The sequence below is a fragment of the Oncorhynchus gorbuscha genome, linkage group LG02, assembly GCF_021184085.1.
Source record: "Oncorhynchus gorbuscha isolate QuinsamMale2020 ecotype Even-year linkage group LG02, OgorEven_v1.0, whole genome shotgun sequence".
Lineage (NCBI taxonomy): Eukaryota > Metazoa > Chordata > Actinopteri > Salmoniformes > Salmonidae > Oncorhynchus > Oncorhynchus gorbuscha.
This window is the reverse complement of record NC_060174.1, coordinates 35,827,492-35,890,558: the sequence shown is the minus strand read 5'-3', so window position 1 is coordinate 35,890,558 and position 63,067 is coordinate 35,827,492. Positions and strand designations below refer to the sequence as shown.

The 63,067-nt window shown below is 44.8% G+C and overlaps 2 protein-coding genes and 2 pseudogenes across 4 annotated transcripts; 3 read left to right on the top strand and 1 right to left on the bottom strand.

Annotated features, from left to right (window-relative positions):
* Window positions 1–4,758: 4,758 nt before the first annotated feature.
* On the bottom strand, window positions 4,759–14,439 carry LOC124001611 (annotated as a pseudogene).
* A 10,284-nt stretch (window positions 14,440–24,723) lies between these two features.
* On the top strand, window positions 24,724–40,443 carry LOC124001575 (zinc finger homeobox protein 3-like). 2 transcript variants are annotated; one of them, XM_046308484.1, is made up of 7 exons: window positions 24,724–24,980; window positions 25,373–25,418; window positions 27,647–28,200; window positions 28,374–28,602; window positions 32,169–32,419; window positions 36,163–39,744; window positions 39,822–40,443. In XM_046308484.1, exons 3-7 carry the CDS (start codon window positions 27,667–27,669, stop codon window positions 40,059–40,061), a joined length of 4,836 nt encoding a protein of 1,611 aa, XP_046164440.1. In that variant the 5' UTR covers window positions 24,724–24,980; window positions 25,373–25,418; window positions 27,647–27,666; the 3' UTR covers window positions 40,062–40,443. The 2 variants fall into 2 exon arrangements, with proteins under 2 accessions (XP_046164440.1, XP_046164449.1); XM_046308493.1 differs by lacking the exon at window positions 25,373–25,418.
* LOC123990074 lies at window positions 26,593–27,385 on the top strand (annotated as a pseudogene).
* Window positions 40,444–40,507: 64 nt separating the features above from the next.
* Window positions 40,508–62,618, top strand: si:ch1073-390k14.1 (deoxyribodipyrimidine photo-lyase). 2 transcript variants are annotated; one of them, XM_046308515.1, is made up of 11 exons: window positions 40,508–41,263; window positions 55,632–55,865; window positions 56,220–56,958; window positions 57,053–57,364; window positions 57,459–57,631; window positions 57,710–57,794; window positions 57,879–58,111; window positions 58,209–58,403; window positions 61,162–61,387; window positions 61,630–61,805; window positions 61,988–62,618. In XM_046308515.1, exons 2-11 carry the CDS (start codon window positions 55,641–55,643, stop codon window positions 62,339–62,341), a joined length of 2,718 nt encoding a protein of 905 aa, XP_046164471.1. In that variant the 5' UTR covers window positions 40,508–41,263; window positions 55,632–55,640; the 3' UTR covers window positions 62,342–62,618. The 2 variants fall into 2 exon arrangements, with proteins under 2 accessions (XP_046164471.1, XP_046164461.1); XM_046308505.1 differs by lacking the exon at window positions 40,508–41,263 and having other exon boundaries at window positions 55,089–55,865.
* The last annotated feature ends 449 nt before the right edge of the window (window positions 62,619–63,067 follow it).

Genomic DNA, 63,067 nt, shown 5'->3' with positions numbered 1-63,067 from the left:
AAATATTAGTACTAGAATATGGTAATCAAGCACAACATGTCTAGGAAGACATATTTATTTCAACACCATAAACAAGCAGTGGTGACCCCTCATTCAGGCTTTAACCCCATATTTATAGCAAAAATGGGACATGCCTGTTTTGCATGTTATTTTGGCATTAATACGTGTCATATATCAGTTTGCAAACAAGGTAAAAAATAATATACATTAAGTTAATAAAGCCTCATACAAACATGGTCTCTTTTGTTTTCTTGAGTAAGGCAGCTCCAAAATGCAGGTGTTTCAGCCTAGCTCCGTGCTTTCTGTGATGGTGGGGCAAGCCAGCAGAAAATATGGAGCGTTGCGCCGTGATTGGCTCAGTGTTCTGTCACTCATGGTGACTTTACGTCACTGCAAAGTGTAAGAGGATACATTGTTACGGTACAAACACTTAAAAGACACCCTATCCCCTCAGCACTCAAAATAAGTGGACACTTCTGATGACGTTTCATAATGTCTGACGAGTATACACTTGCAGGGCAAGGGTGGAAAGAATGATTTTTAAATGGACCACCCATGGCCGGAAATTCATCCCGAGATTATTGTGTTTTCAGCCACCGGTAGCTTGGGTGGGTGCTTTATATGCGCTACAGTCAATTATGAGTGCATGTCTATTAATATTAAATACATCATTATTAATATACGCCTACTGTATGATAGCAAGGCGATTAATTAGATAACTAACGTTAGCCTGCCAAACTGGAACATGTTTTATTTTTACAATTTCCAAAAGATAACCAAACAAAAACATATTTACTTTTTACGAGACGTGTTTGTGCCGTCATGTGCATTAGTTGCACAATTTCTAACTTATTTGCATTCGTTTTTACTTACACTTGTGTGTTGACTTCTCCATTGATGTTGTTTTTAAGTGTTCGCAGACTTTTGTTAGCGGATGTACAATCGTCGCAAATTGAATTCTGGGGAGTTTCGGGGCCAGGAGTGAACATAATTGTACACTCGCAAAACCGACTAAAAACGAGGGCTGAGGGCCTTGCGTGGCAAACTTCCCTTGCTTGGCAAACTTCCCTTGCATGGCAAACTTCCCTTGCTTGGCAAACTTCCCTTGCTTGGCTAATCATTTGGACCGCAGTCCAAGATGGCAACGGGTATTCCCCCAAGGGCATAAGGCAATGGAAAGTGGACGAGGGTGAGTCTTTTAAGTGTTTGGACCGCAGGCAGTGAAAATGTTTGTCCTTTGGCTACTGCGGTAGAAGTGCACATGCAAGAAGGCTCAAGGTCATTGGCCACAGATAAAATCGTGTTATATGTGCAGTAGCTTTGATTGGACTGATCATGTCAACATCATACTTTCACAATCTTAATTAGCAATCATCACATGAATCAAGTCGACAATATACTGGCAAATCCCTTTTAATCCTTGTCATAAATAAAGATAAATTATAGGTAAAACGTATCGGTGCTCATCGACCATTGGACATAAACATTACACAACAAGTTGGAAATCGCAAATTCATCAATGAGTGGAACGAATCAGTGACAGTGGCTGTGTGGTGGTCCCATATCGGGGATTAAGGGTCTCATTTCCAAGTTTAAAATTATAAACATTCAACATTGGCCATGCTGTCAATTAAGCAGGATTTGTGCTGCGCTCAAAACAACTTAACTCGGAGGCCCGCGGCACCACCTTCCTGTCCAAGTGAGCACAGCATGAACAATGTGAGTCCAAAAATGTATTGTATGCTGCTGCATAAATTGTAATATGCCAGGGAAATATGTATACTGTAGCTAAGAAAGTAATACTAAGTGTATATTGTGTAGTTAAATGTTAGTAGGCCATGTGTCTCACCCTAATAATTTGGTATATTTGCTCCTCTTCATTTTTCCTCTAAAGTTACGTCCGTCCTAGCGCTCTCCTTAATGTCTTATTCGAAATTACGGATTGCCTCTTATCTGCATGTGTCACAAGGAGACCAAGGCGCAGCTTGATGAGAATACATTCCTCTTTATTAAATGTTTACTTACACAAACTAAAGTGACGCTATAAACACTGGTGCTAACACAGGCAACTAATACATAGACAATAACCCACAGATAAACCAAGGAATATGATAAACAGCTGCCTCTGATTGAGAACCAATCTAGGCAACCATAGACATATAAACCCCTAGACATACAAAACCCCTAGACAATACAACTAAACACACCACCCTTGTCACCCTGACCTAACCAAATAAGAAAACAAAGATCAGGGTATGAGAGCATGTCGTCCCCTTATGCCATAGTTTGTACATCTCAGTTGTCATTAGAAACCACATTTGTTTAAGCAAATCAGTCATATCAGCTATGTTTTTAAAAAGGCAGTAAATGAAGCTGAATGAACTGTTTCACTGCCAGACAAGGCTCCGCTGATAGCCAGCTGGAGTAGTGGTAAGGTGTCGGGACTGCAGTTGGGACAGCTTTATGTAGGCCCTAACAGTTTGTGGGCACCGTTATAGATAAATTACTGTATTGTTTAGTGTTGTGTAGTGGCTTTGCTGGCATGCATTCCACTTTTCTTTTCTTTTTGCCCCACCAAGATTTACATGCTAAAATCGTTACTGTAAATAAGACACACACACACACACAAAAACAACAACTTAAAATACAAATAAGAGGAAAATGCTAATTCTTGTACCCCATTGTGTGTGCTCCACCCTCCCCTGTTGTCTTGGAGGTCCTCTTTGTGTTCTGGATGAAGTAAGAGTCGTGTCTGGCTGGGAACGTTCAGTCACTCAGTGGCCGAAACTGTAATCTCCTGCAACAGAAACAGCAACAAACACCACAAACAGCTGAATTTAAACTTATTGACATGGCATAAAAAACTGAGCTGAATTAAAGCATCTCAATGTTTGTATTTGGCTACAAAGGTAAAACTCTGTGCAGTACATTTGGCATTGAATGGAGTCACTAGAAGAAAAGGTCCAACCCTACCGCAGTTATCGATCGATCCAAGATAGAGAGCACAGCAGTGTGTGAGAGAGAGAGATTTTTTTTTTTTTAACATTCAGAACAAGCCATTTCAGAGTCCGATATATACACTGAGTGTACAAAACATTATGGACGTCTGCTCTTTCCATGACAGACTGACCAGATGAATCCAGGTCAAAGCTATGGTCCCTTAAGGATATCACTTAAATCCACTTCTATCAGTGTAGATGAAGGGGAGGAGAAATAAGGATTGTGTCTATGTATAAGTGCCATTCAGAGGGTGAATAGGCAAGACAAAAGCTATGTAGTATGTGCCAGGTGCACCGGTTTGTGTCAAGAACTGCAACGCTGTTGGGTTTTTCACGCTTAACAGTTTCCCATGTGTATCAAGAATGGTCCACCACCCAACATGACACAACTGTTGGAAGCATCGGAGTCAACATGGGCCTGCATCCCTGTGGAAGACTTTCGGCACCTTGTAGTCCATGCCCGGACAAATTAAGGCTGTTCTGGAGGGCGAAAGGCTGGGGTGCAACTCAATAGTAGGAAGCTCTTATTAATGTTTTGTACACTCATCTATATATATATTAGTACCAGTAAAAGTTTGTACACATCCACTCATTCAAGGGTTTTTCTTAATTTGTATTATTTTCTACATTGTAGAATCATAGTGAAGACATCAAAACTATGACATAACACATATGGAAACATGTAGTAACCAAAAAAGTGTTAAACAAATGTAAATATTTTATATTTGAGATTCTTCAAAGTAGATACCATTTGCCTTAATGTCAGCTTTGCAGGTAGTCACCTGGAATGCATTTCAATTAACAGGTGTGCCTTGTTAAAAGTTAATATTACAACCTCATGCTGATCGCATTAGCCTAAGTTAGTTCAAACGTCTCACAGGGGACCCACCAACCCTGAAGTTTAATGCATTTGAGCCAATCAGTTCAGTTGTGACAAGGTAGTGGTGGTATACAGAAGATAGCCCTATTTGGTAAAACACCAAGTCCATATTATGGCAACAACAGCTCAAATAAGCAAAGAGACATTACAGTCCATCATCACTTTAAGACATGAAGGTCAGTCAATCCTGAAAGTGTCAAGAACTTTGTGCAGTCGGAAAAACAATCAAGCTCTATGATGAAATTGGCTCTCATGAGGACTGCCACAGGAAAGGAAGACCCAGAGTTATTTCTGCTGTAGAGGATAAGTTCATTAGAGGTAACTGCACCTCCGATTGCAGCCCACATAAATGCTTCACAGACACATCTCAACAAACTGTTCAGAGGAGACTGCCTGAATCAGGCCTTCTTGGTCGAATTGCTGCAAAGAAAACATTACTAAAAGACACCAATAAGAAGAGACTTGCTTGGGCCAAGAAACACAAGAAATTGACATTTGTCACAGCTGTTGAAGGAAGTGGACCAAGGTGTAGCGTGGTGTGCGTACATTTTCTTTTATTATAACAAATGAAGCCAACAACCGTGAAGCTACAGGCTATGTGCCATAAACAAAAGTCAACTTCTCACAAAGACAGGTGGGAAAAGGGCTACCTAAGTATGGTTCTCAATCAGAGACAACGATAGACAGCTGTCCCTGATTGAGAACCCTACCCGGCCAAAACATAGAAATACAAATAATATAACATAGAATACCCACCCCAAGTCACACCCTGACCAAACCAAATAGAGACATAAAAAGGATCTCTAAGGTCATGGCGTAACAACATTAGACTGGTGGAAATCTGTCCTTTGGTCTGATGAATCCAAATTTGAGATTTTTGGTTCCAACCACTGTGTCTTTGTGAGACGCAGAGTAGCTGAAGGGATAATCTCCGCATGTGTGGTTCCCACCGTGAAGCATGGATGAGGAGGTGTGATGGTGTGAGGGTGCTTTGCTGTTGACAGTGTTGGTTGATTTATTAAGAATTCAAGGTATACTTAACCAGCATGGCTACCACAGCATTCTCCAGCTATATGCCATCCCATCTGGTTTGAGCTGAGAGGGACTATCATTTGTTTTTAACAGGACAATGACCCCAAAACTCACCTCCAGGCGGTGTAAGGGCTATTTGACCAAGGAGAGCGATGGAGTGCTGTTTCAGATGACCTGTTCGCCACAATCACCCAACCTCAACCCAATTGAGATGTTTTGGGATGAGTTGGACTGCAGAGTGAAGGAAAAGCAACCAACAAAACCAGAGTTGCAAAGAAAAAGCCATGTCTCAGACTGGCCAATTAAAATAAAATATTAAGATGGGCAAAAGAACACAGACACTGAACAGAGGAACTCTGCCTAGAAGGCCAGCATCCCGGAGTTGCCTCTTCACTGTTGACGTTGAGACTGGTGTTTTGCGGGTACTATTTAGTGAAGCTGCCAGTTGAGGACTTGTGAGGCGTCTGTTTCTTAAACTAGACACTAATGTACTTGAACTCTTGCTCAGTTGTGCACCGGGGCCTCCCACTCTTTGTATTCCGGTTAGGACATTTCTAAGTGACCCCAAACTTTTGAATGGTAGTGTATATTTTTTAAACTATATCTTCCCGCTGTCTCTGAATTATTAGCTAACAACCCAGCATTCACAAGGATGCAACAAACATCCTTGTTTCTTGTTATAACAATGTTTATGTGTGACATTTCCCCATACATGGAGTGAAAATGTCTGCAGACAGAAAAGGTTTCTTCACAGAACTTTTCTTGAAATGTATGGAAATGCATTAAAAGGTGGAAATGTACCATAATAGTTTTATCAGACAAAAACGTTGTACAGAGTACATTATACAGTAAGTTTCTCCAGTTTACAGAGTGGATCCTCCAAGACATCAAAGAGCATCTTCTTCCCTGAGTCTTCTGGTTTATTCATTTGTAGATCTAGCTCTCTCAGGTGTGAGGGGTTTGACCTCAGAGCTGAAGCCAAAGAGGCACAGCCTTCCCATGTGACCCAACAACATAACAGCCTGCAGAGAGAGAGAAACACCTGTCATTCTGTCAGTTCTGGACACACTGAAAAACAATTTCTGATTGCTGTCCTGAACAGCACATTTACTTGCCTGATGGGTGGCAACAACTTAAAAACGGTATAAACATGCTATTTTTTATTACTACATTTAGTTTATAATTTGTTTTCATGCAACTTCATGGTCTACAAGAAAGATGGCCTTACCCCAGTTTTTCCACTTTACAGTGTGTATTCCCCAGTCCAGCAGAGAGCAGCTTCACTCCTGAATCCTGTAGGTTATTGTGACTCAGGTGCAGCTCTCTCAGACTAGAGGAGTTTGAGCTGAGAGCTGAGGCCAGAGACCCACAGCATTTCTCAGTGAGGTTACAGCATTTCAGCCTGGGAAAGATATGAATGCACAGTCACAATGTTAATGTCCATCAGCAAGCTGCCTGCACACTGCCTGCAAGCCTCCAGGTGGATCAGTTATAGCGCCCCTATTCTGACATTATGGAATATGCTGTAATACTTACGAAAGTCTTTCCAGTTTACAGAGTGGATCCTCCAGGACAGCAGAGAGCATCTTCACACCTGAGTCTCCTGGTTGGTTGTTGGTCAGGTCCAGCTCTCTCAGATGTGAGGGGTTTGACCTCAGAGCTGAAGCCAGAGAAGCACAGCTCTCCTCTGTGACTCCACAGCCTACCATCCTGCAGACAGAGTGGTTCATTTGTATAATATGCATTTTCATAGGACATGAGGACATTATTCATGTTCAAACATATAACTACCCAATTTAGTTTTCCTTTATCCTTTGAACATTAATTAAATAAACAAAGAACATGTATTTTAATTACACGTCACCTCAGTGTTTCCAGTTGACATTGTGGTTCCTTCAGTGCAGCAGAGAGATGGTTAATTCCTGAGTCTCTTAACTTATTTCCACCTAGGTCAAGCTCTCTCAGGTGTGAGGGGTTTGTCATCAGAGCTGAAGCCAGATAATAACATCCTTCCTCTGTGGTTTTAGAGTTATACAGCCTGCAGAGGGATTCAACATAATTGAATGTCCTACTGTCATCGGCATTGTAGTACACTTCATTACTCATTGAGAAGTAACTTAGAGTTTCTAAGAGCAACTGGAGAGCTGTACTTCCCCATTCTCCCTTTGGTGTCTGATCTCAGAATTAAATGCCCATGCCCAGATATCCTCAACAAAATCAGATTACAAAATCATTTGACCTAAATCCTGAAATTACAGACCATTCTTGAGATGTTCTAGTACTCACTTCAGTTTTTGCAATTTACACTGTGGATTTTCCAGGACAGCAGAGAGCAGCTTCACTCCTGAGTCTCCTGGTTGGTTGTTGTTCAGGTCAAGTTCTCTCAGGTGTGAGGGGTTTGACCTCAGAGCTGAAGCCAGAGAAGTACAACCCTCCTCTGTGACTCCACAACCAGAAAGGCTACAGAGGGAGAGAGTATTAAATTTACATTTTAGCCAGTTAGCAGACAATCTTATCCAGAGCGACTTAGAGTTAGATTATAACTATCCTCATGTAAACAGCTATTAGAGATCCACGTATTGCTTAGTGAATGACAGATGAATGACCCAATCTTTTTTTCCAAGAAGACAGCCTACTTCATTTGATCACCTTATTACAGGAGAACTTTCCTCAAAGCAGGAAATGTAAAACTTGTAATATATTTAGTTTTTAAAAGGCTTCAGAAGTATATAATTTCAAATTTCCCATAAAAAAAATGTCCATGAATTATAATCCACATTAATAATTCAAATTTCCTGTTGCTGCAGGATTCTTTTCCTGCTGTAGCAAACTGGCTCAAATTAGGATCCGACATCTGTATGAAACTAACCTCAGTATGTCCAGTTTACAGTGTGGATCCTCCAGTACAGTAGAGAGCAGCTTTAGCCCAGAGTCTCCAAGGATATTCTTGCTCAGATCCAGCTCTCTCAGGTGTGAGGAGTTTGACCTTAGAGCTGAAGCCAGAGAAGCACAGCCAATCTTTGTGGTACCACAGCTCTTCAGCCTGCAATGGGAAAAATACTCGGCTCTATACACAACTGGACATTTAAAATAGTTGAATCATTTCACATTTCCAAAAATGAAAGTAATGATATATTTCCACTCCGAGAGATGCCCTTACCTCAGTGTCTTCAATTTACAATCTGGATTCTTCAATCCATCAGAGAGCAGCTTCACTCCTGAATCCTGTAGGTTATTGTCACTCAGGTCCAGCTCTCTCAGTGAACAAGAGTTCGATCTGAGAGCTGAAGCTAAAGACTTACAGCATCTTTCAGTCAAGTTACAATCTTTCAGGCTGGAATAAATAATAAAAACACACATTTGGTCCACAAACAGGGTAAAGACTACAAAGACCATGAGGAAATTATGAAAATGTATCCATAAATACTCACATTGCTGTTCTGGTGGCTTTGACCACTGGTAGCAGCCTAAGAAGACCCTCCTCTGATCTGAAATACTTTCTCAGTTCGAAAACATCCTGCTTCTCCACTGAAGTCAGCAAAACAAAGACCAGAGTGGACCACTGTGCAGGTGACAGTTCAGCTTTTGAGAGACTTCCTGAGCTCAGATAGCTTTGGATCTCCTCCACTAGAGAAATGTCATTCAGTTCATTCAGACAGTGGAACAAGTTGATGCACCTTTCTGGAGAGGGATTCTTCTTGATCTTCATCTTTATGTACTTGGCTGTTTCCTCACTGCTTTGGGACTTGCTTTCTGTCTGTGACAGTAAGCCTTGTAAGAGAATTTGATTGGACTCCAGTGATAGGCCCAGAAGGAAACGGAGGAACATGTCCAGGTGTCCATTCATACTTTGTAAGGCCTTGTCCACTGCACTTTTGTGTAGAAACAATACAGGTGTTTCTCCTGACATTGTCTTAATATTTACACCTCGAGAGAGAAGATTTACATTGCTGTTTTTGAATGTGAGAAACACATACAGAGCAGCTAAAAACTCCTGAATGCTTAGATGTACAAAGCAGAATAACTTCTCCTGGCACAGCCCTTTCTCCTCTCTAAAGATCTGTGTGCACACTCCTGAGTACACAGATGCTTCTGTGACATCAATGCCACATTCTCTTAGGTCTTCCTCGTAGAAGATCAGATGACCTTTTTCCAGCTGTTGATAACCCAGTTTCCCCAGTTTCATTATCATTACTGTATTCCAGTGGTGATCAATGTAATCTTCTCCAAAATACTTTTTACTACTCTGTTTGGTCTGAAAGATCAGGAAGTGTGTGCACATTTGAGTCAGAGTCTTGGGGATCTCTCCACTCTCTGCTTCACCCAACATTCTCTCTAGAACAGTGGCTGAAACCCAACAGAAAACTGGTATGTGGCACATGATGTAGAGACTCTTTGAGGATTTAATGTGTGAGATGATTCTGCTGGCCAGGTTCTCATCACTGAATCTCTTCCTGAAGTACTCCTCCTTCTGTGGGTCATTGAACCCTCGTACCTCTGTCACCTGGTCAACACACTCAGGAGGGATCTGATTGGCTGCTGCAGGTCGGGAGGTTGTCCAGAGAAGCGCAGAGGGTAACAGATTCCCTTTAATAAGGTTTGTCAGCAGCACATCAACTGAGGTTGACTCCGAGACATCAAAACAGGTCTTATTGTTCTGGAAGTCAAGAGGGAGTCGACACTCATCCAGACCATCAAATACAAACAGGACTTTGCACTCATCATAGTTAATCATTTTGGATTCTTTCATTTCCATGAAAAAAGATTGTAAAAGTTCCATCAAACTGCATCTCTTCGTCTTCATCAAATTCAGCTCACGAAAAGGAAGTGGAAATATGAACTGAATATCCTTATTGGCTTTTCCTTCAGCCCAGTCCAGAATAAACTTCTGCACGGAAATGGTCTTTCCAATGCCAGCGACTCCCTTTGTCAACGCAGCTTTTATATGCCTGTCTTGTCCAGGTAAGGGTTTAAAGATGTCATTACATTTGATTGGTGTATCTTGTGTTGCTGGTCTCCTGGATGCTGCCTCAATCAGTCTTATCTCATGGTCATTATTGACCTTTCCACTTCCACCTTCAGTGATGAAAATCTCTGTGTAGATGTCATTGAGAAGTGTAGGGTTTCCTTACTGTGCTAATCCCTCAAAAACACACTGAAATCTCTTCTTCAGAGTTGATTTGAGCTTCTCTTGGATTTCTGCCTCAGCACTGACATTTTGGTGCCTGGGAAAATTACATAAAATGTTTAAACATTTTGTATCAAAGGAGGAACAAATGGAAACTGAATTTGGAGACAATGTGGTCTCCAAATGATATGAAGCCGTAGAAACAACAGACACTCACATTTTCTGATCTACGGGAAAGACATTCGCTCCTTCATATGGCTCCATGGACACAGTGCAGGAAGGAGGACAGTCCTGTCTCTGCTGAGGGAGTGGAGGGACCCTGTCAAAACAAACTTTTAAATATTTACAAAGAACAAGAAGTCCTGGGTGCGTGTTTATGAGTTTTTTTTAAAGAAACCATGAACTCTAAATATTGTAATAACCTTTTATTTGACATAAGTGGTTCATTACTGAACCTCGTTGGCAGGTCCATAGACTTGTCACTCTTCATAGACAAACAGCTGGGTACAGGAGACACTGGTCTATCTTGTTGGATCCTGACAAAAAACAAGGAAATTATATTTAGTTGGGCTAAGGAAGAAATAGTCAAAATGGTTGTTGAGGAGTAATTATAATGTACAGTACCAGTCAAAAGTTTGGACACACCAAGAGTACTCGTTCCAGGGTTTTCTTTATTTTTACTATTTTCTACATTGTAGAATAATACTGAAGACATCAAAACTATGAAATAACACATATGGAATCATGTAGTAGCAAAAACAGTGTTAAACAAATCTAAATATATTTTATATTAGATCTTTCAAAGTAGTGACCCTTTGCCTTGACAGCTTTGCACACTCTTGGCATTCTCTCAACCGGGTTCATGAGGTAGTCACCTGGAATACATTTCAATTAACAGGTGTGCCTTGTTAAAAGTTAATTTGCGGAATTAATTATTTACTTCTTAAAAGGATCGTCCCCTTTAATTCATTTCTTTTTAACCTAAAATGACACCCAATTCTAACGGCCTGTAGCTAAGGCCCTGAAGCAAGGATATGCATTTTATTGGTACCATTTGAAAGGAAACACTTTGAAGTTTGTAGAAATGTGAAGGAATGTAGGTGAATATAACACGTTAGATCTGGTAAAATATAATACAAAGAAAAAACCAAACGTTCTGTTACCATCATCTCTTGAAATGCAAGAGAAAGGCCATAATGTATTATTCCAGCACAATAATTTTGCACGCCCAATTTTTCAGTTTTTGATTTGTTAAAAAAGTTTGAAATATCCAATAAATGTTGTTCCACTTCATGATTGTGTCCCACTTGTTGTTGATTCTTCACAAAAAAATACAGTTTTATATCTTTATGTTTGAAGCCTGAAATGTGTCAAAAGGTCGCAAAGTTCAAGGGGGCCGAATACTTTCGCAAGGCACTGTAGCTGTGCAACTACGCTCCCCATCTAACCCGGACTCCCAAGTGGCACACCGGTCTAAGGCACTGCATCTCCGCGCTAGAGGCATCACTACAGACCCTGGTTCGATTCCAGGCTGTATCACAGCTGGCCGTGATTGGGAGTTCCATAGGGCAACGCACAATTGGCCCAGCGTCGTTAGGGTTTGGCCAGGTTAAGCAGTCATTGTAAATCAGAATTTGTTTTTGACTGACTTGCCTAGTTAAATAAATGTTAAATAAAATAAACATAAAACCTGACCGAGCTTGAGAGGATCTGCAGAGAAGAATGGGAGAAACTCCCCAAATACAGGTGTGCCAACCTTGTAGCATCATTCCCAAGAAGACTTGGCTGTAATCGCTGCCAAAGGTCCTTCAACAAAGTACTGAGTAAAGGGTCTGAATACTTATGTAAATGTAATATTTCAGTGTTTTTGTTATACATTTGCAAAAATGAATAAACCTTTTTGCTTTGTCATTATGGGGTGTTGTGTGTACATTGATGAGGGGGGTGAAAACAATTGAATTAATTTTAGAAATAAGGCCGTAACATAACAAAATTTGGAAAAAGTCAAGGGGTCTGAATACTTTCCAAATGCACCGTATATTTGTGGTTAAAACAATAAGTCTCATTACCCCTGTTCACTGGAAAAGTTGATTGGTGGTCCCATAGACTGGTCACTCTTCATAGACACACAGCTGGTTACAGGAGACGCTGGTCTCTCCTGATGGACCCTGACAAAACCCATGGAAATTGTTGTTAGTCTGACTAGGGAAGAAATAGTTTGACGGCGCTCAGATATCTGTATCAGGATTATGTAGGTGTGTGGTAAAACTAAGTCTCATTACCACTGTTCACTGGAAAAGTTGATTGGTGGTCCCATAGACTGGTCACTCTTTATAGACACACAGCTGGTTACAGGAGACGCTGGTCTCTCCTGATGGACCCTGACAAAACCCATGGAAATTATTGTTAGTCTGACTAGGGAAGAAATAGTTTGACGGCGCTCAGATATCTGTATCAGGATTATGTAGGTGTGTGGTAAAACTAAGTCTCATTACCACTGTTCACTGGAAAAGTTGATTGGTGGTCCCATAGACTGGTCACTCTTCATAGACACACAGCTGGTTACAGGAGACGCTGGTCTCTCCTGATGGACCCTGACAAAACCCATGGAAATTATTGTTAGTCTGACTAGGGAAGAAATAGTTTGACGGCGCTCAGATATCTGTATCAGGATTATGTAGGTGTGTGGTAAAACTAAGTCTCATTACCACTGTTCACTGGAAAAGTTGATTGGTGGTCCCATAGACTGGTCACTCTTCATAGACACACAGCTGGTTACAGGAGACGCTGGTCTCTCCTGATGGACCCTGACAAAACCCATGGAAATTATTGTTAGTCTGACTAGGGAAGAAATAGTTTGACGGCGCTCAGATATCTGTATCAGGATTATGTAGGTGTGTGGTAAAACTAAGTCTCATTACCACTGTTCACTGGAAAAGTTGATTGGTGGTCCCATAGACTGGTCACTCTTCATAGACACACAGCTGGTTACAGGAGACGCTGGTCTCTCCTGATGGACCCTGACAAAACCCATGGAAATTATTGTTAGTCTGACTAGGGAAGAAATAGTTTGACGGCGCTCAGATATCTGTATCAGGATTATGTAGGTGTGTGGTAAAACTAAGTCTCATTACCACTGTTCACTGGAAAAGTTGATTGGTGGTCCCATAGACTGGTCACTCTTCATAGACACACAGCTGGTTACAGGAGACGCTGGTCTCTCCTGATGGACCCTGACAAAACCCATGGAAATTATTGTTAGTCTGACTAGGGAAGAAATAGTTTTTGACGGCGCTCAGATATCTGTATCAGGATTATGTAGGTGTGTGGTAAAACTAAGTCTCATTACCACTGTTCACTGGACAATGGTTCTTTACTGAAGTTAAACGGAGGATCGATTGACATGTCACTCTTCATGGACACACAGCTGGGTACAGGAGACACTGGTCTCTCCTGCTCCTCTTTCTCGCCTGAGAGAATATTTTTTGAAAAACTGTCTCCCTCCTCTCTCTCTGCAGAGAGACTCATTTTAGAGGTTGTAATTCCCTTCTCACGGGAAGACAAATACTACTGTCCTCTGACCTATATCAGCCCTGTGAACACACCACACACACACACACACACACACACACACACACACACACACACACACACACACACACACACACACACACACACACACACACACACACACACACACACACACACACACACACACACACACACACACACAGAGAGAGGGAGAGAGAGAGTATCAATCATACACAATGCTGTCAAATAGCTACTACACACACTACCAAATTTAAGTGGCTGATTTCTGTAACATTTGTTGGTTATCCAGGAAGTGTATCACTTTCGACTGTTACGCATTTGTCAACTATTGTCAACTGGACTACTTTAGCTTGTTAGCAACTTTGCTAGCATGTATACCTAGTTGGCACATGTACAAGCCATAGCAGTGACAAAGATTAATAGAATTTAAATGAATGAGGTGGTCCTTTCTGCAAACATTTTTATGAATTTAGCTGGCTAGATTACACAGTTCGCAAACAGGATCAATAATTGAATAGACATTAAATATGCTACTTCTTTAATCTCCCCTTTTCCCCATCTCTGCTCTACTCTTCTCTTTCAATAACTTTCTATTTTCTTGTTGCAAGAAACAAAAACGGTCTGTAATGCTTACCACTGAGATGCGTTGCTCGGTTTGAGAATGCTGCTGTAGGCTGTAGCTTCTTTGTTTGACTGCTTAAAGGGCAGAACGTAGGGAGGGCAAGCCAGGGCAGGCACAGTATTTGACTTCCGTCTTATGGTAATTTGGTAGCTAGATGAGCTACATTTGCTTGGTAGGTTGTTGCTATGCCTCTCCTCTCACTGTGAACTTTATGGGTGCTTTTACACTGTGTGGTGCATGGAAACAGAGTAATCTTCTGAGCCACTATCTTCAGACTGACATAGGGTAAAGGTCAATGTGCATCACCAAAGTTGTCCGAAGTGATTTAATAAAATAACAGGAAGTAATTTACACCAGCTGTCTGCATATGAAACATTGGGAAACAGCCTGTTTTAAAACCTGGGGAAAAATGGATTAAAGGTGGATTAACAAGTGACTCGGTGTGACGTACAAACAAACAAAGCCTCCACTGTGATCCAACAGTTGTACATTTGATGAGATAGAAAATATCTTTGCTGATAAATGTAGATACTTTACGCCCACTGTAACAGTGTTCCTCTCCACCAGAGAGCACTGTTGTTTAATGAATGGTGAGGTTTGTCACCTGCTCCCCCTCTCTGCCAAATCATACTGCCAATATACCTTTTACTTCCCCTACGTTTGTCTTTTTCAATATAGCTTTTTACTTATCTCTATGGTTCTATTTTTATATTGATCTATTTCTCTCCTTCTCTCTCTCTTTCTCTCTATCTCTTTTTCCAACTCTCTCTGTCTCTGTGCATCATCTCCACAATGCTGGACTTCAATGGGGTTGGAATGGATGTTGCCATAGCAATCGCTCATTTAGGTGGGATACCATCGGATACCATACTGTAACCAAAGACATATACATGTCAAATAGGGTCTGGGAGGGTGGGGGTTTGAGGTTGGGGTTTCTGTGACGGATTTAGGGGTGTTAGGGGTCTCGTTATCAGTGGTTAATTGCCACATTAGCAGGAACAGGGTAAATCTGTGGTGGATCAAACTGTATTACAGTGATAGCAACACCTCCTGGCACATGCCTGGGGGCAGTGGGAGGGGCGACTTGCATCAGGTGTGTGTGTGTCTTATTACATTTGGGTTGGTTACATGATGGTTGTTTTATTGATCCAGTCTGCATTCCCACCAAGATTCCCACACAGATGAATCTCTTTCTTTCTTTCTTTTTCTTTTTTTCTCTCTCTCTCTCTCTCTCTTTCCCTCTCTCTCATGCTCTTTATCTCTCTCTCTCTCTCTCTCTCTCTCTCTCTCTCTCTCTCTCTCTCTCTCTCTCTCTCTCTCTCTCTCTCTCTTCACAGTCACATGTGTGTGTTTAGTTGCTGTTTACTAGATTGTCTCTGAATATACAGCCTATGCATGCCTCTGACACGCACATATTCCCCTGAGAGATCTCTCCACGTGCTGCTCCTGTCACAAGATCATATAATAACACAATTGTACATTGTTTAAAAAATATTTATCCTCCATGAACAATATTACATTTACAGTAGACTTTAATAAGACCAGAATGGCTTTCCAGTGATCTGTGCAATTTTACACATTTTGCCATTGGACGGAGAGAAAATGTAGTAATTTTATAACACATTTCATGCTAATCTACTTATTTTGCCATGGGGCAGAGAGTAATCTTTGCAGTTTTAAAGCTAATTTCCTGCAATTCTGCAAATCTTCCCATGGGGTGGAGATTTATCAGCCGGGCTAGACAATCTGGACCCTCTCTGTCTAAAATTATCTGCCGAAATTGTTGCAACCCCTATTACTAGCCTGTTTCTCTTTCGTATAGTCTGAGATTCCCAAATATAAGAAAGCTGCCGCAATCATCCCCCTCTTCAAAGGAGATACTCTAGACCCAAACTGCTACAGACCTATATCTATCCTACCCTGCCTTTCGAAGGTCTTCGAAAGCCAAGTTAACAAACAGATTACCGACCATTTAGAATCCCACCGTACCTTCTTCACTATGCAATCTGGTTTCAGAGCTGGGCATGGATCCACCTCAGCCACGCTCAAGGTCCTAAATGATATCATAACCGCCATCGATAAAAAACATTACTGTGTAGCCATATTCATCGACCTGGCCAAGGCTTTCAACTCTGTCAATCACCTCATTCTTATCGGCAGACTCAACAGCCTTGGTTTCTCAAATGACTGCCTCATCTGGTTCACCAAGTACTTCTCAGATAGAGTTCAGTGTGTCAAATTGGAGGGCCTGTTGTCCGGACCGCTGGCAGTCTCTATGGGGGTGCCACAGGGTTCAATTCTCGGGCCAACTCTCTTCTCTGTATACATCAATGATGTCGCTCTTGCTGCTGGTGATTCTCTGATCAATCTCTACACAGATGACATCATTCTGTATACTTCTGGCCCTTCTTTGGACACTGTGTTAACAACCCTCCAGATGAGCTTCAATGCCAAACAACTTTCCTTCCGTGGCCTCCAATTGCTCTTAAATACAAGTAAAACTAAATGCATGCTCTTCAACCGATTGCTGCCTGCACCTGCCCGCCCGTCCAACATCACTACTCTGGACGGTTCTGACTTATGTGGACAACTACAAATACCTAGGTGTCTGGTTAGACTGTAAACTCTCCTTCCAGACTCACATCAATCATCTCCAATCCAAAGTTACATCCAGAATTGGCTTCCTATTTCGCAACAAAGCATCCTTCACTCATGCTGCAAAACATACCCTTGTAAAACTGACCATCCTACCGATCCTCGACTTCGGCGATGTCATTTACAAAATAGCCTTTAATACCCTACTCAATAAATTGGATGCAGTCTATCACAGGGCCATCCGTTTTGTCACCAAAGCCCCATGTACTTTTTTTATGTGTGAATTTTTACCCCCTTTTCTCCCCAATTTCGTGGTGTCCTAGCCCGTGTCATCTCCGCTCCAGTACAATGGCTATATGGTTCTCACATCGTCTCTCCCTATTAAGATCATTTATGACTGAGCCAAGGCCAGCTTGTGTAGATAAGCCTTCTAGCCAGTCTGGCTATAAGTTCATTCATTTCTACCATGGTACAGACAGTCATTGTTCTAATTCTTGATTATATTTACACACATTATATTCAGTACTAGGATTAAAAATAAAATTCATACATATACAGTAACATAATAGTATTCTGATTAGTACATATACAGTAACATCATCAACATCAACATCAACATCAACAACAACATCAGTATTCTGATTAGTCAGTCCTGATTGAAATGTATAAATAATTAGTCATTATTGATAATAATTCCCTTAACACTACTATCTTGTCTCGTCGCTACAAATCATGTACGGGCTCGGGAGAGACGAAGGTTGAAAGTCATGCGTCCTCCGATACACAACCCAACCTAGCCGCACTGCTTCTTAACACAGCGCGCATCCAACCCGGAAGCCAGCAGCACTAATGTGTCGGAGGAAACACCGTGCACCTGGCAACCTTGGCTAGCGCGCACTGTGCCCGGGAGTCACAGGAGTCGCTGGTGCGCGATGAGACAAGGACATCCCTACCGACCAAGCCCTCCCTAACCCGGACGAAGCTAGGCCAATTGTGCGTCGCCCCATGAACCTCCCAGTCGTGGCCAGTTACGACAGAGCCTGGGCGCGAACCCAGAGTCTCTGATGGCACAGCTGGCGCTGCAGTACAGTGCCCTTAACCACTGCGCCACCCGGGAGGCCCTAAGCCCCATATACTACCCAAAACTGCGACCTGTATGCTCACGTTTGCTGACCCTCGCTTCATACTCGTCGCCAAACCCACTGGCTCCAGGTCATCTACAAGACCCTGCTAGGTAAAGTCCCCCCTTGTCTCAGCTCGCTGGTCACCATAGCAGCACCCACCTGTAGCACATGCTCTAGCAGGTATATCTCTCTGGTCACCCCCAAAACCAATTCTTCCTTCGAGTTCTCTGCTGCCAATGACTGGAACGAATTACAAAAATCACTGAAACTGGAAACACTTATCTCCCTCACTAGCTTTATGCACCAGCTGTCAGAGCAGCTCACAGATTACTGTACCTTTACATAGCCCATCTATAATTTAGCCCAAACAACTACCTCTGCCCCTACTGTATTTATTTATTTTGCTCCTTTGCACCCCATTATTTCTATCTCTACTTTGCAAATTTTTCCACTGCAAATCTACCATTCCAGTGTTTTACTTGCGATATTGTATTTACTTCGCCACCATGGCTTTTTTTGCCTTTACCTCCCTTATCTCACCTCATTTTCTCACATTGTATATTGACTTATTTTTCTACTGTAATATTGACTGTATGTTTGTTTTACTCCATGTGTAACTCTGTGTTGTTGTATGTGTCGAACTGTTTTGCTTTATCTTGGCCAGGTCACAATTGTAAATGAGAACTTGCTCTCAACTTGCCTACCTGGTTAAATAAAGGTGAATAAAACATTTTTAAAAATATATATATTTTCAGTTTTAAAGCTAATTTCCCGCAATTCCACACATTTTGCTGTGACACATGCCATGTTAAAGGGATATTTCACCACTGCTCTATTTCACTATATATGTACATTAATTTGTTATTAACATATAATATGTGTCATAAAAATGTTGAATTTCATCACTACATGCAAATACAAGTGGTTCTGCATCTCACCGGTAGAAACGGGGCAGCTACATTACCTGGTTGTAAGAAAACCACAATATCCAGAATTCAAAGCTATTTCAGGAAGTGGAGGAACACCCCGTGGAGGTGTGAGAAATATCAAAATGTTTGTGTTTGTAGCCAGCACTTTCAGCCAGATGATTTCGAAATGGAACTGATGTCTCAACTGATGGGGTTGCCATCTCGTCAAACTTTGAAAGGTGATGCCATTCTATCGATTTTCCCCTTCACTTCAAAGTGAAGTGAAGGGAATATTCCATCAGCAAACATCATCAGCTTAGCAGAAAATAAGTAAATCTACTGTGGGTGGTGAAGAAAGTGTACGAAAGGCTTGTCCACATGGCTGTGGAGTGCAAAATGACCAGATAGTTGTCTACAAGGAGCCAGAGTCATAGCCCCCCCCCATAGCCCCCTGAACCCAGCATCCCTGCCAACATCGATCCACCCTGACAGAACTTGAGAAGATCTGCAGAGAAGAAAAGGAGGAACTCCCCAAATACAGGCGTGCCCAGCTTGTAGCGTCATACCCAAGAAGACTCGATGCTGTAATCGCTGCCAAAGGTGCTTCAACAAAGTACTGAGTAAATGGTCTGAAAACTTATATAAATGTAATATTTCAGTTTTTTATTTGTAATAAATGAGCAAGAAATTACAAAAACCTGTTTTTGCATTGTCATTATGGGGTAATGTGTGTACATTGATGACAAATTTTTTTTAAAAATAAATTGTAGAATAAGGTTGTAGCGTAACAAAATGTGGAAAAAGTCAATGGGTCTGAATACTTTCCGAAGGCTGTGTGTGTGTGGTTTGGTTTGGTTTGGGCCTGACAGGCTACTTTGTGTTGCTTATACTTGGAGCTGGCCCTGGAGTCATTAAAATGTTGATCATAATGTAGGCATAAATGCTAATTTACATTTAAAAAATGTTTTTAAATACAATAATTCTTAGCAACACATTTTTCAATGGAGAGAAAGAAAATAAGTAACCTATTACTTGGCCTATTTAACCTATTTAAAATGGTGAACTCATAAAATGTTCCTGCATATCTGGGATGCTCTTTTGAGTTGATTCTGATGCAGTTTTTATTATGCAAAATAATCTGATTCATTCAGCATAAACTTGTCAAGAACAACAACGGAAACAATAGAAATGTGTAGGCTTACATCAGTGGAGGCTGCTGAGGGGAGGACGGCTCATAATAATGGCTGAAGGCGAGCAAATTGAATGGCATCAAATACATGGAAACCAAGTGAAAATAGGTCTATAAAAAGCCTTTTATCATGCATCAACATTAGGTTAATTCTGGAAATGGTAAGGGTCTTATCCATAATATTGTCTTATAATATTACCTTTCTCAGGACCTAACAAGCAACAACAGCTGGTGTGCAGAGGACAATTTCAATATTTTAATCTCAGTACAACATGCCTTTAAATTCTGTCTCAGAAAGGTGTAGACTACAACAGTTTATATTGATGAATTTAATATTGTAGTGCATTATTTCACAATAACCACCTATGTTTAATGCATACCAATTGATGGGACAAGAGAGCATAGAGATAGAGGAATTTAGGAAGAGATGCACTTGCTGAAAATGTATCAACCTGCATGTTAATTATTATTCAAATTTCTCCCAAATGTAACCTTACAAACTAGCAGAAATTCAAATGTTAATGAATCATATATTGTAATTGCGTAGCCTATCAGATATATAATTACTGCATGTGATTTATGAAAATAATAATTATTTAATAATATAATATATTAAATAATTGTATTAGGATGTAATGTGATATGATCCTCTATTATATTGGTCTGTATTGTTAATATTGAAAATAATAATCCTATCATAATAATAATCCAGATTATGCTATGAGAATAAGCTTCTGCTAGGGAAAAAACAGAAAGGATGATAAGGACATGTAGGCCTTAACCATTTATGACTAAAAAGAGAATACGTTTTACAAGCTACATTCTTTGTTGAAGTTTTTTGCATAAATATGGCTAGTGTTGGCCTATTTCTAAGAGGCAAAGCGAGTGACATGGCAGATATACAGTACCTGATTGTTAACACTAATGAACAATGTATCTGAAGGGATTTTTCAGTTAACTAACCAGTAGGCCTAGTCAAGGTTTCTGTGGATGGACAGAAAAACACTTGTCAAATAATACATGTTCTTACGGGGTTGGGCAGGTTACTTTCTAAATGTAATATGTTACAGTTACAAGTTACCTGTCCAAAATTGTAATCAGTAATATACATTTTGGATTACCCAAACTCAGTAACATAATCTGATTACATTCTGTTACTTTTAGATTACTTACCCTTTAAGAGGCATTAGAAGAAGACAGAAATGTATGTTACCAATTGAACGACATCTTTTGCAGAATAAATCAATGTTAAAGTTTGCATAGCTGGCCATCTATGGATGTAAAATTGTACTTTATGGGTTGGTTATGTAGGCTTCTTCTAACCCATCGCTTACTACTACATATAATAATACAATTAAATTATATCATTAAAAACCAAAGTATATTAGAATTCCAGTCATTCCAATAAATGTTATACCCCTTGATCTTCAAGAATAGGACTTAGATGAGCCAAATTGTTTAACCTGAGCATGACCCCAAAACTAAGGACTTATTAGCCAGCCCTACTCTGTTGTTTATGATTTTGCTGTCATGGAGGACTGATTGGGATCATTGATTCCAGTTGAAAAATAAATGCTGCGCTCATGGAATGACATGCTTTGAGCACTACTGAAAAGTGCTATCTACTTGTGAAAAATGAATGCTATATGCTGCATTTGCTATAGGCCTATTGCTTACGTTTTTGTTGGTGACACTTTGATATCTTGATAATATGCAGCTGTTTAAAGGGCAAATCTACGGATGAAACAATAACAAAACGGCCAACCTACCTCTATTTTGTTAAAAAGCTGAGGGTTGGGCCTGGAGACATGTAACCACTCTCAGATTAATAGACAGAGCTATGGACTGACCATCCCATGATATAAAAATGATTGTTTTAACCATGTTATGAGACTATAAAGTGGTTGTTTACATTTACATTGTTTACAAACATTGGAGAAAAACAAGCTTATATTTTGGGTTCTCATGGAGTGTGACAGTTGAGCTAAACTCATGAGGCATTTATGTTATATTCTTCAAGAATCAATGGATATATATTTTTTATATATAATTTATAAGTTGAAAAATGGATGTAGCAACTACAGATTGCCATTTAAGTCTATCAAAAGTGTGCAAGTTTTTTTTCCAGCACGAATTAGATTATTTTATTCCATAGGCTGGGATCCGCACTATGCAGCTGTTGCAAGAGCGCATTTTTCACTGGCTGTCCACTGGTTTCAAAAACAATGATTTATAGGCAGATTCAATTCTTGAATTCAACCATTATTGGGTTCAAATACACATTTAGATTTGTGAACAGCCATCCACAACATCCACAATCCGTAAAGCGTAAATAGGTATATGAGAGAGCAGCAGTATGATTCACATCAATGCGCTATGTAGAAATCAATAATACGTGTTATCCGTATCGCTGTTAGACTACATCACTGCTGTCATCCTTACTGTACCTCTAAGCGTTTAGTCAAGTTGGATAATCTTTGGATGCCGACAGCAGTCGCACCATTGGAAGACAGCTTGGACTGTAGCCCACAAAAACCTATTCCTGCTCGTTTCCCTCGATCCATCAAACACATTTGGTGTGCCATCGTAGTGGTCTCTGACTTGTGGTCAGACTCGCTCTGGTGGAATACATTTAAATATGCGCCTTTTTTCAATGCTGATTTGAATGTCATTGAGAAAACAGAGAAGTGTCATCCTTTCTGAATTTAAGTAATACTCAATTTTTTCAAAAGTATCTGTGATCTGATTACAATATTTTTTTGCAGGTAACATAACGGATTACAGTTACCGTTTTTTTGTAATCCATTACATATACAGTGGGGCAAAAAAAGTATTTAGTCAGCCACCAATTGTGCAAGTTCTCCCACTTAAAAAGATGAGAGGCCTGTCATTTTCATCATAGGTACACTTCAACTATGACAGACAAAATGAGGAAAAATAATCCAGAAAATCACATTGTAGAATTTTAAATTAATTTATTTGCAAATTATGGTGGAAAATAAGTATTTGGTCACCTACAAACAAGCAAGATTTCTGGCTCTCACAGACCTGTAACTTCTTCTTTAAGAGGCTCCTCTGTCCTCCACTCGTTACCTGTATTAATGGCACCTATTTGAACTTGTTATCAGTATAAAAGACACCAGTCCACAACCTCAAACAGTCACACTCCAAACTCCACTATGGCCAACACCAAAGAGCTGTCAAAGGACACCAGAAACAAAATTGTAGACCTGCACCAGGCTGGGAAGACTGAATCTGCAATACGTAAGCAGCTTGGTTTGAAGAAATCAACTGTGGGAGCAATTATTAGGAAATGGAAGACATACAAGACCACTGATAATCTCCCTCGATCTGGGGCTCCATGCAAGATCTCACCCCGTGGGTTCAAAATGATCACAAGAACGGTGAGCAAAAATCCCAGAACCACATGGGGGGGCCTAGTGAATTACCTGCAGAGAGCTGGGACCAAAGTAACAAAGCCTACCATCAGTAATACACTAATCCGCCAGGGACTCAAATCCTGCAGTGCCAGATGTGTCCCCCTGCTTAAGCCAGTACATGTCCAGGCCTGTCTGAAGTTTGCTAGAGAGCATTTGGATGATTCAGAAGAAGATTGGGAGAATGTCATATGGTCAGATGAAACCAAAATATAACTTTTTGGTAAAAACTCAACTCGTCGTGTTTGGAGGACAAAGAATGCTGAGTTGTATCCAAAGAACACCATACCTACTGTGAAGCATGGGGGTGGAAACACCATGTAAAGGAAAGAATGAATGGGGCCAGCAAGGGCATTGAGGATGAAACGTGGCTGGGTCTTTCAGCATGACAATGATCCTAAACACACCGCCCGGGCAACGAAGGAGTGGCTTCGTAAGAAGCATTTCAAGGTCCTGAAGTGGCCTAGCCAGTCTCCAGATCTCAACCCCATAGAAAATCTTTGGAGTGAGTTGAAAGTCCGTTGCCCAGCAACAGCCCCAAAACATCACTGCTCTAGAGGAGATCTGCATGGAGGAAGGGCCAAAATACCAGCAACAGTGTGTGAAAACCTTGTGAAGACTTACAGAAAACGTTTGACCTCTGTCATTGCCAACAAAGGGTATATAACAAAGTATTGAGATAAACTTTTGTTATTGACCAAATACTTATTTTCCACCATAATTTGCAAATTAATTAATTAAAAATCCTACAATGTGATATTCTGGATATCTTTTCTCATTTTGTCTGTCATAGTTGAAGTGTACCTATGATGGAAATTACAGGTCTCTCTCATCTTTTTAAGTGGGAGAACTTGCACAATTGGTGGCTGACTAAATAGTTTTTTGCCCCACTGTATCCATTGATTACTCCCCAACCCTGGTGTTCTATTTCAAGCATGCGTCTGATGGTACAGATGATACAAGGTGTATGAGTTCGATACACTGTATATCCACAACTCAACTGTATTTGATCTATAAATCTATTAATCTAGTATTTTTGTGTCAGAATTGATCAATTATTCCATCCCTTTCTTATTTTCTATAACATCCAATATCAGCATTACAATGATAATCCATTACTTCCCTATTTTCTCCCTCCATCCTTCATCCTCTCCTCCGTAGTCTACTGCTCCCACTCTTTCCCCTTCCTCTCCTCCGCTCCGCCGCATCCAATTGATGCGCAATTACGCACATGCGCAATGGGATGTTTTAGCCATTTGCAGGAAACCAACTAGCAGGAATAATAAATAGCTAAGTGTTTTTCTCTCCTATATGATCAGACCTAACTGTACCTTTCCCCTTCCGTCCCAATGTTTACAGTAGATATAGCTTTAAGAAGAAGATTTGAGGAACATAGACTGTTATGCTGCTCTCTCTGGTTCAAAGGTAATATGTGGATGTTCAGTAGACCCCCTATGTGACTGGATTACTACAGCTCCAAGGAGTCCGCAGACGACAGACACCGCCGTACAGATGTGAGTCTGCGTATTTTTCTAACAGTCGGCGAAATCCCCGACAGCCCATGTAACCCAGGTAATGAAAGCTGCATGGGTTCGTTGTTGACGGCCTGTTATATCGAAATTTGTATGACTTTATTATAGCCTAATCTAGACATAATTATTCTACAGACCAGCGGACTGTTTATCTTAACGCAAATGTGTTTGTTTCGTCAGTGCGAGTTTTGAGTGTCACCTTTGTTTGGCTGTGGTTGTTGACTGGAAAGAAGAGCGCTGTGCCTTTGTAAACTGGTGCAGGCTGTTTGTACCTGTTCTCTCTAGAGTAGGCTAAACGAAGACAGAAGTAGGCTACAATAAATTTAACATCGCCAAAGTCACCATTCCAGTTAAATAATGTATGTCTGTTTCAGCCGGTGTATGTTGGTTACCAGCAGCAGTTGCAGGCTACTGTCAGAGGTACAGTAGTTCCACGTTTTTTAGTATTTTTGGGGGGCCATTATTTGGACATAGCCCTAGGTTATTGATCTATCTGTGTGGAAATGAAAACCTTTAGGGCCAGGGGAGCAGCTATAAGTTAGTAGAGTCTTGCCAATGCCTACAAGTCTGTTGGTTATTGTGTTGCAGTAACAAAGTTATTGGTAGCGTATATGCATTTCTTAATTTATTCACAGTATTTATGTGAATACAACAAAAAAACAATCTGCCTCTCTCAGGTGTGGCTTTGGTAAGCACCGTTATGAACAGCGGTGAGGGGAGGACAGGAGAGAGAACCTGAAAAGAGCCCCAAACTGTTATCCCATCCACCCCTGACCCTGGAAGTGATTGATTCCCTGTGAGGGGTTGTCCTCTCAAACTTTAGCCCTGACCCCAGCCAAAGAACCCCCACCCTGATTCAGACAGAGACAGAGCAGTGCAGAGGGGACCGCAGGCAGAGAGGAGATCCCGGGAGGGGAGGGAGGGGAGAGGGTTGGACACTCAAATGGAGGCAGACAAGAGGAAGAGGAAGATAAAGGAGAAGAAGGAGAAAGAAAGATTGTTGCTGGTGGATGACAGAGAGGAAACGGTGGGGAGAGAGAACCTTGCACCAGCCTTTAGTAGCAAAGACAGAGGAGGAAAGGAGGAGAAACAGAGGGAAGAGGCCATCTCAAACCAAAGCCAAATGTAGTCTATTACCTCGACGGAGCCAGCACAGCTCTGCCTCCTGCACAGTTATGGCCAGTGGCACACTGAACAATAACACCCTCATCACTTCTTCCTCTTCTCCAAAATGCTCTACCTTTTTTTCTCATCTCCTTCCTCAGGGAGAGACAGAGATGAGAGATACAGGAGGAGTGCAGTGCAGTAGTCCTAGTTTTCCTCTGAGCTTTATTAAACCCCAGAAGTCAGCCCTGCCTGAGTCCACCAGCACACCTGTTACAGATGATAGGAGGGCAGACACCACTCACACTTCCCTTATTGCCAATGGAGACACCGCCAAACAACAACCCGAAAGAGACAGATGGAAAAAGAGAGGGATATGGAGAGATAGGAGATAAGGATAGAGAGGGATATGGAGAGATAGGAGATAAGGATAGAGAGGGATATGGAGAGATAGGAGATAAGGATAGAGAGGGAGATGAGAACTTAAAGACCGTTTCTAAATACCTCCACCCCTCTCCGTCCTCTCCTGGCTCACTGAACAGTCACATGGCCTTGATGCACTCCTGGAACTCCTGCAAGATGATCAAATGCCCCAAATGTAACTGGCACTACAAGTCCCAGCAGACACTGCATGCCCACCTCAGAGAAAAACACCCTGCGTCTGGGGGCTTGTGTGTGTGTGGGGGCTCGGGGGAGAAGTGTGTGTGTGTGGAGGGTCAAGGGGTGTGTGTGTGTGTGTACCTTAGCATGGGGAAGGCCCACCCTCGTCTGTCCCGGGGAGAGAGTTATGTCTGTGAGTACAAGCCCTACCGCTGTGGTGTGTGGGATTACACGACCTCCTCGAAAGGAAACCTCAGCATACACATGCAGTCAGACAAACACCTCAGCAACGTACAGGTATCAGGACACACACACCCTGCGCACGGCACACACACACACTCCGCACATAATGGGGGCTACGCTGTCAGAGACACGGCAGGCGAATAGGGCTACGGACGCACACACCCCACAGTCACACAGCCCCCTGCACACACAACACACCCTACCCCAGCCAGCCCCCTTCCCAGGGTAAGAGGTGGCGGTGTGAGGTGTGTGATTATTAGACCAGCATTGCCCGGAATCTTTGCATACACATCACCAGCGAAAAACACATGCCTAACGTGCTGCGCCTGAAACAAACACACAACGTGTTGCAGAGAAGCTATTACCTGGCCCACTGCAGGTGTCTGCCTCCTCAACTCACACACAGCATAGGGGAGAGACCACACACACATACTCAATAACTGTTCTGTTGGGCTCTGTTCACTGGCACATCAAGTTAGGTTGATACAGGTCCTTCTGTAGCTCAGTTGGTAGAGCATGGTGCTTGTAACTGTTCGATCCCGTACGTAGAATGTATGCACATATGACTGTAAGTCGCTTTGGATAAAAGCGTCTGCTAAATGGCATATATTATTATATTATTATTATTATTACTTGATTATATCCATGCTTATATGTACAGTATGTTTTCTCACGGCCTGTTTGTGTGCTGTGTATTCTAGGTGGGGAACAGTCTTTGGATATGCATCAACTATCAGCAGAGGAGCCAGTCGCCCCGGATTCAACCCTGAACCTCTCCCCTTCTCATCCTCCCTCCCCCTCACCATCCCCTTCTCCCCCTCCTCCACTGTCTCTCTCCCCCTCTTCTCCTCTTTCCTGTGGTGTGTTCCAGTGCCTGGTGTGTTCCAGTTTCTCCTCTGACAGTGTGGAGTCTCTTATGTCTCACCTGAGCACCCCCTGCTCCCTGCCCCGTTCTGAGTGGCGCTCTCTGGTGGCTGGAGGCTGCTATTGCAGGCTGTGTGGCTACAGCACCCCCCTCAGTGCTAACTTCACCCTGCACTGCCAGACAGACAGACACAGGGCCCAGTACCAGCTGGCTTCCCACCTCTGGGAGAAGGGGGAGGCCGGGGACAGGGAGGAATTTGGGAAGTTGGTTGCTACAGGCAACCCAGTCCAGCTGAAGTGTAACTTGTGTGACTTCCAGACCACCAGCTTGGAGAAACTGAAAATACACAGCAACAACCCCCAACACCAGGCCAGCCTCAGAGTCTACAGGGTCAGTACACACACACACACGATTTGGAGGCCTGTGTCATTGCTGTACTTGGACTATAAGATTATTTCTAAATATCTGGCATATAGACAGCAAATAAAGCACAGGGACCAGATTTATTTTGTGCATCTTTCTCTCCATCACAGTCTAACCCCAACCTATCACCCTCTCTCTAGTTCTTACAGCAGTACGACAGTGCAGTAGATGGAGGGTCCTGGTTGTTCCACTGTGTCCTGTGTAACTACTCCTCCTGTTCTAAACTCCACCTATTGAGACATACCCACTCCCCTGGTCATCAGAAGAGGGAGCTTCTCTACTTACAGTTAGTGAGAGGCAGGAGCCTGGAGGAAGGGGAGGGGCTAGTGGATACTTTCACCATTAGGAAGTGTCCCAGTCCTGAGACAGGTAAGAGACTTAGCTGGTAATTTCCAAATCCCTCCTATCTGAAGTGTAAATGTAAAGTGTCCACTTGTTCAGTCCCCCTGATGAATTTAAAAGTTTATGATTAATTAAGGCATTGGCAAGAGGGAGTTTCAACCATATTTGTACACCAGTCCAAAACAAGTTGATGAATAGAATGGAGAAAATGATCTGCAGGCCTATAATGTCAACGGAGAGAAGAAACCTGGAGAGATGGAGCAGGGTGAAGAGAGAGTGATAGAGAGAGAAGAAATGATTGATTATGGTCAGGGATCTATTGGGTTAATTGGTTTGTCGAAACAAGCTCGTTACATCTCATATTGCCCCTGACAATGCTAACTTGAGACATCACCACTGAGACACTGCTATTGAACTTAAATGTTCTAGAATAGAGATTTAAAGGGTCAGTTACCCAGACTCAGAGCCTAATCCTGGACTAAAAAGCACTGTCAATAGAGATTCTCCGGCATGATTTTTAGTCTAGCAGCACTAGGCTTAATCAGGACCCGGGAAATCTTCCCTCAGTGTATCAATCAAATGCATTTATAAAGCCCTTTTTACATCATCAGATGTCACAAAGTGCTTATACAGAAACCCAGCCTAAAACCCCAGAGAGCAAGCAATGCAGATGTCTACGCACTGTGGCTAGGAAAAACTCCCTAGAGAGACAGAAACCTAGAGAGGAACCAGGCTCTGAGGGGTGGCCACTCCTCTTCTGGCTACGCTGGGTGGAGATTATAAGAGTACATGGCCATTAAGGCTAGATTGTTCTTCAAGATGTTTAAACTTTCATAGATGATCAGCAGGGTCAAATAACAGTGGTTATAGAGTGTGCAACAGGTCAGAACCTCAGGAGTAAATGTCAGTTTATTTTCATAGCCAAGCATTCAGAGGTAGAGAGAGCAGGTGCAGTAGAGAGATAGATAGATTTATTTAATTTTTTATTTTACCTTTATTTAACTAGGCAAGTCAGTTAAGAACAAATTCTTATTTTCAATGATGGCCTAGGAACAGTGGGTTAACTGCCTGTTCAGGGGCAGAACGACAGATTTGTACCTTGTCAGCTCGGGGGTTTGAACTTGCAACCTTCCGGTTACTAGTCTAACGCTCTAACCACTAGGCTACCCTGATGGAGAGAGCAGGTGCGGAAGATAGAGATAGATGGAGAGAGATACACAGAGAGATAGAGGGAGAGTACCTTTCTGATGACTCTAATTTCCTCTAGTTTCTAACTGTCAGGATTAAATCTGGTCTAACTGTCAGGATTTAAATCTGGTCTAACTCAGTCTGCGACTCTATTAATTAAACAGTCAATACCATGTATTCAGTCTGAATGAACTGGTCTGAACCCCAGAAGGTTTCCTAATAGAAAATGTATACTGGATCAATTATTATACAGTATGTGTGTGTGTTGCTGTGTATTAACATGTAGTACCAGTTTTGACACGCTTTTTATTTACTATTTTCTACATTGTAGAATAATAGTGAAGACCTCAAAACGATGAAATAACACATATGGAATCATCTAGTAACTAAGTATTAAATAAATATAAATATATTTGAGATTTGAGATTCTTGGAAGTAGCCACCCTTTGCCTTGATGACAGCTTTGCACACTCTTGGCATTCTCTCAACCAGCTTCATGAGGATGTCACCTGGAATGCATTTCAATTAACAGGTGTGCCTTGTTAATTTGTGGAATTTATTTCCTTCTTAATGCCTTTTGAGCCAATCAGTTGTGTTGTGACAAGGTAGGGGTAGTATACAGAAGATAGACCTATTTGGTAAAAGACCAAGTCCATATTATGGCAAGAACAGCTCAAATTGTATTTATTTTGTTTCACCTTTATTTAACCAGGTAGGCAAGATGAACACGTTCTCATTTACAATTGCGACCTGACCAAGATAAAGCAAAGCAGTTCGACACATACAACAACACAGAGTTACACATGGAGTAAAACAAACATACAGTCAATAATACAGTAGAAAAATAAGTCTATATACAATGTGAGAAAATGAGGTGAGATAAGGGAGGTAAAGGCAAAAAAAAGCCATGGTGGCGAAGTAAATACAATATCGCAAGTAAAACACTGGAATGGTAGATTTGCAGTGGAAAAATTTGCAAAGTAGAGATAGAAATAATGGGGTGCAAAGGAGCAAAATAAATAAATACAGTAGGGAGAGAGGTAGTTGTTTGGGCTAAATTATAGATGGGCTATGTAAAGGTACAGTAATCTGTGAGCTGCTCTGACAGCTGGTGCAGGCTATTTTGTAAATGACATCGCCGAAGTTGAGGATTGGTAGGATGGTCCGTTTTACGAGGGTATGTTTGGCAGCATGAGTGAAGGATGCTTTGTTGCGAAATAAGAAGCCAATTCTAGATTTAACTTTGGATTGGAGGTGTTTGATGTTTGATGAAGCAAGAGAAACTACAGTCCATCAATACTTTAAGACATGAATGTCAGTCATTCTGGAAAATTTGAAGAACTTTGAACTTTTCTTCAAGTAAAGTCACAAAAACCATCAAGCGTTATGATGAAACTGGCTCTCATGAGGACCGCCACAGGAAAGGAAGACCCAAGGATACCTCTTCTGTAGAGGATAAGTTCATTAGAGTTACCAGCCTCAGATTATAGTTCAAGTAACAGACTCATCTCAACATCAACTGTTCAGAGGAGACTGTGTGAATCAGGTGTTCATGGTCAAATTGCTGCAAAGAAACCACTACTAAAGGACACCAATAAGAAGAAGAGACTTTCTTTGATCCAAGAAACACAAGCATTAGACAGGTGGAAATCTGTGCTTTGGTCTGATGAATCCAAATTTGAGATTTTGGGTTCCAACCGCCATTGTTTGTGAGATGCAGAGAAGGTGAATGGATGATCTCCGCATGTGTGGCTCCCACCGGGAAGCATGGAGGAGGAGATGTGATGGTGTGGGGGTGCTTTGCTGATGACACTATCTGTGATTTATTTAGAATTCAAGGCACACTTAACCAGCATGGCTACCCTAGAATTCTCCAGCAATACGCCAATCCATCTGGTTTGCGCTTAGTGGGACTATCATTTGTTTTTCAATAGGACAATGACCCAACACACACCTCCAGACTGTGTAAGGGCTATTTGACCAAGGAGAGAGATGAAGTGACTCATCAGATGACCTGGCCTCCACAATCACCCGACCTCAACCCAATTGAGATGGTTTGGAATAAGTTGGACCACAGAGTGAAGGGAAAGCAGCCAACAAATGCTCAGCATATGTGGGAAGTTGTTCAAGACAGTTGGAAAAGCACTCTTCGTGAAGCTGGTTGAGAGAATTCTAGGAATGTGCAAAGCTGTCATTATGGCAAAGGGTGGCTACTTTGAAGAATCTAAAATATATTTTGATTTGTTTAACACTTTTTTGTTGTTAATACATGATTCCATATGTGTTATTTCATAGTTTTGATGTCTTCACTATTATTCTACAATGTAGACAAAAAATAAGAAAAAACCTTGAATGAGTAGGTGTGTCCAAACCTTTGACTGGTACTGTATGTGTTACCTTTCTAGGTGGAAGCATTGAGGAGGAGGGGGAGAGGAGAGATTCCCTTTCTCCAGCCAAGAGATCATTCTCTAGGCTGGAGGAGACACAGAGCCCCCTCTCTCCCAAACGCCCCAGAACAGACCAGCGCTCTACTCACCAACAGGCTACTGGCAAGTGCCCACTGTGCCAGGACACAGTGGTATACACACACCTGAGACGCCACCTCATACTCACACACAGTGTGTTCCAGGACTGTGTGGACAGGCTCATGAGTGTGGTAAGTGTGTGTGTTTCTGTGTGTGTGTTCTAGCTACCTTTTCTTAGCAGAAGGGCAGTCAAGTTAGAGGATGCCTGGATATTTTTTTTAAATGCCTTCCTAACCATCTTAAATAAACATGCCCCATTCAAGAAATTTAGAACCAGGAACAGATATAGCCCTTGGTTCTCCCCAGACCTGCCTGCCCTTAACCAACACAAAAACATCCTATGGCGTTCTGCATTAGCATCGAACAGCCCCCGTGATATGCAGCTGTTCAGGGAAGCTAGAAACCGTTATACACAGGCAGTTAGAAAAGCCAAGGCTTGCTTTTTCAAGCAGAAATTTGCTTCCTGCAACACTAACTCAAAAAAGTTCTGAGACACTGTAAAGTCCATGGAGAATAAGAACACCTCCTCCCAGCTGCCCACTGCACTGAAGATAGGAAACACTGTCACCACTGATAAATCCACCATAATTGAGAATTTCAACAAGCATTTTTCTACGGCTGGCCATGCTTTCCACCTGGCTACTCCTACCCCGGTCAACAGCACTGCACCCCCAACAGCAACTCGCCCAACCCTTCCCCATTTCTCCTTCTCCCAAATCCATTCAGCTGATGTTCTGAAAGAGCTGAAAAATCTGGACCCCTACAAATCAGCCGGGCTAGACAATCTGGACCCTTTCTTTCTAAAATTATCTGCCGAAATTGTTGCCACCCCTATTACTAGCCTGTTCAACCTCTCTTTCGTGTCGTCTGAGATTCCCACAGATTGGAAAGCAGCTGCAGTCATCCCCCTCTTCAAAGGGGGGGACACTCTTGACCCAAACTGCTACAGACCTATATCTATCCTACCATGCCTTTCTAAGGTCTTCGAAAGCCAAGTCAACAAACAGATTACCGACCATTTCGAATCTCACCATACCTTCTCTGCTATGCAATCTGGTTTCAGAGCTGGTCATGGGTGCACCTCAGCCACGCTCAAGGTCCTAAATTATATCTTAACCGCCATTGATAAGAAACATTACTGTGCAGCCGTATTCATTGATCTGGCCAAGGCTTTCGACTCTGTCAACCACCACATCCTCATCGGCAGACTCGACAGCCTTGGTTTCTCAAATGATTGCCTCGCCTGGTTCACCAACTACTTCTCTGATAGAGTTCAGTGTGTCAAATCGGAGGGTCTGCTGTCCGGACCTCTGGCAGTCTCTATGGGGGTGCCACAGGGTTAAATTCTTGGACCGACTCTCTTCTTTGTATACATCAATGAGGTCGCTCTTGCTGCTGGTGAGTCCCTGATCCACCTCTACGCAGACGACACCATTCTGTATACTTCCGGCCCTTCTTTGGACACTGTGTTAACAACCCTCCAGGCAAGCTTCAATGCCATACAACTCTCCTTCCGTGGCCTCCAATTGCTCTTAAATACAAGTAAAACTAAATGCATGCTCTTCAACCGATCGCTACCTGCACCTACCCGCCTGTCCAACATCACTACTCTGGACGGCTCTGACTTAGAATACGTGGACAACTACAAATACTTAGGTGTCTGGTTAGACTGTAAACTCTCCTTCCAGACCCATATCAAACATCTCCAATCCAAAGTTAAATCTAGAATTGGCTTCCTATTTCGCAACAAAGCATCCTTCACTCATGCTGCCAAACATACCCATGTAAAACTGACCATCCTACCAATCCTCGACTTTGGCGATGTCATTTACAAAATAGCCTCCAATACCCTACTCAACAAATTGGATGCAGTCTATCACAGTGCAATCCGTTTTGTCACCAAAGCCCCATATACTACCCACCATTGCGACCTGTACGCTCTCGTTGGCTGGCCCTCGCTTCATACTCGTCGCCAAACCCACTGGCTCCATGTCATCTACAAGACCCTGCTAGGTAAAGTCCGCTCTTATCTCAGCTCGCTGGTCACCATAGCATCTCCCACCTGTAGCACATGCTCCAGCAGGTATATCTCTCTAGTCACCCCCAAAACCAATTCTTTCTTTGGCCGCCTCTCCTTCCAGTTCTCTGCTGCCAATGACTGGAACGAACTACAAAAATCTCTGAAACTGGAAAAACTTATCTCCCTCACTAACTTTAAGCACCAACTGTCAGAGCATCTTACAGATTACTGCACCTGTACATAGCCCACCTATAATTTAGCCCAAACAACTACCTCTTTCCCAACTGTATTTAATAAATGTATTTATTTTGCTCCTTTGCACCCCATTATTTTTATTTCTACTTTGCACATTCTTCCATTGCAAAACTACCATTCCAGTGTTTTACTTGCTATATTGTATTTACTTTGCCACCATGGCCCTTTTTGCCTTTACCTCCCTTCTCACCTAATTTGCTCACATTGTATATAGACTTGTTTATACTGTATTATTGACTGTATGTTTGTTTTACTCCATGTGTAACTCTGTGTCGTTGTATCTGTCGAAATGCTTTGCTTTATCTTGGCCAGGTCGCAATTGTAAATGAGAACTTGTTCTCAACTTGCCTACCTGGTTAAATAAAGGTGAAATAAAATAAATAAAAAATAAAAGCTGATGGAGCTTTTAGTGTCTCCAGCAAACAGAGTGCTCATTTTTATCCACATCACCAACCTCCATTACTTTGCCCAGCATGATCAGTGCTCTTTGTCTCCCTCTTTGACTCCCTCTTCCAATTTCCCCCTTCATCCCTCTCTCACCCTCTCCTCTCCTCTCATCTCTCTCACCCTCTCCTCTCATCTCTCTCACCCCTCTCTCATCTCTCTCACCCTCTCCTCTCATCTCTCTCACCCCTCTCCTCTCATCTTTCTCACTCTCTCCTCTCATCTCTCACCCCTCTCCTTTCATCTCTCTCACCCTCTCCTCTCATCTCTCACCCCTCTCCTTTCATCTCTCTCACCCTCTCCTCTCATCTCTCTCACCCTCTCCTCTCATCTCTCTCACCCTCTCCTCTCATCTCTCTCACCCCTCTCCTCTCATCTCTCTCACCCCTCTCCTCTCATCTCTCTCACCCCTCTCCTCTCATATCTCTCACCCCTCTCCTCTCATCTCTCACCCCTCTCCTCTCATCTCTCTCACCCCTCTCCTCTCATCTCTCTCACCCTCTCCTCTCATCTCTCTCACCCTCTCCTCTCATCTCTCTCACCCCTCTCCCTACTCCCTTTTTCTTTAATGCCTTTTCTTATCTCTCCATCTTCTCTCACTTTCTCTATCCCTCTTTCCACTCTCTATCTCTCCATCTTTCTTTCTGCGACCCCTTGTTCTTTCTCTATTCCCATCTCTCCACCCCTTGTTCTGTCTCTGTCTCTCCTCCCCAGCCCCCCCGTTTTCTCTCTGTACCCCACCCCCATTTGCCCTCCCCCTCGTTCTCTCTGATAATAGCACAGGTTCATTAATTCAGACTTGGATTATGATGGCCATTATGTTCCGGGTTTACCAAGCCTGACCTTCACTCTCTCACTGGGGCGTGTGTGTGTGTGTGTGTGTGTGTGTGTGTGTGTGTGTGTGTGTGTGTGTGTGTGTGTGTGTGTGTGTGTGTGTGTGTGTGTGTGTGTGTGTGTGTGTGTGTGTGTGTGTGTGTGTGTGTGTGTGTGTGTGTGTGTGTGTGTGTGTGTGTGTGGTTGATTTAAAAACACTCTTGATTCGGTTTTCCTCCATCAAACAGGAAAGACACTGTTTTGACTGACTATAAAGGCAATCAGTCATCTGGATAGATTCAGACTGACGTTTTAAACCTTTGTTGTTGGTTTCTTTTCCAGGTGGCAGTGGAGCGGCCAGAGATTCTGCAGAAAGAGACACTGCAGATGGAGTCCCACTCAAATATAAAGGAATCTCAAACAAACGATTGCAACACAAACAGCTCTTACATGAAGGAATCCCTCACAAACGAGTCTCAAACAAACAACTACCATACAAAAAAAGAAAAAGTAATCACAGCCAAAGATGTCCCTGCTCTTCTGTCCCCTCCCTGTGAGGACCAGCACCCAGCAGAGGACAACACCTCTCACCTCCTTGAGTCCCCCAGCTCTCCCCCTTCCCCACCCACTCTTTCCTCTCTCTCCCCCAGCAACCTCCCTTCATCCACCTTACCCCTGTCTCCTCCCAGTGATGCCCCTCCCCCCTCTGATTTTCATGGTTTTAGGTTTCTCTGCGGCAGGTGCAGTCTAGCGGTCCGAAGGCAGAACCACGCCATGAGGGCGGCGACAGAGTGCCACCTCTGCCCCAGACGGTGCCGCAGCCAAGAGGCCCTGCAGAGACACCTGCTCAACACACACCTACAGGACCTACACCTACAGGGTACATACCCTGACCAGAGTGGAGCACACATCCAACAACCAATCAGCCTGGAGGGGGAGGAAGAGGAGGGGGAAAGTATGAGTGAAGAAGAGACAGATAAGAAAGAGAAAGATGATGAGGAGGGGGAGAGAGAGCAGGGAAAGGGAGATGAAGGAGAGGATGAAAAGGATGACCCAGATGAGTTGGAGGAGAGGCCCAGTTCAGGGGTTGGTGACAGTGACCAGGGTTCAAGGCAGCAGGAGGAGAAGGAGGCAGGGTCAGAACCCAACCCCTTCAGCAAGGGCTCCAACCCCACTCTGGAGCGGATTTTGGACCCGGCTCAGCCCTACAAGTGTTCCTTCTGCTGTGAGTCCTTCACTCAGAGATCCATCCTGCCGGTCCTCTATAACTCTCTGTCCCACCGAGCCAGAGCCAGATGGGTCCTGCAGGACTCCAGCCCCAGTTCCCCTCACACCCGCTGCAGCCCGGACCCAAGTTCCTACCGCTGCAGAATGTGTCGGGTGGCTTACAGCCAGAGTTCCGCCCTGGACATTCACCTCCGCTCTGTACTGCACCAGACACGAGCCCGTGGAGCTCGGACCCAGCTATCACTGAAACCCCACACCCTCCAAACCCTAGTTCCAGCCTTGGTTCAGACCACTGCCTCCAGCCGTTCACCAGGGGGAGGAGGGGTATCCACCAGGGGAACTCCCCCAACAGCCACCAGATCAGCCCCTTCCTCCCCAAGTCCCTGTTCCTCCCTCAGTGAAGCCCAGCTGAGTGTGGGTGTCTCTGGGAAGGCTGAGGGCCACCAGGCTAAGAGGCGGAGAGTAGAGGACCTGACAGCATCTGGAGGAAAGCAGGACCTAACGTTACTCCAACAGCAGTTAGCCCAGGCCCAGATGCTACAACAGCAACATAAGTTATCCCAGGCCCATATACAGGAACACACAGTCCTCCTCCAGCCCCAGCTCTTTAGTCCAACACTGCTCCCGCACCTCCCCTTACTGCAGCAGAACCTCTTAAAGCAGTTCCTCCCTTCAGCAGCAGAGAGTCTCCAACAGAGGAACCTCCTCTCTCCACTCCAGTTCTCCCCAGACAGCCTGTTTTCTCTACAGCAGCAGATGCTCCAGTCCTTCTACCTCTCTAGAGATCTGCAGCTCAACCCTAACATGAACATTAGTCAGATCACCTCAGCCCTCTCCCTCCAGACCATCGCTGCCCTCTCCTCTCAGACAAATGGGCTTAAACATCCCTCTCCAAAGCTGGTGACAACTAGCATCCAGTCTCCAGCCCAGCCCCCGAAATGTGAGACCCAGGCTGAAACAGCTGACAGTGACTCCCCCCTTCACCAGATGGAGAAAGAGTCAAATCCATCCTCATCTCCTGAGGGAGGTGGAGAGATGCAGGAGAGTGAGAAGAGGGATGGAGCAGAGAAGGCCCTCAGAGTTCTGCTGGAGAGATATGGCTGGGAGCTGGCCCTGCAATCCAATCAGAGCAGACAGAGACAGCAGAACAGAGAGATGGAGGGATGCCTGGAGGAGGAGAAGCAGTGTGGAGAATGTGGGAAGCTGTTCTCTGACTCAGTGATCCTGAAGAGCCATCAGGAGTTTGTTCACCAGCAAATGATCACTCCGGTAGTGTTGGAGACGTTCTCCAGACAGTATGACTGCCTCTACCCCCTCACACCCTTCCCAGTGGGGGACAAAGATAATACTGTTGTTGCACATCTAACCCCAGCCACAGCACTTGTACTTGCACCCTTACCCCCAGCACCAGTCTCAGATTCAATCTTTGACCAAGCCCAATCCCTCTCCCAAGCCTCCATAGGTCCAGATCAAGCTGTACCCACCACACCGGCATCTGTACCTGTAAACTGTTCCACAGACCAAGCCCCAGTTAATTCCTTCTGCCCAGCCCAAGCCTCACCAACACCCTCTCCTCCTCCACCCTCTTCCCAAACACAACCACTTCCAGAGCAGCAGCAGGACACTACGACATCGACAACCACCCCTGCCCCCTCTCCAACTATCATACCCCAGTCCAATCTCTCCATGCATTTCCCCTTATCCCATCTCCCCCTGCCCCCTCTTCCTTTACCAAGCCTCCCCACTCTTCCCTTCCCCATAGACCTCTCTCTCCTCCCCCTTGGTCTAATGCAGCCCATAGTACTCCAGGCTATGCTTCAGTACCAGTCCCTGTTATCATCTGGCCACCAACCACCCCTATCCCTATTCACCAACGCTCACTCCACCCACAAACCATCTCTACCCACATACACTAACACACACTGTGCTCCTAGCCCATCTCTAACCTCATATACGAACACACACTGTGCTCCTAGCCCATCTCTAACCTCATACACGAACACACACTGTGCTCCAAGCCCATCTCTAACCTCATACACGAACACACACTGTGCTCCTAGCCCATCTCTAACCTCATACACGAACACACACTGTGCTCCTAGCCCATCTCTAACCTCATACACGAACACACACTGTGCTCCAAGCCCATCTCTAACTTCATACACGAACACACACTGTGCTCCAAGCCCATCTCTAACCTCATACACGAACACACACTGTGCTCCTAGCCCATCTCTAACCTCATACACGAACACACACTGTGCTCCTAGCCCATCTCTAACCTCATACACGAACACACACTGTGCTCCTAGCCCATCTCTAACCTCATACACGAACACACACTGTGCTCCTAGCCCATCTCTAACCTCATACACGAACACACACTGTGCTCCTAGCCCATCTCTAACCTCATACACGAACACACACTGTGCTCCTAGCCCATCCCTGCCCTTTCTGAAGTGTAGGCTGGAGGAAGGGACATCGGTAACACCTATGAGGGATGTGATGGACGGTGAGAGAGAGGAAGAGGGAGTTAGAGAGGGTGATGAGCAGAGGAGGGATAGGCGCCAGAGGACCACCATCAGTTCAGAGCAGCTAGAGGTTCTGTACCAGCGCTACAGTCTGAACTCCAACCCAACCCGCTCTGTACTGGAGGGCATCATCAGGGACACAGGCCTGAAGAAACGTGTAGTGCAGGTACTCTATCATTCTCATAGTAACATTTCTATAATTATGTAATGGTGATCATGTTGTGTTTGTCTGTACTTCATCAGGTATGGTTCCAGAACACCAGGGCTCGTCAGAGGAAGGGCCAGCTCCAGACCCTGGGGAGAGGAGGAGGTCTGGGTGAGAACCACAGGCGCTGTCCATTCTGCAGGGCTCTCTTCAAGGCTCAGAATGCCCTGGACGCCCATGTCAAGGCCCACCACTGTTCACAGACCGACAGAGTTGCCTATGGCTCATTTAATCAGATGGGTCCTGCAGATGACTCCAGCTTCTCTCACAACCATTGATCCTACAGAGACAGGGAGGGTCACTCTCTCTCCATCCAGCCTTTTCCCTCTCTCTCCCAGCATCCTCCTCTCTCTCTCTCTCTCCATCCCTCCCCAAGCCTGTTTCATCCCTCCCCAAGCCCATGGGGCGTCCCCGCTGAGAGAAAATACATTTCTGGGAAAACCGATTTGTCCTTTGACCTGAACAAACCCCAAATTGAAGAGGAGGAGAAAGAAAAGAAAGAACATCTGTCAGTAAAAAAAATCCCTTTGTCTGACCAGGCCCATCAAATCAAATTTATTGATATAGCCCTTCGTACATCAGCTGATATCTCAAAGTGCTGTACAGAAACCCAGCCGAAAACCCCAAACAGCAAGCAATGCAGGTGTAGAAGCACGGTGGCTAGGAAAAACTCCCTAGAAAGGCCAAAACCTAGGAAGAAACCTAGAGAGGAACCCTGCTATGTGGGGTGGCCAGTCTTCTTCTGGCTGTGCCGGGTGGAGATTATAACAGAACATGGCCAAGATGTTCAAATGTTAAATGACCAGCATGGTCGAATAATAATAAGGCAGAACAGTTGAAACTGCACATGAGGGTAACTGTAGCAATCTGTTGTCTCTGGGATACAATTATGGAATGGCGAGCTTCAACATTCAAGACTGTGACCAGAACACCAGTCCAAATCTGTCTGAGTGTGGATAGGCATGTACCGAGACAGCAGCAGAGGCCGCGTACCCAGATGACCCACCAGCAGGTTGCCCAACTCCGTCTGCTACAGGGAGCAACCCAGCCCCCTGCGGTGTGAGGGCCTGGCATGCAGGGTAGTGCAGGTGTGGTTTCAGAATAACTGGGCCAAAGAGAAGAGGGCCAGGAGCCTTAGAGTCGACCCAACCACAGGATATAGAGAGACTGCAGAGGACAGGGGAGAGAACACACAGCCATGAACCAAGTGCACGTCAGCCACAATAATGAACCAACCACAGACACAGCCATGAACCAACCACATGCCCAAGAAGCCAAAGAGCATTCTACCAGTGTATCTCATCCCCTCCTCAGCCCAAAAACATCACAGGGCATACCTCCTAGAGCTTTAAGACACAACTCCTCTGTTCCTCCCTCTCTCCTCTCCTGTCCTTTCTTCCAACTGATACCTCAGGAGTTAACCCCTCCATGCCAACAGATGTCCCTGTCGAGACCATATCATCTGGAGAATCAGGAAATGGTATGTAATCTTCCCACTTCTGTTTAAAGGCTTTACTAGTGTTGTAGTTCTGTTGCAAGTACGAACAAATTCTATCAAGATAGTCTAAGACGTTTGGTGTATAGAATGTTCTTTCAAAGTAAAAGAACTGAAAGAAACAAAAGCCGCTACGGAAAACAAAAATAAAGAATATTCTTCACAAGGAGCTTCTGCAAAGACTGGCTTGGATTCCAAAGCTTGTAACCAAAACCTTACATGTCCTTGGATTGTGTTGTCAACATGGTGGTTTTCATTTCCTGAACTGCAGTACAGACCATACAGTGAAGGGTAGATCTGAGACCGGTGTAGTACCAGGTGTGCAGCAAAAGACTGACTGGCCTATGTGGTGCCGAAGCAGACCTCAACCTTCTCAAGCCAATGGTGACTCTATTGCACATGTAAATGTTCCTTATGTGGATAATAGGCCAAATAACACTGAGATAAGTCCACTTTGTCCTTTAAGAGAGACGTCATATAAGAAGCTATTTTGATCATGTCCAACCAATATATGTCACAACCACTCCAACCAAACACTACACAACATTGTGAAGTAAATGTTAATGAATATGAATATTATGGATTGACGGTTGTTGTTATGCTTTGATAAGACAAGTGTTGTTTTGTGGTTTATGAGAACATAATGTATGTGTTATGATGTGGAGTTTAGGTAAGATGTTACCACGCACTCTAACCATCTCTCTCTCTGTGTATGACGTCTTCTTACTCTCTCTGCATTAATATTATTGTAGTAATTATGATTATAACAACAGTAATAACTATGCTAATATACAATGCTTTAAATTACAACCCAAAGACATAATAGCACTGTAATCATTGGTCCATAAAGCCCACAAAAACAACTTGATACTGTATCATTGAATGATGGAAAGAAGAGAGACTGTATAACAACTGTTGTATAACAACTGCTGTATCTGCCTCTTCACCAGGCCACTGGTGACTGTATACTGAAATCTCCATGCAACCTACTGCTGTACTAGGATGGAGTAGCACTTCTCAAAGCCAAACTCCCCAGGCCCTAGTGCACTGGGTAGAAGAGTACTCAGTAGGGAACCAACCCCCAGCCCCTAGTGCACTGGGTAGAAGAGTACTCAGTAGGGAACCAACCCCAGCCCCTAGTGCACTGGGTAGAAGAATACTCAGTAGGGAACCAACCCCCAGCCCCTAGTGCACTGGGTAGATAAGTACTCAGTAGGCAACCAAACCCAGCCCCTAGTGTACTTAGTAGAATAGTGCTCAGTAGGGAACCAAACCCCAGCCCCTAGTGTACTTAGTAGAAGAGTACTCAGTAGCGAACCAAACCCCAGCCCCTAGTGTACTTAGTAAAAGTACTCTACTCAGTAGGGAACCGAACCCCAGCTCCTAGTGCAATCAGTAGGGAACTACTTCAGAGCCAGTGCAGTAGAGTGGTTGAAATTCTTTCCTCCTCGACGTAACCAACCAGATAGATTGTTTCAGCTCAGTCTTTGAGGACGTCCAGTTTGCTGCTCAGTCTTTGAGGACGTCCAGTTTGCTGCTCAGTCTTTGAGGACGTCCAGTTTGCTGCTCAGTCTTTGAGGACGTCCAGTTTGCTGCTCAGTCTTTGAGGACGTCCAGTTTGCTGCTCAGTCTTTGAGGACGTCCAGTTTGCTGCTCAGTCTTTGAGGATGTCCAGTTTGCTGCTCAGTCTTTCGAGGATGTCCAATTTGCTACTCAGTCTTTGAGGACGTCCAGTTTGCTACTCAGTCTTTGAGGATGTCCAGTTTGCTACTCAGTCTTTGAGGACGTCCAGTTTGCTGCTCAGTCTTTGAGGACGTCCAGTTTGCTGCTCAGTCTTTGAGAACGTCCAGTTTGCTGCTCAGTCTTTGAGAACGTCCACTTTGCTGCTCAGTCTTTGAGGACGTCCAGTTTTCTGCTCAGTCTTTGAGAACGTCCAGTTTGCTGCTCAGTCTATGAGAACGTCCAGTTTGCTGCTCAGTCTTTGAGGACGTCCAGTTTGCTGCTCATCCAGTTTGCTGCTCAGTCTTTGAGAACGTCCAGTTTGCTGCTCAGTCTTTGAGGACGTCCAGTTTGCTGCTCAGTCTTTGAGAACGTCCAGTTTGCTGCTCAGTCTTTGAGGACGTCCAGTTTGCTGCTCATCCAGTTTGCTGCTCAGTCTTTGAGAACGTCCAGTTTGCTGCTCAGTCTTTGAGAACGTCCAGTTTGCTGCTCAGTCTATGAGAACGTCCAGTTTGCTTCTCAGTCTATGAGAACGTCCAGTTTGCTGCTCAGTCTTTGAGGACGTCCAGTTTGCTGCTCATCCAGTTTGCTGCTCAGTCTTTGAGAACGTCCAGTTTGCTGCTCAGTCTTCGAGGACGTCCAGTTTGCTGCTCAGTCTTCGAGCATGTCCAATTTGCTGCTCAGTCATTGACGACGTCCAGTTTGCTGCTCAGTCTTTGAGGACGTCCAGTTTGCTGCTCAGTCTTTGAGGACGTCCAGTTTGCTGCTCAGTCTTCGAGGACGTCCAGTTTGCTGCTCAGTCTTTGACGACGTCCAGTTTGCTGCTCAGTCTTTGAGGACGTCCAGTTTGCTGCTCAGTCTTTGAGGACGTCCAGTTTGCTGCTCAGTCTTCGAGGACGTCCAGTTTGCTGCTCAGTCTTTGACGACGTCCAGTTTGCTACTCAGTCTTTGAGGACGTCCAGTTTGCTGCTCAGTCTTTGAGGACGTCCAGTTTGCTGCTCAGTCTTCGAGGACGTCCAGTTTGCTGCTCAGTCTTTGAGGACGTCCAGTTTGCTGCTAACGTATTGTGTAATATTGCAATAACTGTTATAACATCCATGATGCAGTCTATAACCTGACCTTTAATTCTGATGTTATCAAAGAGATACTTGCGGCTCCAGTATTTACTCATTAATGAATTACTATGTGACAGTGGTTTCTAAACAAAGCTAGAAAATACATCTATACTAAAGATCCTGCATAGCTATGTTTTGCAGGTTAGATTGTATCTAGCTCTAAACCTTCCACAGGTCTGTGTACCAGTCTGTTTCTGCTCTTGTGTCACTGGCTTGTTTAGTCATGTAGCTAGCCATGTTTGTCTCTGCTTTAGGCCAGGCAGCAATGTAGCCATCTAGTGACATAGACACGTATCCATGCAGCCATGTAGCTGAGTAGCCACATAGTCATGTAGCCACATAGATTGTAACAATGTAGCCATGCAGCGGACCTGGACACAGAAACCAGGCTAATCTTCCAAAGGATGCTAACTAACCCAGTTTTAGCTCTAAAACCAACCACAATACCAATGATCTTTTTTCTGTACTGAAATTCCAAATACTGTTACTACATGGCAGTTATGTACATATTGTTGTTTTGTTCCTTTTCCTCATTTTATCATTTAACTGTAAGATGTAAATATTGTTTTTTATTGTTCCCGGAGGCTGTTGCCATAGTGACAACCAAAATATACCTGTGTTGAGCACCTGTCCCAGTCTCTTGCTCCAGTGGTTGTTTGTTCGTTCTCCCCAGTTCTCCTACAGATGTTTTCTCCCCCTCCCCACTCTATAGCTACTGAGGTAAATAAAGTCTGGTTTGGTGTACATATTTTCCTTGTGCGTGCGTGTGTGTGCGTGTGTGGCCGATGTGAAATGGCTAGCTCGTTAGCGGTGGGTGCGTGCTAATAATGTTTCAGTCGGTGACGTCACTCGCTCTGAGACCGAGAAGTAGGGCCACGGCTTTTGTGGAGCGATGGGTAACGAAGCTTCGAGGGTCCCTGGTTTGAGCCTAGGTTGGGGCGAGGAGAGGGACAGAAGCTATAATGTTACACGTGCTTGTGTTTCATTTGCCTGTCCCCACAAGGAAAAAGGCTATTTTAGGATTAGCATTAGAGTTATAAATTGGGGTTAAGGGTTATTATTAGGGGTTAGGAAAAATAGAGCTTTGAAAGGGAATCCATTTTGTTTGGTCCCCACAAGGATAGTAAAACAAACTGTGTAAGTACATCAGTGACATCCAGCCAGTTGACTTTCCTTTGTGAAAAAATTATATGATGAATATTAATGACCTCGCATGAATTAAACTGCTGCTAATGCTGGGATGGGTATGGTGGAGGGGGGTTGAAGTATGGGGAGGGTATATGTGTGTGTAGGGTATATAATGTTTATTACCTACTTGTGTGTGCATATTTGATGCTGTGGGGTTACAGGGAGGAGGTTTAAGGAGGGAGGATAGTAGGATGTAATGTCATGCACTGGAGTATCAGCGATCCTGTGGGAGGGGTCGGGGAGAGAGAGTAGAGAGGGGGGGAGTGACCATAAGGGTTATAATGTCATTGGTATTGTTGTGTATGTAGGCTCATTTAGATTTAAATTGGTTCTGCGTGAGCAGAGGAGAAAAGCCTGTTCATGTTTATTCATGAGTCTCTTGGCTCAGCCACCAGTTAAAGACATAGGACTCTGTTTTCACTGATAACACCCCCACTCCAGCCTCAACCCCACGCTAGCAGATTATTTTTCATGATTTATCTGTATGTGTTTTTGTATGTGTATTTCACATGATCAAGGTATCAGGTTTTTATTCATCTCTAGGGATCCCAGTACAGTCACTGTCCTGATGGTGAGCTGATTGATGGAATACTACACTGCAATAGCCATTTCCCTAATGGTGTACATTATTAATAGTACACGCACGCACGCACGCACGCACGCACGCACGCACGCACGCACGCACGCACACACACACACACACACACACACACACACACACACACACACACACACACACACACACACACACACACACACACACACACACAGTGAATGTCATTGAGGGAGAGTTTGCTCAGAACTTCAACAGGTATAGAGTGGTGTTTATTAGAAGATGTGCTCTATATCCATCTTCTGAAGGAGAAATGGTGGGTACTTGGGCGGGTTGTGCCGGGCCGTTGACCGGGGTAGGGGTAGCCAGGTGGAAAGCATGGCCAGCCATAGAGAAATGCTTATTTAAATTATCAATTATAGTGGATTTATCAGTGGTAACAGTGTTTCCTTGCCTCAGAGCAGTGGGCAGCTGGGAGGAGGTGCTCTTATTCTCCATGGACTTATTCTCCTCGTATCGTCAGCTCCTATCTCCGGCTGCCTCAGCTCTCCTTAGTGCCTCCACCTGTTCCCATGGGAGGCGATCTCTTCCGGCCAGTATCTCCTCCCAAGTGTAACAACTTTTACCATCCAACACGTCTTCCCATGTCCATTCTTCAAATAATTCATCCTCCTTTTGCTGCTCCAGCGGTCGCTGCCTGTTTCCACGCCACTCGGTCTGTGTGTGGTGGGTGATTCTGTAACGTCGTTCTTCGTTTGTCGAAAGAGAGTCGGACCGAAATGCAGCATGGTGGTTACTCATGACTTTAATGGAAAAGTGACAAATAACTAACAAAATACAAAACAAGAAACGGAACGTGAAACCTAATTACAGCCTATTTAAAAAACAAATAATAATAATTTATTATCTTCAATACCATTCATTCTTTACAACTCATAATTAACATACATACTCAAATAATGGAATTTTAATTAAACTAAACAAACTCCAAACAAAACCTCAGGGGAGCATCTTCCCTCCCCGTCACCCTACAAAATACCTTTCCCTATCTCCCCGTCCCTAATCTATCCCCTTACAAATCTAAATGACACCCAGCCCTAAACCCCCCTTCCACCTCTTCTGAGCAGCATGCTGCCCCCACTTCCTCTCCTCCCTCTTCATCCTCCCCCTCAAATCTCCTTCCACCCCCCAATCTCTCCCTGTCTTCACCATGTTCTGCCTTGCTTCCCACAGCCCCATTTAAAGAGACTCATGAGAAGCCAGAGTAGAAACCTGTCCCTATCCGTCCCTCTCGCTCTCCCTACACCCCTCTCTAACCTGGCCCACGTCAATACAAAATCCCCCTTTACCAAACCTAACAACACCCGTGCCCTAGCCCATACTACTCCGGCAAAGGCACAGTCCCAAAAGACATGGCGCACAGTCTCCTCCCTGCCACAAGAGGATCTTGTACAGGTGGGGGATTGCACCAAACTATACCGGTACAAGATGGAACGTACCGGCAAGCACTTATGGAGGCTCAACCAATTCAGGTCCTTGAGCCTGTTGTCCAGACCCTGCGCCTGCACTCCCTCCCAGACCACTTCCGAGATGCCCACTACAGGCGCCGGACTCCCTGCCTTTCTTACCTCCTCGTACAGGTGCCTGTGATCTAAACCTACTTGGGCAACTTCAACCTCAGGGTGTGCACGCAGCCACTTGGCCGCATGACCAAAGAGCCACGGCAGCTGTTCCGCCCGAGGACCCGTGTTAGACCACACAATTATGCTTCTCGCCTGATACGAGAAGAACACCCGCAGGAGGTAACCGGACGGGTGTATCACTGGCTGAGCAAGCTCCGTTAACAAGAAAGAAACAAAAATTGTGTCCAGCTTGAGGGGGAAATGTGGTACCCCCCTACCTCCCTCCCCGATGGGACAGATCATGCGTGCCCTGGCGACCCACTCGCACCTGCCACTCCACATAAACTGAAACACAAGCCTCACTAGAGGCCTCCTCAGACAAGCCGGCAATGGGTAGATGTATGCCAAATACAAAAGAGACGGCAACACATCCACCTTTAGGACCAGGATTTTGCCCATAAAAGACAAATACCTAGCCTTCCACTTTGCTAGCTTCCTCTGTACCACTGCGATACGCATGTTCCAGTTTAGCGTCGCTGAGCCGGAGGTCTCCAAATGGACCCCGAGAATCCTCAGGGCCCCCTCACAGAGAGAGAACCCCCCAGGCACATCCGTTCTACCGCGACATCTTCCGAAAAACTTGACGGAAGACTTTGCATGGTTCAGAACTGCTCCAGACGCTCGGGTGAAATCCCCAAAGATGGCAAGGGACCTCGTCAGGCACGAGTCCTTGCACAACAGCAAGGAAGTGTCGTCAGCGTACTGCATCATCTTAACACGCAGCCCACCACTTCCAGGGATCAGCAAGCCTTCCACCCCTGTGTCTGCCCTAATGGCAGCCCCCAGAGGCTCCATGTACAGAACGAAGAGGAGAGCCGAGAGTGGGCACCCCTGCCTGACCCCAGACGAGAGGTCAAAAACGTCACCCAAGTGACTATTTACACTAACTCGGCACCCCGCTCCGACATATAATGTACGAATCCATCCTATAAACTTCTCCCCAAATCCTAATTGACCTAACACTCTGAATAAAAAGGATCTATTCACGCGATCAAAGGCTTTCGCCTGATCTAGCGCTGCTACCATTAACCTCTTGCTCCTACCTGACACGCAGGCGTCCCATCTAGACATCTGGAAATGCAAATGCACTACGCTAAATGCTAATAGTATTAGTTAAAACTCAAACGTTCATTAAAATACACATGCAGGGTATTGAATTAAAGCTACACTGGTTGTGAATCCAGGCAACAAGTCAGATTTTTAAAATGCTTTTCGGCGAAAGCATGAGAAGCTATTATCTGATAGCATGTAACACCCCAAAAGACCCGCAGGGGACGTAAACAAAATAATTAGCATAGTCGTCGCTACACAAACCGCACAAATAAAATATAAAACATTCATTACCTTTGACCATCTTCTTTGTTGGCACTCCTAGATGTCCCATAATCACTATTGGGTCTTTTTTTCGATTAAATCGGTCCATATATAGCCTAGATATCGATCTATGAAGACTGTGTGATAAACGAAAAAAAATAGCGTCTTATAACGTAATTTTTTTAAATTAAAAAAGTCGACGATAAACTTTCACAAAACACTTCGAAATACTTTTGTAATGCAACTTTAGGTATTAGTACACGTTAATAAGCGACCAAATTGATCACGAGGCGATGTATATTCTTTAGCTGTCCGTCTGGAAATAATGTCCGGGTAAATCTCAACCAAAATATCCGGTCGGAGACTTGAACAAATGGCTTGTCTCTTCAAATCAAATCAAATCAAATTTATTTATATAGCCCTTCGTACATCAGCTGATATCTCAAAGTGCTGTACAGAAACCCAGCCTAAAACCCCAAACAGCAAACAATGCAGGTCTAAAAGCACGGTGGCTAGGAAAAACTCCCTAGAAAGGCCAAAACCTAGGAAGAAACCTAGAGAGGAACCGGGCTATGTGGGGTGGCCAGTCCTCTTCTGGCTGTGCCGGGTAGAGATTATAACAGAACATGACCAAGATGTTCAAATGTTCATAAATGACCAGCATGGTCAAATAATAATAAGGCAGAACAGTTGAAACTGGAGCAGCAGCACAGTCAGGTGGACTGGGGACAGCAAGGAGCCATCATGTCAGTTAGTCCTGGGGCACGGTTCTTGGGCTCAGGTCCTCCGAGAGAGAGAAAGAAAGAGAGAATTAGAGAGAGCATATATGGGGTGGCCAGTCCTCTTCTGGCTGTGCCGGGTGGAGATTATAACAGAACGTGGCCAAGATGTTCAAATGTTCATAAATGACCAGCATGGTTGAATAATAGTAAGGCAGAACAGTTGAAACTGGAGCAGGAGCATGGCCAGGTGGACTGGGGACAGCAAGGAGTCCTCATGTCAGGTAGTCCTGGGACATGGTCCTAGGGCCCAGGCCAGTTGAAACTGGAGCAGCAGCATGGCCAGGTGGACTGGGGACAGCAAGGAGTCATCATGTCAGGTAGTCCTGGGGCATGGTCCTAGGGCTCAGGTCCTCCGAGAGAGAGAAAGAAAGAGAGAAGGAGAGAATTAGAGAACGCACACTTAGATTCACACAGGACACCGAATAGGACAGGAGAAGTACTCCAGATAAACAAACTGACCCTAGCCCCCGACACATAAACTACTGCAGCATAAATACTGGAGGCTGAGACAGGAGGGGTCAGGAGACACTGTGGCCCCATCCGAGGACACCCCCGGACAGGGCCAAACAGGAAGGATATAACCCCACCCACTTTTCCAAAGCACAGCCCCCACACCACTAGAGGGAAATCTTCAACCACCAACTTACCATCCTGAGACAAGGCCGAGTATAGCCCACAAAGATCTCCGACACGGTACAACCCAAGGGGGGACCCAGACAGGCCGACCACAACAGTGAATCAACCCACCCAGGTGACGCACCCCCCCCCAGGGACGGCACGAGAGAGCCCCAGCAAGCCAGTGACTCAGCCCCCGTTTGACCAAGAAACAAAGCCTAGGCAAATGACAAGACTGTTGACATCGTGTGGAAGCTGTAGGTATTGCAACCTCAGCCCCATTTATTGTGGTTATATATTTCCATTTTCAGTGATCAGATTTTCCTGCGCTTTTCGATGAAACGCACGGTCTGTTATAGTCACAGCCGTGATTTAACCAGTTTTATAAACGTCTGAGTGTTTTCTATCCACACATACTAATCAAATGCATATACTATATTCCTGGCATGAGCAGCAGGGCGCTGAAATGTTGCGCGATTTTTAACAGAATGTTCGAAAAAGTAGGGGGTAGGAGTAACAGGTTAAAGGCAGTCCTCTATCTTCAACCCAAGCGATGGAGTCCCTGATTAACTGTAATCTAATAGAGCGGCCCTCTACCCCGCACGTCTGATCCTCATGGACGACGTAGGGAAGGGCTGTGCGCAACCGGTCTGCTAAAACCTTTGCTAGTAGCTTATAATCTACACACAGCATGGTCAACGGCCGCCAGTTGCCAAGGTCTGTTACTTCCCCCTTCTTATATAAAAGTGACAGCACACCAACAGCCATTGATCCCCCCGGGACCCCCGTCTCAAGGATGGCCTTCAAGACTTCGAGGACTACTGGTCCAAGTATACCCCAAAACTTGAGATAAAACTCAGCCGGCAGCCCATCCATCCCAGGCACCTTCCCTTTTCCCATCCTCCTAAGAGCGCTCTCAACCTTTTCTAGTGAGATCTGGGCCTCCATCACTTCTCTAATGTCCTCCGGCAACCGCCTGGACAAGTGTTCTAAAAACACATTTCCCTGCTCTACATCTATTTCCCTTTCCTTAAATAAACCTTGGAAATGATCAGTTGTCACCCTGACCATATCCTCTGGTTCTCTAACTATAATACCATTTTCTTCCCTAACACCATGCATTACCTTCCTACTCTGTCTGGCCGTAACCAACTTAAAGAACATAGCAGAACAAGTCTCATTATGTTCTAGAAAGCCACTATGCGCACGCTCCAGGAAAGCTCGAGCCTTCCGCTCCTGCAACTCCCTGAGCTGCGCCTTTAGGGTTGCGGATCTCTCCCAGTCAAACGACCCGCCGAGGTTGCCTGCCTCGTATTCGAGTTCAATTAACCTTTGGATACGATCCACCTCCCTCCTCTCCTCCCTTTTTTCCTCTTGCAATACCCTATTATAAAAGCCCTAATCCTCACCTTAACTAATTCCCACCACTCTAACACCCCCTTGCACATGGACCGGAGGCCTTCAAGCCTCCAAAAGAAACCATAAAACCCGTCAACAAAAGCCTGCTCCTCCAGCATATCCCGATCTAACTTCCAGTACCCCCTACCAAAGAGGCAGACTGGCGACCCCACCTGCAGGAGCACTCCGTCGTGATCCGAAAAGAAAACAGGCAACAGCTGCCCAGACAACTTACCCAAAGACCTGGGTACAAAAATATAGTCGAGCCTCCGCTCAACCCCCCTGGAGTTGCGCCATGTAGGACCGTCCATTTTCGGAGTAGTGTGCAGACCACCATCTACCAGACCATGGCAAGCCATTAGCCCGGCAATGGCGCCTGCACTGCTATCCCCCCCTCTTCCTAAATCTGTATTAAAATCCCCCCCTATCACTAATTTCCTATTTGTGACACACAGGGGCGTCAGACAGTCCACCATCTCCCTCCTGTCTGCCACCACCTGTGGCCCATACACCACCACTAATCTAAATTTACAATCCCTTATCGTGACATCCACCCCTATAACCCTCCCCTGCATTACCACAAAAGAATCCTCCACTTTTACCTCCCTGTGCCCACACAAAATCCCTACCCCCGATGAGTGCACCCCCCAATACCCCAAACCGACTCCCCCTTGTCCCACTCCCTCTTAAACCTAATAACATCCCCTCCATCCCTCAGGTGAACCTCCTGTAAAAAACAAAAATCAAACCCCACACCCTCCAAATAACTAAAAACCGCCCTCCTCTTAACAAAATCCCTTAAACCCCTTACATTTAAACTAACAAAAGTAGAATTAGACCCCATGAAAAAATAAAAACATGTAATACACTAAAATTCTAAACCCAGACAGAAAAAAAACAAAAACAGGAGACTCACCCGATGCTCCCCTGCTCCATATCTACCGGTGAGAACACCATCCGTACTTCCGACATCCCCCCCTCTTCCTCCATCTCACCATCCCAGGATGCAGGAATAGTGTTTGGCTCCGGGGTGCCCTGCACCCTGGGTCTACCCCCACAATCCTCCCCCTCCCCAGTGTTGCAGCTGGTTTGGAAAAAAATCGGGGAGGCTGAGTCCCCAAACAAAAAACTCCCCACCTCCTCCTGTACCCAGTCTTGTTAGGTGTATCCCCACCCAACAGAAATTGAGGGCCTGGGGAAACCAACAGCAACCCAGAGGTTTCTCCCACCCCCATCACTCTCTTGGCCATCCCCCCCTCTCACTGTCGGCCAATTGCACCCTCCTCTTCATTCTCTTCTTTGGTGATGGCGGCAGTGGAGAGATACCACCCTCCCCCCCGCCAGCTCCTCCACCATACCCCTCATCTCTTCCACCAGGGCACTTTCCCCCCAGTCCACTTGCTCTTCCACCGTCTCCTTCTCCACCACTCCTCCCTCGCTTTCTTCTCTCTCATGCTCCTCCACTCGGTTGCCTTCTTCCGCTGCTTTTCCTGGTTCTCCTACTCCCGTGCCTTCCGTTTCCTTCTCTCTTCCATCCGCCGCTTCTTGCTCCTCCTCCTTCCTTGTGGCCTTCCCCTCTGGACCTGTACTCTGGTCATGAGGCGTGCTTCCTTCCCCTCCTCTTCTTCCCCCATCCCCCGCCCCTGCTCCCCCCCAGCCGCAGACGCATATGACCTCTGACGGGCCGGGCACCCCCGCCATAGGTGTGCTGACGAGCCACACCCATGGCACGTCTTAGGCTTGTCACAATCCCTCGCCTCGTGTTCCTCAGATCCACAAAATCTGCATTTTCTTGTGCTGCACGAGGCGAATATGTGACCATAGGCCATACAACGCCTGCAAAATGGGGGCTGACGTGCATAAAACAACGTCCCCCCTGTCAGCCCCTAGGGAGAACATAGCAGGAGGTTGGAGGTAGCCACCATGTCCCTTTGGGTCCTCTCTGAGGAGGGCCTGGAAGCCTCTCCTCCCATTCCAAAACCCAAGGGAGTCTTTGAGGTGCCTTGCTGAGGACACGTTATCCATGTATCTCCCCAGAAAAGCCCTCACCTATTCGTCCTTAACGTAAGGGTTGTAAATGTTGACAGTTACAACCCTAAAGTTATTCTTTGCCAGGCTTGTTATTTCATAGTGGCTCATCGGCCTCTCACCTCCCACTGCTCTTGCCCTTCTCAGGATATCATCGTGTTTTTCCTCTGTATATAGTGCCACGTCATATGCTCCCTCCAACGAGTTGCCTTGGAAACAAAACACGTCCTTCACAGTCAGCTTTAGAATCCCCATCAATATTATCCTTCCAAAAATTTTGCGTCCTAAAGGCTCCAACTCCTTTTCCTTCCAAGCAAACCGAATCGTGTTGACCAGCCCAATCCCAGGGACCGACCGTGTTGATGGATTTAGCACCATCTCCGCAAGGAGAATGGCGCTCGTTCTCTTCTATTCCAAAACAAGTAAAAAAGAAAAACCAAAGTGACCGAGCCTATCTGGTGAAACTACACAGAGACAGGAACAATCACCCACGAAATACACAGAGAAACCCCGGCTACCTAAATACGGTTCCCAATCAGAGACAACGAGAATCACCTGACTCTGATTGAGAACCGCCTCAGGCAGCCAAGCCTATACAACACCCCTACTCAGCCGCAATCCCAAATACTACACAACCCCAATACGAAACACAACATATAAACCCATGTCACACCCTGGCCTGACCAAATATATAACGAAAACACAAAATACAATGACCAAGGTGTGACAATTGGAGTCAACATGGGCCAGCATCCCTGTGGAATGCTTTCAAAATGTTTTTTTTTGGTGTGTATAGGGAGTATGGACAGTATATGAATAGAATAGGTGTGTACAGCAGTAGTTGTATAGGATGAGCCAGGACTAGAATACAGTATATCCATATAAAGTGGATAAAACAGTATGTAACCATGAATAAAGGGACCAGTGTTCAATGTCTCTATGTACATAGGGCAGCAGTCACTAAGGTTCAGCCTAGAGTACCGGAAGGTGGCCGGCTAGTAACACTGACTAAGGTTCAGGGCAAGGTACTGGGAGGAGGCCAGCTAGTGGTGATGGATAAACAGTCTGATGGCCTGGAGATAAAAGCTGTTTATCAGTCATGGTTCGGGTTGCTGAGGTCCTTGATGATCTTCTTGGACTTCCTGTGACACCGGGTGCTGTAGATGTCCCGGAAGGCAGGCAGTGTGCCCTGATGATGCGTTGGGCTGACCACACCACCCTCTGGAGAGCCCTCATCTCTTCTCCTGTCACATATTTTTCTCTCTTTCATCTCTTAGGTATACATTCAAAACAGATCTTTATTGATAGTATGTGACGGCAGACAGATGTTTTTAGGCTTATGGCAGATTGGTCCATTCACTGATCTGTCTGTTAGTGAGAGACAGAGAGAAGCCAGCTAATCTCACTGTTCTCTATTGATCACACACTTAGAGACTACATACTTTGTCTAAACACTATTGATCTCCCTCTCTCTCGTATAGCATGAGGATCAAGAGAATAAATTAAGGGTATAAAAGACACTTGGTGGGAGAGGGATGATGTTTTTATTTGTCTTTAGTGTGGAGAGGGAAGCTGTGAGTGTTTCTCAGGAGCACTGTGAGCGTAGGAAGTGAGACTAATGACTGTAATATTGTAGACTTGGGTGCCCTCTACTGGTCACAATGTTACATTGCATCACATCCGATGTAATTACAAAACAGCGTGGGATTGAGTTTGTGTAACTGGCTGTCAGCTGTTGAGTAACTCATTCACATTGCAGCATACTCGATCCTCTCTGTCCCACTATCACCACTAATTGAAAACTATCGAAAAATGCAAAAGAAATCAACAACCTTTAACATTGTCTTCTCGTGGATGATTACGACCTAATCTGGATTTTTTGGGGGTATTTGGAATTTTAAGAGAGACTGACAGTTTCAGTAGGGAACTCCTCTCAGTTTTATTGCTTTTCATCACCAGCAATAGACCATGCCTGTATCGGGTGGTGAGGACCCCATGTCCCAGGTTCGTCAGATGCTGAGAGAGTTGCTTGTGGGGAGAGAGAACGCGGAGGGCTTCTTCTGTCTGTGTGTGTCTGTACTGGGACACAACGATACACGGACACATTTCTTGCCGCTCATCCAGCTCCTAGCCACCGATCACAACAGGCTTCACACCACCCTCACCTCCATCTATTTGGAATACTTCTCCAAGGTACGGCTGTTTGTTTGGATGTATATGTGTGTATGTATATATATATATAGTCCAGTCATATTCTAAAAATATTATAGATACTCTGTCTCAACACAATGACATTTGTTAGTTTGATAGTTGTGTGTGTTTTGTTAGTGTTGTAGGCTTAACCTACCCTACTGGAAAATCCAGTTTAGACCAGATTGTATTTTGAGCTGTTCACTGGCTTGAGCTGGTACAGCTGGATTTTCCAGCAGAGTTGTATTTGTCAAGAAGGTAATTACAATGTTAGATGTTCACTATTTTGAACCTCTAACATTGTAAATCTGTATATATGACTAAAGCTGTATATATGACCATAACCATCTGTTACAGGATGAGGATGATGAGTTGGCAGTGGCTCTGGCTCTGTCCCTATTAGAGGCCAAAGGGCAACAGCAGACCAATACCAAGCCCCTCTTCCCAGACCCTAAACTCCAGGGTCAAACAGACACCCAGGCTACGGCAACTTACAGACCCCAGAATAGCTCCATTCAGAGTCAGTCAGTTTCTCCTAATGGTAGCTCCAGCCAGCCTCCGCCAGCCCCTCTGCCCATGGGTGCGAGCTACGCCCAGCTAGCAGCAGTAGGAGGAAGGAGACAGACTCAGGCTCAACACCAAGACTCCACATCACCCAGAAGATCATCTGGACATGGCAGCTCTCCTCAGACAGAGAGACAGAGAGGCCCAACCCAGACCCAGAAACAGACAGATATAAAGTGGTCTAACGTCACTCAGGATGTGTGTGCCTCTATTGCCACTTTGACATCCAATCTCAACCAAACCAAAGATGACGTCACTGTGGTGGAGTGCAAAGTGGACCAATCTGAGAAGCCAAAGCGCTCAAAGAACAGACGTCAGCGGAGGAAGGGGTATGGCCAGCAGGTGGTAGGTGTGCCTCGATGCCCCTCTGCTCCACCCCCTGTGCTGCTGTGGTTCCGCAGGGACCTGCGTCTCTATGACAACCCAGCTGTGATTGGCTCGTTGGAGGCTGGAGGGCCGGTCATCCCCGTCTTTATCTGGTGCCCAGAGGAGGAGGAGGGTCCTGGGGTAACCGTGGCTATGGGAGGGGCCTGTAAGTATAAACATATACATATTATGTCATTATTTCTTTACCTCGGCTTCTGTGTCTCCTGATCTGTGTCTAATCCTTCTCTGTCTCACACCAGGTAAATTCTGGCTGCACCAGGCCCTGTCCTGTCTCAGCTCTGCTCTGGAACACATCGGCAGCCATCTTGTTTTCCTTCAGGCGGATGAGGAGAGAGAGGGGATTGGTTCTTCGCTGCTCGCCCTGAGGAGTCTGGTGAGAGAGACGGGGGCTCAGACGGTGCTGGCTAGCGCCCTCTATGAGCCGTGGCTGAGAGAGCGGGACCAGGTAGTGGTGTCAGCGCTGCAGAAAGACAGGGTGGAGGTTAACATGGTCCACTCCTACTGTCTCAGAGACCCTTATACTGTTACTACTGAGGGGGTGGGACTCAGAGGTATGGTAATACTACTGTTACAACCACTACTACTGTTATTAACATTTAATATGACACAGCAGTAACTCTCTCTCACACACTTTCCCTCCCTCAGGTATTGGTTCTGTATCCCACTTCATGAGTTGCTGTCAGATGAACCCTGGCCCAGGGTTAGGGGTTCCCCTGGACCCCCCCATATCGCTCCCCTCACCCTCTGTCTGGCCCAGAGGCTGCCCTCTGGAGGGGCTAGGACTGGCACGAATGCCCTGCAGAAAGGATGGAACCACGGTCAGTAACCCCTTGGACTGAAGCACATGGGGGTCTGGGTTATTGTTGGTTGTATGTTAATGTGAGTGTCTGTTCCAGATTGACTGGGCGGCTAACATCAGGAGTTCATGGGACTTTAGTGAGGAGGGGGCTCAGTCACGTCTAGAGGCCTTTCTAAATGATGGTGAGACACACACATTTCCCTTTCTCTACTCAGAATTAAACCGCCCTACAGAATAGATATGTTATGTGTGTGTACATATTCCAGGTGTGTACAGATATGAGAAGGAATCAGGGCGTGCGGATGCCCCCAACACCAGCTGTCTGTCTCCTTACCTGCACTTTGGCCAGCTGAGTGCTCGCTGGCTGCTGTGGGACACTAAAGGGGCGCGCTGCCGATCCCCCAAGTTTATACGAAAACTGGCCTGGAGGGACCTGGCCTACTGGCAGCTAACATTGTTCCCAGACCTGCCCTGGGAATCACTCAGACCACCATACAAGGCAAGGACAGGGTTAACACTAGCTCTAGCACTCTCTTCCTAGTTTGTATCCAATGAAAGCGGGACACTCACTCTCTTCTTGGTTTCTGTCCAATCAGGCCCTTCGGTGGAGCAATGAGAGGGGTCATCTGAAGGCATGGCAGAAGGGCAGGACAGGTTATCCTCTAGTAGACGCTGCAATGAGACAGCTGTGGCTGACTGGATGGATGAACAACTATATGAGACACGTAGTGGCTTCTTTCCTCATAGCTTACCTCCATCTACCATGGCAGGAGGGATATCGCTGGTTCCAGGTGAGACTCACACACACACGGTCACACACACACAGACATACACACCAGACTATAGAGATTTGTCTGTTTAATGAAAATGTCTACTGCAACGAGTCGGCAGCTCTGGATGTTCAGCTTACTCGGGACCAGGCCCCTAGTCCCTGGGAATCGAAAGAGGAAGCGGCACCGAAAGGCAGGCGAGGCGGCTTCCTGACAAAAATAAGTTAGCCAGCAAATAGACGTACATTGCCCTCTGTTCTATTGGCGAATGTGCAGTCACTAGAGAACAAACTGGATGAGCTTCATTCGAGACTATTCTATCAACAGGAATTGAAAAACTGGTGGTTGAACGAGAACATGGATTATATACACTGAGTGTACAAAACATTAAGAACACATGCTCTTTCCATGACATAGACTGACCAGGTGAACCCAGGTGAAAGCTATGATCCCTTATTGATGTCACTTGTTAAATCCATCTTTTTTAATGCTTCGTTCAAAACAACTGTGAACTCGGAGCTGGGAAATCGCTGACTCCCGACTTCAGTGCGTTCAAGGCAACTGGAAAATCGGTAAGAAACTAGCTCCAATTGGGAAAATTAGTTGTGATCGGTCATCCAACTCGGAATCCCATGTGGGGAACTGGCCTCTTTCTAGAGCTCCGACTTTCTGAACTGAAGATCACTGACATCATGATTCGATCTAGTTTTTTTTCCGAGTTCCCAGTTGTCTTGAAAGCACCATAATACTGCACAAATGATCGAAATGACCGGCTACTTTGACACTGACAAACTGAGAATCTGAGATGAATCAATGAAAACGACTTTGTCTTGAATCCATCAATAGCCTTGGCCTAGTTGTGTGGAGACACATTATTGTAGGCTACAATATTAGAAAATTATAGTCCTAAAAAAGCTTTCCAGCTGACTCACACAATGATGCACAGTTCACTCACTGGTGAAGGCCTATGCGCTCGTGCCTCTCTCTAACTCTACCTTTGGTAAATGTATTTACATTTCTCATGTGTGCCGCAGTTCCTCTCGAACCCTTTGCGCAGCTATAATTTTATAAGGAAAAAAAGTATGAAGTGCAATGCTGGAGAGATGAGAGTTGCAGGCTCATGTCTATCAGAGCAGAGGGAGAGAGATCATAGAAAGTTAATCTCATTCTATTTCTATGAGAGATAGGGGGGGGGGGCAGGAGAATTAACCAAGAGGCAACTCAAATTAACTTTGAACGCGTTCACTATCATTTTAACATTGCAAAAAGTGAAAATGATTTTTCACACCACGAGAGGTACCGTGGATCCGGCTCAAATTAAGCACTGCTCAAAGTACAGCTCGCTGGTTCTTCTATGCTTTGTCAAGACCGGGTGGCAGACTTGGGTAAGACGAAAGGAGGAGGGGTGTGTCTTTTTGTTAACAGCTTATTTGCGATCTCTAATGTTAAGTCTCGAGTTGTTGCTCACCCTAGTTAGAATACCTAATGATAAGCTGTAGACCATAATATTGACCAAGATATTTATTTTTCATAGCTGTATATTTACCACCATAAACTGATGCTGGTAATAAGACCGCACTCAACAAGCTGTATAGGGTCATAAGTAAACATCCGCACTGAACTAAAGGATAGAGCTGCCGCTTTCAAGGAGCGATACACCAATCCGGATACTTATTAGAAATCCTGCTATGACCTCCAACAAGCCATCAAACAGGCAAATCATCAATACAGGACTAAGACCGATGCGTACCAGGCCGGCTCTGATGCTTGACGGATGTGGTAGGTCTTGCAAACGATCATGGATTACAATGGGAAACCCAGCAGCGGGCTGCCCAGCGACGCTAGCCTACCAGATGATCTAAGTGACTTTTATGCTCACTTCGAGGCAAGCAACACTGAACCATGTATGAGAGCACGAGTTGTTCCGGACGACTGTGTGATCTCTCTCTCTGTAGCTGATGTAAGTGGGACCTGATGCGTACTCTTCCCCCTTTAGGAGGCTTAAAAAATTTGGCACAGGCCCTCAGATCCTCAAAAAGGTCTCCAGCTACACAATTGAGAGCATCTTGACTAGCTGCATCACTGCTTGGTACGGCAACTGCAAGACACCTGACCGCAAGGCACTACAGATGGTGGTAAGTACAGCCCAGTACATCACTCGGGCAAAGCTCCCTGCCATCCAGGACCTCTATACCAGGCGGTGTCAGAGGAAGGCCCAAGCGGTACCAGTGCACCAAGTCTGGAACCAACAGGACCCTAAACAGTTTATAACCCCAAGCCATAAAACTGCAAAATAGCTGATGGAATGGCTACCCGGACTACCTGCATTGACCATTTTTTTGCACTAACTCTATGCACATACAGTGGACTTACTCACCCATACTTTCACTGACACCCCAACACACACACACTACAAATGCCCACACATGGATACTGATGCCACGCACTCACCACACACTGCTGCTGCTGCCTATTATCTATCCTGTTGCTTTGTCACTTTACCCCTACCTATATGTACATAGTGTCTACTGCAATAACCTCATACCCGTGGACCTCGACTCGGTTCTGGTACTAACTGTATATAGTCATGTTATTTTTACTTGTTATTGTTATTCACAGTGTCGCTATTTCTATTTATTTTTTACTTTGTCTTTAACTCTGCATTGTTGGAAAAGGACCTGTAAGCAAGTATTTCATAGTTAGTCTACACCTGTTGTTTACAAAAGCATGTGACAAATAACATTTTATTTGATAATAACATTGGACTGTGTGTGTGTAGGACACCCTTGTGGATGCTGACGTGGCCATAGATGCCATGATGTGGCAGAATGGAGGCATGTGTGGTCTGGACCACTGGAACTTTGTCATGCACCCTGTTGACGCAGCCATGACCTGTGACCCTTATGGAAGCTATGTCAGGAAGTGGTGCTCTGAGCTGGCGGTGCTGCCTGATGACCTCATACACAAACCCTGGAAGTGCCCAGCCTCCATGCTGCGCCGTGCCGGTGAGAGACAACAGAACCAGCCTTATCCTCCTAATCTTAACTTAAACTTCCAGAATTTTCCCTAACATTATTGTAATAATAATACCATAGCCTTACCCTTATCAAACTGTTGAGTTACCATAACCTTACAATAGCCATACTGTAGCTTTTACCACTAACCCAACTCTCATGTATAGACTTGTTGGTGTTTAACTCCCCTTATCCATCTACACTTTAGCTAAACCTCAGCACTCTCCCTCTAGGTGTAGTCCTAGGCCAGTCCTACCCAGAGCGTGTGGTGACAGATCTGGAGGAGAGGAGGAGCCAGTCTTTGCAGGACGTGGCATTGGTGAGGCGGCGTTTTGGGGAGTACGTGGACCCCTGCTCGGGGTGCGACCTGGTCCCCCTGCCCCCCCGTCTGGTCTCGGAGGCCATGGGTGTACGTCAACTCACTGCTTCTAATCATATTATGTCTCATGAGTGGTCCTCAGTACTGTCTTTCCTGTTTGATTTTATTCTTTGGCCACATAGCTTCTGTATGCCTTGAGCCAATTTTTTAAATATACAAATGTCACATTGTAAACTAAATTGAGTGAGTGACAGCTTCTCTCCCTTTGTCAGGGAGGTATGGTCAACACAGGTGGGCAGTTCCTCCTGCCTGTTATCACCCGTATGGAGTTCAAGCACCAATCAGATGATCCAGACGCGGACGCTGCCTCTAACCCCTATAACGCCGTTCTGAAGGGCTACGTGAGCCGCAGGCGGAATGAGACCATCGCCTTCCTGAACCAGACAGACTTCACAGCCAGCGTGATAAACGAGGGAGCAGAGAGGAGGGAAAGACAGGAGCAAGACCAGAGGAGGATGGAGGGACTTCCACGCCCCCTTGCAGTTGAACAAAGGGGAAAGAGGACCCCCGCTGCCAAGGACAGGTTCTCCACAGTGCCTGGGAGAGTGGCTACTTCTCACAGATGACCATAAGGGCAGGGGCTAAAGGTTCGATAGAGCCACTGTGGTGCCCAATGGCCTTTCCTCAATTGATTTGCTTAACTTCTGCGTCCTTCCTCACCTACTTTTGAAAATGGTCAAAGGTAAATCAAGGAGACGCGGGGAAGTGAGGAAACGTGGACTAAAATGTGCTTGTATCAATTGTCTCTCCTTCATTTACGTGTCATCAGGCAAATTGTTTACAGTGGATCACAAAAAATAAATGTGCAAAGTGATCAAAATAAATTAAGTTAGTTGTGCAAGACATTTTTTTGATAAACAATATGCTACTTACCATTTTTAAACGTATGCATGCTTTTCTGTTCCGACAAAACAAAAGCTGATTCAACTGGGGTGTGGCAGATTTAAAAACTCCAGTAGGATACATGACTATCCCAGATTATTTTTTATTTCACCTTTATTTAACCAGGTAGGTTGGTTGAGAACAAGTTCTCATTTATAACTGCGACCTGGCCTCGATAAAGCAAAGCAGTGCGACACAAACAACAACACAGTTACACATTGAATAAACAAACATGCAGTCAATAATACAATAGAAAAAGTATACATACAGTGTGTGTAAATGAGGTAGGATAAGGGAGGTAAGGCAATAAATAGGCCATAGTGGTGAAATAATTAATATAGCAATTAAACACTGGAGTAATAGATGTGCAGCAGATGAATGTGCAAGTAGGGGTGCAAAAAAAATAACTG

What these genes read in the sequence shown, in the direction of transcription:
- LOC124001575 (XM_046308493.1), top strand. Translation starts at nt 27,667, where the DNA reads ATGCATCAACTATCAGCAGAGGAGCCAGTCGCCCCGGATTCAACCCTG. An exon ending in CCAGCCTCAGAGTCTACAGG is followed by an intron (nt 28,201 to 28,373) that starts GTCAGTACACAC and finishes CCCTCTCTCTAG; the next exon opens with TTCTTACAGCAGTACGACAG. An exon ending in TGAAGAAACGTGTAGTGCAG is followed by an intron (nt 39,745 to 39,821) that starts GTACTCTATCAT and finishes GTACTTCATCAG; the next exon opens with GTATGGTTCCAGAACACCAG.
- si:ch1073-390k14.1 (XM_046308515.1), top strand. Translation starts at nt 55,641, where the DNA reads ATGCCTGTATCGGGTGGTGAGGACCCCATGTCCCAGGTTCGTCAGATG. An exon ending in ATTTGGAATACTTCTCCAAG is followed by an intron (nt 55,866 to 56,219) that starts GTACGGCTGTTT and finishes CATCTGTTACAG; the next exon opens with GATGAGGATGATGAGTTGGC. An exon ending in AGAGGCCTTTCTAAATGATG is followed by an intron (nt 57,795 to 57,878) that starts GTGAGACACACA and finishes TACATATTCCAG; the next exon opens with GTGTGTACAGATATGAGAAG.